The sequence below is a fragment of the Terrapene carolina genome, unplaced genomic scaffold (genome assembly GCF_002925995.2).
Source record: "Terrapene carolina triunguis isolate 2854851 unplaced genomic scaffold, T_m_triunguis-2.0 Scaffold130, whole genome shotgun sequence".
Taxonomy (NCBI): domain Eukaryota; kingdom Metazoa; phylum Chordata; order Testudines; family Emydidae; genus Terrapene; species Terrapene triunguis.
In genome coordinates this window covers 12660527-12732008 of record NW_020664481.1, presented here as the reverse complement: position 1 = coordinate 12732008, position 71482 = coordinate 12660527, and the positions used below count along the sequence as shown (strand labels likewise).

General features: G+C 42.1%; 3 protein-coding genes across 4 annotated transcripts; 2 read left to right on the top strand and 1 right to left on the bottom strand.

Annotated features, from left to right (window-relative positions):
- Positions 1-16504: 16504 nt before the first annotated feature.
- Positions 16505-24250, top strand: FAM210B (family with sequence similarity 210 member B). Its single transcript, XM_024203400.2, has 3 exons — positions 16505-17297; positions 20964-21139; positions 23893-24250. The coding sequence occupies exons 1-3, from the start codon at positions 16803-16805 to the stop codon at positions 24107-24109; spliced, it is 888 nt and encodes a 295-aa protein (XP_024059168.1). The 5' UTR covers positions 16505-16802; the 3' UTR covers positions 24110-24250.
- Positions 24251-29065: 4815 nt separating this feature from the next.
- AURKA (aurora kinase A) lies at positions 29066-41598 on the bottom strand. Its single transcript, XM_024203392.3, has 9 exons — positions 41466-41598; positions 40460-40518; positions 38615-38903; positions 37263-37317; positions 36089-36280; positions 34532-34670; positions 33508-33656; positions 31659-31833; positions 29066-29945 (listed from the first exon to the last, which is right to left on the bottom strand). Exons 2-9 carry the CDS (start codon positions 40511-40513, stop codon positions 29754-29756), a joined length of 1245 nt encoding a protein of 414 aa, XP_024059160.1. The 5' UTR covers positions 40514-40518; positions 41466-41598; the 3' UTR covers positions 29066-29753.
- Positions 41599-42293: 695 nt separating this feature from the next.
- Positions 42294-58453, top strand: CSTF1 (cleavage stimulation factor subunit 1). 2 transcript variants are annotated; one of them, XM_024203389.1, is made up of 6 exons: positions 42294-43049; positions 49042-49237; positions 52238-52515; positions 53173-53370; positions 54750-55140; positions 57556-58453. In XM_024203389.1, exons 1-6 carry the CDS (start codon positions 42903-42905, stop codon positions 57813-57815), a joined length of 1470 nt encoding a protein of 489 aa, XP_024059157.1. In that variant the 5' UTR covers positions 42294-42902; the 3' UTR covers positions 57816-58453. The 2 variants fall into 2 exon arrangements, with proteins under 2 accessions (XP_024059157.1, XP_024059158.1); XM_024203390.2 differs by lacking the exon at positions 42294-43049 and adding an exon at positions 47755-48255.
- Positions 58454-71482: the final 13029 nt, after the last annotated feature.

The window sequence follows — 71482 nt, the reverse complement described above, 5'->3', positions numbered from 1 at the left end:
CAGTTGAGCTAAGTAAACACTCTGGCCAGATTCTCATTTACATTTGGCTGTGTCTTCTCTGAAAAAAGGTGTGCTTTAAACTCGGGGTAGCTAACTCAATATAGCCATCTCAGTGGAAAATCCTAGTAGAGAAAAAGTGAAGGTAGCTTTTATGTCCAGGTAGCTAGCTGAGGTAAACCCCAGGTGTGTGTGTGTGGGGGGGGGGGTAATGGGATTGACCTTGACTAGCTACATCAAGGTGAAGACTAGCTGTACCATGTCTCCTCCAAGAGGACCTGTACGGTGTCTCCTTCACAACTGTACATCAAGATAGTGAGCGCTATTTAAAAAAGCACGCTGCTCTTTTTTTTTTTTTTTTTTTTTTTTTTGCAGGGAAGGCAAAACCTTTGGCCCCGTTACACTGCCCTGGCAGTGTTGCCTAGTGGCTAGAACACTAGATGGAGACTTGAGAGACTTGGGTTCTATTCCCAGCTCTGGCCTGCTGGATGACCTTAGACAAGTCACTGCCCCTCTCTGTGCATCAGTTGCCCTATATGTAAAAATTTGGATAATGGTACTGACCTCCCTTGTAAAATGCTTTGGGATCTACTTCTGAAAAACACTATGTAAGAGCTAGGTATTATTACAGAGGGTGTAAATTACATCCACACTTTAAGACTCCTTAATACTGCCAGGGTGTCATAAAGAGCCATTTAGTGGAAATGCGAATCAGTCCCTCTGTAGCTGTCAGTTGTGCGCTCATAACACCTGTTGCAGTACACACTTTGCAGCAAGTTCGAGAGCATGGTTTAAATTGAGCAAACCGCTGCAGATGCCTTACGCAAGGTAGCTCTCCGGAGGCAAGCTCAGCTGTAGAAGAGCCGGCAGTGCCATCCATTGACTGTGTGTCGTACAGCATGTACTCCTCAGCATTACAGAAACATTTTGAGGTGACAGCTAGAACTACAACGTTACAGCAAACAACATTTCTCCTTATGCTTTCTTATTATTGCAGATAATTTACAAACATGAACGTTAGCAAACTAGGCCTTTGGCAGGATATGGACTTCTGTATTGCCTCTTCTCCAGAAGTCAGCAGCTGGCAGTCCTGTAACAAGGCATCGCTCACACAGGCAGGATAACTCCCCTTGCACTTGTTGACTTGTGAATATTAAGAAGGATGTTTGTGCCAGCTAATTAGTGGGACAAAAGGAACAGGACAGCTAGCAGGGTGACCACATATCCAGAGCCAAAGAATAGGCTCCTTATTTTCCCCTCACAACTGACAGCACCATAATGCATGACCATAATACCATGGTATTAGTAAAAACTTGTCACACTTTATAGGAACGTCCCATTTCTACACAGGTTGTAAATGGCTAATACTTGATTGGTAGCTGTTTTAATAAATGATTAATCAGTTGTTACAGATCAGTCCAACAGCGAGTCCAACAAATCAACAGGCTGCTTATAACTATAGTTTATAATCATCTATGACATCTTCTAGCAATGGGGTTGTAATACATTACTCATGTCTGCAACATGCTTATAACAGCTATTAATAATTTACAAAACATTTTAAAATTAAGGTTCCAGTTATAATGTGACCTTTAAAAATGCTTGTAGCTTTGGGTGCATTTTACTTCTGACTGAATAAAGAGATACAAGAAGGTCCCACCGTTGAGATCTAAATTAGAGCATATTATCATATCCTTAAAAATGGGTCAGTAGAGCAGACACCAGCTCTAGGAGCCTTGTCAGTGCAGTTCTGCTGGACTCGATTTGCTGGAGAGGAAAGAGACCCAGATCTGACACAAGGATATCCGGTCCCCACACAGATGGCTCTGGCCTCCTGCTGATCCCCAGAGATCCAGGCATACCTTAGGAGTCTGAGGGGCCTGGTGGCTGGTCCTATGGCCTGTTCTGTTGGAAGGCAAACCCAGAACCCTGTGTGGAGCAATCAAGAAAAAGTCTACACAAAGAGAAACTCATGGAGAATTCCAGCCTACTTCCATTTAACTTCTCCTTTGGGTTCTCCAAAGGCATTAGGCCCTCAGTTTTCACTCAGACTATTGACTTCAGTAGGAGGTGCCTGATTAAATTCTTCATAATTTGGGGTTCGATCTTCAGCCCTGCATCCAGCTGGAAACCTGCCCTAAAAGGGCATCTGAACTTTCTCTCAACACAGAAAATCAGAGGTTGGCGTAAAATGCTCCAACTTCTACAGACATACCCTGTGAGGATCTGGGCCTTTGTCCCTTCAGGCTTTATATGACTCTATGATGTGGTTTCCATTATTTTCTTCAAAATACTGTTCTAATAAACCTCATAGGTGGACTTGATCCTGTTTTATTTGGTCCCAAACACTGATAGGGATCCATCTAAATGTGTTAAGAAGGGACTGGAATGAGGATTGGCAATGTAGTATCCACTTGCTTGCTTTCTCATCACGTATCTCTTTGCCTCCTACACAGTGAATGAAAACTGCCAGAGAACTCAGTGTATTAGGTTTCAAGCAGCCAGTATTTAAGAGTTCTGGGAAAATTAAGATGTATTTAAGAAAATCAGGCTCTATTTACTTATTTAATAACAAAATAAACAAAAAAACAACCTCTAGGCAACATACAGTTTGAAAAGAAGTTGTCCATACAAAAATTTGGTAAAATGTCAGCACTGAACAGTGTAATTTAAACTAATTTAGGAAGCCATAAAGTACAGTTGGAAAGAGGTGTGATCCCCAGATCGAGGACACATATTCATGTTAACTCTTATTGAGCTACTGTGCTAAAAATAGTCTAGCCACGACAGACAAAGTGGCAGAAAGGGGCTAGCTTCCTCAAGTGTGCACCCTTCACAGATGCTAGGTACATACTCAGGGCGGTTCTCACGCTGCAGTGGCTACATTCAACTTTTAGAGTGCTAGCTTGATCTGCGCTAGTGCGGGTAGGTCTCCCTGAGCTGAGAATCACATCCCCAGCTCAAAGTGTAGACGTACTCAAAGGTATTTAAGCACCTATCTCCTGTTGAAATCAATGGGAGCTAGGCACCTAAATATCTTTGTGCCTCTGGACCAAAAATCTCAAAAGCCTATCCAATCCCGCATAGTTTATATCTAAAGACTAAATGAGTGGCTCCCACTCATTGCTAAATAGGAGGTGGGGGCCTGGCTAGATCCCAACTAAATGGACTGGAAACTCCTGGTGTGGAAATAGGGTGCTTGGTATGAAAAAGGTTGAGAACACTGGATTTCTGCATTCCTAACTTTTATAACCCAATAGCTTTAAAAAAGAATTCCATGATCATTAGTGAGCCTTGAAGTGGTATTGGCAGCCTGTAATATACAGGAGATCAGACTAGATGATCTGGTGGTCCCTTCTGGCCTTAAATTCCATGACTTTTATCACAGGACCTGATTCTCCCCTGCTTTGCACCTTGTGTCTTGTACAAAGAGAGTGCAGAATGCTACTGAATCAGAAAGGTGGCATCTTATACTCACCTGGCCCTTGCTTTATACAGGTGTAAATGACTATATGAGGGGCAAAGCAATGTCCTTTGAAATCCTACAGGGCTAGAAAGGACCTCCTTGGTCTTGTAGTTCATCCCTCTATGGTTGGCCTCTATGATAAACCCGCCTAGCCAACAGGAGCACCACATGAAAACAGGAGCTCGTGACTGGCTTTGTCTTAAGACACTTAACTTGCTCCCATGTCCTGAACTCCAGAATCATTAACACACTAGGGCAGTGCTAACCAAAGCTGACATTGTCTGAAATATAACAATAATGGATTAATCTGTCTAGGAAGGAGTACGGCAGAAAGGGATCTAGGGGTTATAGTGGACCACAAGCTAAATATGAGTCAACAGTGTGATGCTGTTGCAAAAAAAGCAAACGTGATTCTGGGATGTATTAACAGGTGTGTTGTGAGCAAGACACGAGAAGTCATTCTTCCGCTCTACTCTGCTCTGGTTAGGCCTCAGCTGGAGTATTGTGTCCAGTTCTGGGCACCGCATTTTAAGAAAGATGTGGAGAAATTGGAAAGGGTCCAGAGAAGAGCAACAAGAATGATTAAAGGTCTTGAGAACATGACCTATGAAGCAAGGCTGAAAGAATTGGGTTTGTTTAGTTTGGAAAAGAGAAGACTGAGAGGGGACATGATAGCAGTTTTCAGGTATCTAAAAGGGTGTCATAAGGAGGAGGGAGAAAACTTGTTCACCTTAGCCTCTGAGGATAGAACAAGAAGCAATGGGCTTAAACTGCAGCAAGGGAGGTCTAGGTTGGACATTAGGAAAAAGTTCCTAACTGTCAGGGTGGTTAAACACTGGAATAAATTGCCTAGGGAGGTTGTGGAATCTCCATCTCTGGAGATATTTAAGAGTAGGTTAGATAAATGTCTATCAGGGATGGTCTAGACAGTATTTGGTCCTGCCATGCGGGCAGGGGACTGGACTCGATGACCTCTCGAGGTCCCTTCCAGTCCTAGAATCTATGAATCTATGAATCTATGAATCCAGGCAGTTTATTGAGATTTGACCCTGAAATGCTCACTGTTGTGTATAAGTTACTCTGTTATCTGAATCAGTTCAGTAACACATGCTGTCCTAAATGGGAAACTATTTTAGATACTTTGAAGTAAAGAGGCAAGGAGAGAACACAAGAATGGCCGTACTGGGTCAGACCAAAGGTCCATACAGCCCGGTATCCTGTCTACCGACAGTGGCCAATGCCAGGTGCCCCAGAGGGAGTGAACCTAACAGGTAATGATCAAGTGATCTCTCTCCTGCCATCCATCTCCACCCTCTGACAAACAGAGGCTAGGGACACCATTCCTTACCCATCCTGGCTAATAGCCATTAATGGACTTAACCTCCACGAATTTATCTAGTTTTCTTTTAAACCCTGCTATAGTCCTAGCCTTCACAACCTCCTCAGGTAAGGAGTTCCACAGGTTGACTGTATGCTGTGTGAAGAAGAACTTCCTTTTATTTGTTTTAAACCTGATGCCCATTAATTTCATTTGGTGGCCTCTAGTTCTTATATTATGGGAACAAGTAAATGACTTTTCCTTATTCACTTTCTCCACACCACTCATTTTATATATCTCTATCATATCCCCCCTTAGTCTCCTCTTTTCCAAGCTGAAATGTCCTAGCCTCTTTAATCTCTCCCGTTCCAAACCCCTAATCATTTTAGTTGCCCTCCTCTGAACTTTTTCTAATGCCAGAATATCTTTTTTGAGATGAGGAGACCACATCTGTACGCAGTATTCAAGATGTGGGCGTACCATGGATTTATATAAGGGCAATAAGATATTCTCCGTCTTATTCTCTATCCCTTTTTTAATGATTCCTAACAACATGGGGAATGGAGGCTAGGACTCTGGATTTCTGTCCCTGTGAGCATGCTCAAATCATTAACTTCTCTCTGCCTCTGTTTCACCATTTGTACATTTTAGATATGATAATTACCTACAGTATCCACCTCACAGGGTGGACATTATGAAGCTTAAATAATATTTCTGAAGCACTTTGAGATCCTCTGATGAAATGTAATACATAAGTATTATAATATTTATTATTTGTATTTAATAAGGAGCAATCCCACGTTTGAAGGAGGATTGGGGAAATGTGTTAAGATGTTTTGCCATCTTTTACTATAATTTTCTGAACTGAATCCTAAAGAACTAGAGGGAAGCTCATGGCAGGATTCTTCCTTGATGGCCCATAACGTACAGAGCTGCTTTCAGATACAGGTGCGTATCTAAAAGCTGCAAACTGTGCTCACAAATCAATGCATGGGCATGGACACAAGAGTACTCATTTGGCTGTGCTATTTACTGTCGGCACAGCTTTAAGTGATATGCTACAAAGTGTCTGGATTGCCTGTCTGAAAACTGTGAGAGCAATTTCACTGACCTCAACATTTAAGCTAATTAGAGGGCTGACTGGCTAAGGACAAATATTGATGATATTCAGCCATTTATACCCGCTGCTCTGAGCACACCGCAGGGGGAAGACCACACATTGTAAATAGCTTGACCAGACCCTCACTATGCTATTACACAGAGCATGGTGGAAGAGAGAAAGTCTGGCCCTGTGTGTTACTTGTTTTGCAGAAATGCCTTGACATCTGTCTTACAGTTGCACCAGCAGGTTGTAACAGGCAGGAAATCTGTATCTGAACCACAGATTACAGCAACAGAAGAACAACAGTAGTTAACTATTCACATGGAGTTTACTGGGCAGAGACAATTGCCTTCCCACTCTGTGAAAGTAACTTGGAGGTGATGAAATTCTTATTTTAAAAAATATATATATTAGATTACTTCTCATCTAGTTTTCCTAAATTCTCACAGAGCTAAATTATGTTAGTTTTCTTAGATAAACCTAAGAGGATCTAAACTGATGTAATTTACTTCTTCCTACCCCTTCAACACATAAATGTAACTAATACCAATGTAGACTGAGAGAAAAAATTCAGAGGTCATGAGTAAAGGAGTCTTCAGTAATTGGGTGAGTCTACTGGACTCCCTTCGAGTCAAACTATGTGAATCTAAAATCGTGTAAATTAAATGCTAAGAAGGCCAGAAATAGCAGGGGTAACCAGCTTAGACACACCTCTGAATTTGGCCCTGTGTATTCTGCACAACAATCCATGCATCAAACCACAACAGCAACACACACTCTAAAAGGTTCACTTTCATTGTTATGTATATGAACCAAGGGGAACTAAGTTTGGTTGGGCTACGTGACTTCATCCATTCAAAAAGTTTGGATGTAATTTGTTGGTTGCTTTTCCATAGAGGTACAGGTTTGAAGAGGGCATCTCACTCCACTTTTTACCTGTAGCAAAGTAAATAGTCAGATAAAATCTTATCCAAATGCCAGAAGGCCAAATTAGAGCTGAGCTGTATGAATGAATCAGCAAACTTCACTGCAGTGTGAAGAGGGTAGCTTCTACATGGGTGTTGGTGAATATCAAAAAAGGTGACTTTGTGTACTGAGCTAATACTTTAGTAAATTAGATCTGAAAACCTGCTTCCAGTAGGTATCAAAGTGTGAATGTACAAGCACTAGATGGCTCAGGGAATTGGCAATGGGATATTAGAGCCACTCACCTTGTGATTATTGCTTCAAATGCAGACCATATTAATAGTGACTGAGTCGATCCCAATAGATTGTTTCTTTAGTGGCTTGTGTGAAATGAGTTTGGTGGGTCTTGGTTCAATGTCTGCATCATAAAACAATCCCACAGTTGGCACTTTCAGGAGAGTGGCCAAGGTCTGAATGTTCAGGGAGCCTGAACTCCCCTCCAGGTTAGTGGCAAGGCACATGGAGGACAGCTGCTGCCAGTATGTGGATAAATAAAGCACTTCCTGGGGATGTCAATTCTGCACTTAGCAGGAGCCATTAAATATGATTCTCTCTCTCTCTCTCTCTCACACACACACACACACACACACACACACAGTGACTGTACATCACGCCCTCCAAAATGAAAAAGCCCCACAGCACTTATGTGCTGTGGGGACCCCTCCGATGGAAAGGGGAATTAATTTTGGAATTTCTTCTTCAGCATTGCACCAACAAGGCACAAATGAGAGCACAGCAGGGACTAGCCTTCCTTCTCAATGGCGGGGACTCACTACTCCCTACTCAGACAGAAATACCCTGCTCATCTGCGCACATCCCTCCACTACAAGGCTGCTGTGTGTACAGTAAGCTTGTTTTATTTTTTTCTTAGTTTCATCTTGCTTTACTCACCCTTTCCGACACAACAAAATGGGAACAATGGACAAAGAAGCAGCTCTGCTCAGAGGGTATAATTCACCTCCCTGCAGAGGGCCAGTACAAAGGCCCAAGCACCCAGACCCTCAGAATAGGATGTAAGTGGGACTTAAGTGGTTCTTAGGCCTTGTGCTGTTCTGCTGCACAGAGGTAGGTTCTCTTCATGTATGTTACCTTAGCAACAGGGACTATGTTAATCTTCCCAATGTGCTTGCTACACTCACTCTCTCATTTCCTTTATGACCTAAGTCATGTTGGAACCTGTGTCTCCTGATGTGAAAAAAAACACTATGTTAAAGCATTTAACAATTTCTCCTTCTACTTTAAAAAAATCCAGGCCCCTATAGAAAATCCATCCTAGCTCCTTTTCTGAATGAGGTTCATGATCAGCTCCTGGCTTTCCTCATTACATTAATGACACATGAATACTAATATGAAATTATCCAGCCTCGGACATGCAGATGCAATCACCTCCCACTCATTTGCAAGATCTGTCTCACTCATTTCCCCATTAAAGAGCATCATATGTTGGACTGATCGGCTTCTCAATCCCCGCATTATCAACAGACACAAAAATGTTGTAAAATGTAAATTCAATTTGCTACCATGCATTTTTATGAAATAAAAAAAAAACATAGTAAGCTTTCCTCGTTCTCAAAACACCACTCTACTTTGACAAGGGATATTGTGAAGAGTGGTTAAAAAAATCTGAAGCATCTTTGGAAGTTATTTTAGGGGCTACCAAAATGAATGCGGATGAATTAAGTGTTCATTCTCACTAAATCATTAAAACTGAGGAACAGGAAGAAAATGTTCAAGTTAAACTACAAACAGTAACTAAAGAACAAGAAACACTTCAAATGGAGGAAGATGTCCATTTTTTTTTCAAATTCACTGATTCAAAAGAATACATTACATTTTTAGATAACTTTTGCATTGAAAACTTATAAGTGGTAGGATTGCCAGCAGGAATGAAAGGAAAGGATCTTGTTAAAGATATTCCTATGTTACTTGACTTGATTAAATACTTGATTATAAATTTATTCCACCAGTACAAGCAAGAAGAATATTTCTGAGTCCATCTAAATGAGAACAATTATAAGACTGAAATTCTGGCCCCACTGAAATTAATAGCAAAACTCCCATTGACTTCAGTGAGGCCAGGATTTCACCCATGGTCTTCAATATACTTCAATTGCATATTGTAATTACTTCCTTTATTTTTGATTATGATGATCAATAATAACAGTGTAATAATACACCTCTACCCCGATATAACGCTGTCCTCGGGAGCCAAAAAAAAAATCTTACCGCGTTATAGGTGAAACCGCGTTATATCGAACTTGCTTTGATCCACCGGAGTGCGCACCCCACCCCCCTGGAGCACTCCTTTACCGCGTTATATCCAAATTCGTGTTATATCAGGTCGCGTTATATCAGGGTAGAGGTGTAGTTATAATAGTGTCATGACGTAAAATGAGAGCAGCCGTCTGGCTCCTCAAAGATTAAAATTACCAAGGGCAAAGTGTAGTAACCCTAAAACAACAGCAACTACAGTTTAGAAACCACAATGGCTACATTCAATCGAGGCAAACAAGAATTCTTATAGATAGAAGGTGAATGCAGCAGATAAATAAAGTGTCTGGCAAGTCACTGAGGCTGAAGTTTTCAAAAGTGGACAGAAATTGGGGGTGTTTGGATTTTTGGATCTCCATCTTGAGATATCTTGGGCTTGATTCCAAGAACTGCTGAGCACCGACAACTCCAGTGGAAGTCAAGGGGAGCTGCGAGTTCTCTGCACTTCAGAAAAAACAGGCCTAAGGCGTCCAAAACTGAAGGCACTCAAAATCAGAAATCACTATTAAAAATGTGGTCCAACTCACATCACTTCTGTGTCATGGCTGAGTTTCCTAGAGAAACTAGCTAATATTTCACTCTAGAGAAATGAGCTAGTTTTTAGTGGTAGAAACAGGAGGTATAGTATAGACAATTGATAACACAAATTTCCACTCAGGGCTCCGCAGTCTTGAATATACTTGGCAACACATAGTCAAGTCCTGTGTACCCCCTGGCAGAGGGATTAAAGGAGGCAACTCAGATCCTAATATACTTGTAGCAGTTAGTGCCTCTGCTGGTTTAGGGGCCCACAAATCATAAGGTTTAGGATAGAAATAGAGTCAAGGCTTCTGTTAGGACTCACTAGCACGCACATGCAACATTCTGTCACCAGATGGCATTCATAGTCTAACAAGCGCTAGTGCTGGAAACATACTAGGGGGAAAACGTATGCCTTACACACTAACACCTAGGGATGGAGGATGTGAAGGGGAGGGCTGATGATTGCGAATGGACATTCAATGTCAAACGCTATGTTTAGGGATTATTCTGATCTTCCTATAAAGTCTGGAGTAAAAAAACCCAACTCAGGCCAGATCTGGGCAAAGGATATTTCATTTAATAAGAAACAAAATTTGAAAATATCTACATTTAAAAGATTTTAAAAATAAAAAAATAAGACTAATGATTTATAAATTGCTTTGGTGACTGTGAACAATGTAGCTGAGGACCCAATAATCTTGCAAGGAGCTGAGTGCCCTCAAGTCCGATTGACTTTAATGGCAGATGAGCGTGCTCACACCTATTAGGAAGCACTCATTGAACACCAGGTAGGATCAAACCCTAACAGTGGGAAGGGCTGCAAAAATCCGGGGCAGCCCAAAGGCATCAGTCCTGCCTTGAGCTCAGACTGCGAACCCCGTGCCCACTTGGAGCTCAGTGGGATCTTAGCGTGAGCTTGGTACAGCCCTGTGCAAAGTAAAATGTGAGAGGCCTTGTCCACTTTCCTCTTCACTTAATGACCAGGTCTAAGACTTCTGCATACACTCACTCACACCTGCACCATCATCAAACAAGCGCAAAAGCCATACACAGTCATATACAGGTTCTCAAACCTAGGAGTCATTTGATATCCCTTACATTTTATTATTGTCTCTATGGATGGGATGTGCCTAGTTTGTCTTTTTAAACAATAGCAACAATATTATCGGGTTTTATGCCCTTTTGCCCTCTAGAAAAGATGTTAATTGAATAACCCCACAAGAGAGGACATTTGGAGCCATAAATCCCATAAATCAACTATATGTAAAAAAGATTGAATCTGTGCCAGCAGCTGACTGCAGCCACAGAAACTGCCAGTGCAGAATCGTAGATCATTTTTAAAGTGTGGCACTGTGTCATCATCCTGCAGCACTTTTTACAAAAGTCATATCCACTGCAAGAGCTGCATATTCTTGTATTATGGCTGAGCACAAAGCAGGGGCATAGTCTTTCTGTCAACCACAAATGAACATGTATTTTTTTAGGTATGTGTATAATTTTAAAAATAATAAACACTTAGTTTAAAAACAGAAAATTAGCCCATTAAACTAGTTTATAAAGCACTTGAATTTTAATTACAACTGACATCTCATGATAATTTTGAGGGGCTGTTGATGTTTTTATCAGCAAAAATACTAATGCAAAATGTTACAAATCTGGCTACATTTATTTAGCAACTACTCCTTCAGTTTGCTTTATGTTTGTATATAAATAGTAACTAGTATACTTTGGTATAGTTACGGTATGTGTATGTAAAATGCCTTGGCTGGGGAAGGGAAAGGTTACAGAGAGATACATAAATATAAGACAACCTTGTGCTGGTGCCTATTTGAGTAATGGTTATATTAGGAAAGCCCATGTTTATTACACTGAGACAATAGGTCAAATCTGAGACCTTTTGGTAATCTGGGGAAATGGAAATTACCTACATCTGTCCTCATGATGACCCTGAGAAATGTTGATACCAAAAGTATTACAAAGCTAACAGAGATATAAGCACTAACCTATGTTTATATGGAAGCTGAACATGCTACATCCTCTACATGAGGTGGAGGAATACAGAAACCAGAGAAGCAAGTGCTTCTCATTAATATTGAGTAGATATCACAATCACTGCAGTGGATAAAATTTCATCTTTTCCTAATGGGACCTGTAATACTAACAGGCTAGTAAATATTTTAGAAGTTCAAGGAGGGTCTTTTAACACGAGGGACTAAAATAAAAGCAAACCAAAGATGAAATATTAATGAGACATGATACAGCACACCTAGTGTTTAGAGGCTGGAAAGCCTGCTTCACAGAACGTTTTCCTGATTGGTGCCCCAGGATTAACTTTGAAAGTTAAGTCCTGGGTGTTTTGCACCAACGACAACTTGTCTTTGGAGGCTATGACCCAATGTGCCCTGCATTCCAGAGGGACATCAAACCAGATGATTCAGATGCTAAAACTGCAGAGCACTAACACACACTTCCGGTGTAGGCTGGGTAACAGTCACAGCACTGGCAATATTAATCCTAGGCAACCAATAGGGCTGCAAACAGCCCTGTTCTCAGTGCCCTGACATGACACACACAACTGTCCTGCCAGCCAGGGCACCATGCCACATTCCAGGGCTTGCCATGCTCACCACATTCTCCATGGCTCATCAAAGAGGCACAGCAGGGAGTGACTACCCTAACTGTCCTCCTTACCTCCTCGCATGGTACATTTATTTCGGCTCCACTATTAGGATTTCAGGTATTCCCAGGTGTATGGGTAAGTTACTAGAGGCCATAGGACTTCCTAAAGAGGTGAGGCTGGGTTGTGACAACATGAAGGAAGGAGATTGCAGTCATACGTGGGAAAGGAATAGGTGCTGCACATGTGAATTTATGCCAGGCCCTGCAAATCCTAGCAGTGGGCATGCATTCTTAATCTGGCTCTGACAGGTGTGTCTTCTCCCTATGTTCTTGGTCCATTATGCCCAGAGGGCTGGAGCAAATATCTCTTCTCTTGGCACTTGTGTGCTCTCTTTGCTTTATAGTATGTGAAGTTGGGATGTTTGTTTCTTTTTCCGTGTTTGCTGTTATTGTTTCTAATCTTGTACATGGATTGCTCCCTGCCTGGAAATGTCTATGCAAAATGACTCACCAATTATTTTATTTTATGCAGAAAAAGATCAGCCTGACCCTGTGGTTAATATTCCAGATGGCCACACTGCAGTTCTACATTTGATCCTTGACCCCAGTCACTTGTCTCCGAAGTGTCATAGTCTGGGATCATACCTATGAGCAGGGAGTGCCTGGTGTCATCCACATTGTTGGGTTCAATTTAATTGCCACTGGAGGAGCCAGGGTCTTGTCTCTCGTGCCTAAGCCAGCTGTGACTGGAGCTTGCTTGAGCTCACAAAGAAGGCAGTGCCTTTGAAGTGTTGCCAAAGTGTAAAAATGAAGCTGATCTCTCAGGTATCTGTTAGATACAAGTACAATCCACCCAGGATAGGACTGTACACTGTGTTTGGGGGTGCAACAATTTGTCAGAGGTGTCCATTCCTGATCTGGTGGCAGGTTGCTGCATAGCACAATAACATTTCTGCTAGCTTTTTCCTTTATATGCATTGTATATAGCAGCCTTAGCTAAGGCTCTCATTGTTCTAGGGCACAATCAGTATAACATGTACATGTAATGTACATTTTCTATAATGGCAAGAAGTTCCCCAGAGGAGGGTATGAGCACTGATTAGTCAGCTGAAAAGTTTTCGACATCACAAATTCAGTATTTTAACTATAAAACGACCCTTTATGTAATAATTTCTGTAACCACCAAAACATTAGAAACAGGTGATTGTTTTAATACTGGATTAAAGAAAATGCAAGGTTCTACCTTCACAAGTTTCCTCTTGTAACTTTTCTATCACAGATAGGATCCATGTAGATCATCTGGTAACAGGTACTATAAAAATACCATAGATAGATAGATGGTGGATGAACATGTATGGGGATGGATAGATTGATCGTTAGAAAAGATTAGATTGGATAGTCTATGGTAGTGCTGTGGTTTGGCCTGGCCAGTATGGAAAACATCAAACCTGTAAGACCAGGGGCTCTATGCTGATTTTGGTTATGCCTATGAAATGTCATTGCCTTCAATAAACTTACTTCTCATTAACAATGTAATGAGATAAGAAACAGGCCCCTGGTATTTGCAGGGCTGTGCCACAGTTCAGTGGCATCATTATAATATGAGCTGGTTATATTCACATAGGTCAGGCCAATGGCACTACCATGTTAATAACTCTGACCCCCGGTATGGTAAATGCTCCTATGTAGATGGGCAAAGGAAACAAATGTGCAAATGTCTTGAAGCAGTAATAGAAACACTTGGTAGGATAAACAGTTGTGGTCTTGGAAACTATCCATATTCCAAGTTCTCCGAAAGGGACTAGATTTATGGAGCAAGGACTAATATGCTTGTACAGTGTTTGCTGCCCATTATGTCTGGAACAGATGCTCATTTAATATATGCAAAGCTCTCCTACTCTCTTCTTTCAAAAGACTCTTCAAAACCCATCTGCTCTGTGATGCATCCTACTGATAATGGCCACCCACCATGCTGTTTCCGCATTGTAGCATTCTTTGTTGTCCTGTGCAGTTCCAGCATGTGTTCCTACACTACAAGCCTTTCCGGGCAGGAAACCTCCTATGTATTTGACACAGTTCTCCTTTTGTACAGGGCTGTGTATGTGTACAGCACTACAGAACTAATAGGGAAGAAAGGATGGGTCATTAGGGAACGGGGAGAAGAAAAACCTTTCTAAGCCACAGCTTAGAGAATTTAAATTTAGGTTCATTAAGTGTTTCCATACAAGTTATGGTGATGCAATGGTTTCCCCTCCCCAACTTCGGAGCAGCATTGTGTGTGCCATTTGGAAGCCACTTTCACCCCAGCAGTAGATGCATTTGAGCAAAGCGTGAAGTGATTTCTGTTTATGAAGGATTCCAGGGTGAAAGTTGCTGTGTAAAAACCCAGCTCTGAACTATATTAAATAATGTGAAGGTTGCACAGTTAAAAGTCACAGAAGATTAGGCATTGATCCTGCAAATTACTCCATATGGGCAGACCCCCAGTATGCACACCCCTTTATGCAGAGCCCCATTGAAGATAATGGAGCTCCACACAGGCACTGGCCTCCACATGTACGGAATAACTTGCTGGATCAGGACCTAAGGTTCCACCTGAGCTATGTAACACCTAGATTGTATTTTTACTTCCTGTTTTCCTTGTTATATTTATAGCTTAGAATTAACAGTCAAGTAGTCAAGTCTAATTTTCCCTGCTTTTGCTGGGAGAGGGGATGATTGGGATCTCAAAGATGTTGTGAGCTGTTTGAGGCAGGGGCCATCTTTTTATTCTGCGCCTAGCACAATGGGATTGTGGTCTGTCACTGGGCCCCAGATGCTACCACAGTGCAACTAATTAATCATGATAATAAATGTGTACTGTGACATCTCATGCCAGAAATGAAAGGGCAGGAGCATTCTATCTACCTGTTCACCTAGGTACATATCCATCTGTACCTCCCATGTATTTAAATATAGACATGACAAAACCAATATTTCCTTCTTTCTTCCTTCCCTCCTGTCTGGTGGTAGGACAAATAGCTTGATAAGGTTGTAAAGGATTTTTTTTTAAATGTATGTTTCCTTGTGTACATCAATGAGTGGGTCCGTGTATATGTATGTATTGAAACAAAACTAAAATGGAAGGCCCACTCTCAGAGGTTTTAGCTCTGAAAGTGAGGTCATTCTTAGTCTCCTGTGGGAGTGAGTTCCACAGTCTAGGGCCAGCTGCTGTGAAATTTCTGTCTCTTGCACTCCTGCATGAGCCTTTTCACTGTCAACTACTCATATGGCAGTCTGTGGCACTGTCATCAATTCACTAGATTTCCAGCTGCCATTAACTCGTCCACCTACATTTCCAATGTGAAAACAAGCAACACCCCTTCTCCACAACCTTCTCTTCCACTCCTTTTTTTGGTAAGGCAGATATTTTTCAGGACTTCTTTCTACCTCACAAAGAAGCAAAAAAGGACACAAGCCAGTTTTTTTTCCCTTTGCAACTCACCTTTTATGAGTCCTTAACCATGCCCTGTTCATTCCCTCTGAAGCATCTGGCACTGGCCACTGTTGGAGGACAGGATACTGGGCTCGATGAATCATTAGTCTGACTCAGTAAGGCGATTCCCATGTTCTTTGCCAAACTCAGTGATGCTTAAATTCAGAGGTTTGCATTTAAGGTGAGAGTCACACACACATGCCATCCCAAACAACAGGGCTTTGTGCTGGGAATTAAGGGAGGGCTATAAACAGGCCCCAGACCCTGTGGGCTTCCCCACTGCACTCCTGCAGCCGTGAGACGTGCTGGCACGGAATCCCTGGCCCTGGGAGTCTTTCCTAGCCTGGTCACCACAACTCCTGGCGTTCTTAGCCACCCACCACTGTGCCAGAGAGCCTGCACACCATATTGACTAGCTTCCCCCCCCCCTTGCTTCTGGGGAAGGGTACAGTTTTATTACTAGCAGCTAGTCCTGCCTTCCTTCAGACTTTCTACTCTCCTCCCCAGCCTTTACTTCCTGGCTGCTTAAATAGTCTTAGCAGCTGGGGGGACAGGGGTAGTCTTCTCCACCCAGCTAGCCCTTTAGCTGTCTCTCTACTCAGTTCATTGGCACCCTCTGCCTTTTACCCTGAAAAGCAGGGTACGCAGAGCCAGCTGCTGACTCAGCACCCCCCTCCTACACGTGCATAAGCCTGGGCCGCGCTGGCCCCACGCCTAATGGCCCGTCCGCCCCAGTCTAGGTTGAGCTGGGCTGAGCCCTCCCCCATCCGCAGCGCGGACCCTGGGGGCTGAAGCGGTGCAAAGACGCGACGGTCAGGCCTGGCTGTACTGAGGACGGTCTGCGGGGGAGGGGACCTAGCTTCTCCCTCCCCGCCAGGGGCCGGGGAGGAGGCTGCCAGTAGCTGCGAGGGACTGCTCCAAACCGGCCTGCCGTCCTGCTCGCTAGGCAGGGGCGCTGTCTCTTTAAGGAGGAGGGTGCCTGGGCTGGCGGGGGTGGCTGTTAGTCTCTGCGGGCCTGGGCTGCTTCCCTTGCCGGGCTCGCGGGCCAAGGGGCCGTGTTCCAGCAATGCCCTGGCTGGTGCACCTGGGCTCTCCTGCGGCGCAGCGCTCGCTGGGCCCTGGGGCGCTGCTCCAAGCTGCCGCACGCACCGTCTGGAGCAAGGTGGGCAGCGGCGGCGGCAGCCCTAGAGCCGCAGCGGGGGCCCCGCCGTTCCTAGGCGGCCAACTGCAGGCTGTGCCCGGTGGAGGCGAAGCTCGAGGGGCTCCGCACAAGAGGCAGCATCGACCCAGCTTCCGACAGGGGTGCGGCTGGCTCGCCCTGGGGGACCTGCGCCTGCAAAGCCGCCCCCTCCGCCTCCTGCCCGCTGCTGCGCTGCTTGCCCCAGCTGATCCCAGCCGCCGGGCCGGCTGCAGAGCTGCTAAGGCGGGTTATCTGCCCCCCCACAAGGGCTTCGGCTACACACAGCAGGTGCAAGAGGACGCAGAGTTCAGCCATCTGCAGCCCGAGATAACTCTGCAAGCAACTGCCAGCAACTTCCCCAGCAGCGGCAGCTCCGGGAAGGTGGGTGAGGGTGACTCAGGCTGAGTCAGCAGCAACTTGCGAAGTGGGTTTAGTTTTGTTGCTCTGTATTGTCCGTGTATCCCGGTCGATATTGGCACATACCGATATCGCCCGAGGGCTTCCTCCCATTCCATACAATCCACTTGTGTCTTATGAAGCTGCATCATGCATTGGGGTCTGGAGTGGGAAGCACTGTCCTATTGAGAGGAAAAGGGGCTGTGCGTGGGCTAGCTATAAGGACCTAATCTGTGCAACATAATTTCTCAGGTTCTACCGTGTTTCCGTCCAAAATGGGTTAATTTTCTATGTCACCATCAAGATTTATCGAGGGAATAAAGATGCCAAGGAGTCGCTATTGGGGAGATGGTCTCACAGCAGGGTACAGAGGGAGGGAAATATTCTCATTCCATCCCATAGGAAGTTGTTTGAAATCTTTCTAGTTATATTGTTATAGCTAGTGCCAATTTGCACAGACTGGACATAGTTTTAACAGGCAGTAAAACAACTTCTTTTTTAAAATATAATGTCCTGTCCACACACTGGCCAAAAACATTACTTGTTTTCAAGCTGCTGCAGTTTCTGTAGGATAGGTTTTAAGAATAGAAAGTGTTTAAAATAGAGGAAATGGTTCTAGTACTTGTAATGTGTGTGTGCATCATATTCTCACAAAACACAGGAGAAAGATTCTCACTCCCTGCCCTGTGCGGTCTGCACATTTTGAATTTTATAGAAGATCTCAAGTACCCAGTTTTTCCGAAGTGACAGTTAAGAAACAAGAGAAAAGGGATGAACTTCAGTTGGAAAGTTTAGGTTGAATGTTCCAGGCAGCGATCTCTATTAGCCTGCAGGATAGTTTCCCAAGGTATATGGTAGAGGCCCAGTCACTTGGGACACTTAAAACTACACTGGGCAGGACACTTGACAATGTACTGGGGCAGGGGACTAATGGTCTTTCTTATCTCTTTTATCCTCTTCCCTATTTCAGTTCAAAGACAGAGTGTGGAAATGTCCTTAGTTATCTGCACATGTATTTTCACTGTTCAATACATGTAACTTTAAAAAAAATAGGAGTGGTCTTGGTTAGAAATGCAACATGAGTCCCTTAGAACAAAATGTGTAATGTTTTAACATTCCATAACTTGGCTGAACTGTATGTGGGTGTTTGGATTTTTTTTTTCTTTCTCTTTGTGGGGGGAGGTTGTTTTTAAACTTGTTTGTGCCAGAATTTCTAAATGTGAAGGTTTAGCTCCAGGTTAATTATTATGGCCAAGTAGTAAACCATAAAAAACGCATCTCTTTGGTTTTTCAGAGGTGCTTTGCATCAGCTAGTATCCATTAAAATCAATGGGAGTTCCAGAGTACAGTACCTCTGAAAAGTAGCAAATTATGATGGAAGTAATGATACTGTTTTCACTAGAAATGCTGAAGAGAGCAATGCCATGAGGAGAATTGAATGAGGGCCAGTGCCCATCACTTAAGAGCTCTTGACATGAGCTTCTTTCTCTTCCGTGTCAGGCCACCCACTGTCTGCACACTATTATCCACATGTATTTTTCTTTTATTAGATAAAACACTCTTGTTTGAGACCCTTCTGTGACTTATACTAATTTTTTTATTCTTAATACAGTTAGATTCTGTTTGTTTGTTTAGGGGGAAATAGTCCTGTTGGTATTGCTAAAGAACATCATATAACTACAGATGCTCACAATTCAAAGTACTCTCTCTTTTTAAAATATATATATATATATTAATATTAAACTAAGCCTTTTAAAATATATTTTCTTTCATTGCATTTCTGCAGGACTGGTTCTACAAATAAACACTGAATTTCCTTTGTCTCAAAACAATAATCTAAAAATAAAATTTAATTAAAATGGATCTGCCCTCACTGAGGCCCCAATTAATCAACCAGATGCATGTGGGCAAGGGGATTCAGCTCCAGGATTGTGGCCAACTCTGTGCTTTTGGTTGCTTTCAGTCACTGTTGAATTCTTAAACATGTTGAGCACCTTAATCTTCTGGTGGGTTGATTTCTGGCATTACAGGACTCCCTGGGTCCAAGGAAAATAGACTTTCTATAGAGATGTTATAGAAAATAATTCTGTTCTCTCAGCTTTCTTTACTAAGCAAGTAGATATACAGGGCATGACCACACCAGGTAGTCCTAATAAACAGCTGCTAACATGGTACTGGCTTAATCTCTTGCCTCATTGCCAATACAGATTCAGAAGCTGCCTCAATGTATTTTAGTCTAGTGCCCAAGATTAGTGAGAGCGAAATTGAAAGAAATGGAAGCCACTTGGGTGACAAGAACAGGCTACATAGCTCAGATCCTGTGATTTCATTTTGCATTGTTGGCTTTGATATAATGAGCCTGGAGTTCCTGAGAATCCTCTCCTGGTTGTATGATAACTGCCTGAGATGCCCTTTAGCACTGTAAATTGAAAGCATATATAATATGGAGCTTAACTGGGCCTACTTATTGGCAGACTGAGAGAGTCAAAAGACTGAATGGGCAAAGGAAAATGAAATATTCTCTCTTCTGTCAAGGTTTGAGGCACATTGACTGTGGGAAGCATCTAGTGGCACTGCCTCTGCGGTAAATAAACAGGGGGCTTCAGTCTCAGTGGCTGTCAGAATGGTACCACTACTATTAAGTAAATTGAAGAAGAGGGAACCCTTCTGTCCATCCTATTGTCCAGTAATAAATGAGATGTCCCAAGGTTTTCCCTCTTGTCTTGGCCAACATTTCCTCTGGGGTTAAGACAAGATAATGTGTGTCAGATCTAGTACCTGAGGCTCTACCTGCACAGTTAGGATCAGGTTGCTTTGAAATCTACTTTTATTATAAAAATTCTGTTTTAAACCTTATTCTGTTATAGAAATGCCAGAAGAAGAAATGAAATGGGTTCCCCAATGGCTATAGCAGAAGTCTGTCAGTGGCTGCCAAACCACTGCTAGCATAGTTGCATTTGTTGCTGCTGCTGCAGCAGCATTTTTACAGCCAGGGGATACTGCTGCTTGTTGCTACCAAGCTACAGCAATAATTCCCAGGTTCTTTCTCTATGTTGCTGATGTACAGAATGTGATTTACAAGAGCTTAAAATGTTGGGCCTTATTCAGGGGTAAATTATTTTAAGCTGACATCTCTCGATATGTTGTGTCAAATGTGCTTTCTGTGTTACCAATCACTTGGCCTTTGGCGATACAGGGCTCTTTAATCTGCACTGTGAGGCTGAGCATTGAGGTACAAAGCAAAATCACTCTGGCATGCAAACTAAGGATCCTATCCTACAAGTGACTGTGTGGGTGGAACTCTGCCTGAACTGAGTCAGTTTCAGGATCGGGATTATATTGTCTATATTTATTATTCTGTAATAGGAAAACTTGCCCTAGTGCTGGGGTCCACACAGAGCTCAATGCATCCCTTAATCCTGGGTTAATAGCTCATGTGGACCTTGTATACTCTCTTCTATGGGGTAAATTGCACCTAATACTATGCATCTTTGTTTTGCCCCCCTATCCAAAGCACCCAAGAACAGCACGGCATAGAGTTCTGTGCTTTTATTTTGCTTCTCAGCAAGTAGCTTGAGACAATTAACTGGAAACTGGACATTGTGTGTCATGTGAGTGTTCATTCTAAATCATCGTTTTCTTTTTGGATAGGACACAAGTAGATCCCCTGAAAAGGAAGTCACGGATCCCAGTGATGAAGATGAGAACAAACCCAACAAATCCCAGCAGCTGAAAAAAGTTTTTAAAGAATACGGAGCTGTAGGAGTTTCATTCCATATTGGAATTTCGTTAATGTCTTTGGGAATATTCTACCTGGCTGTTTCAAGGTGTGGATTCTCTTGCAGACTCTCTGGCCTTGGGTAATCTTGTGTATAAAGTAAGAAATATCAAGCAGGCATGGATTTTTGAGGTAGTATTTAACTTCTGAGACTAGTCAGGGCCCAATGTTGTGTCTGCTCTATGTGCAGAAGTCTCATGGCATCCAAAGGGAGATTCATGTATGAAGCAGTTGCAGATTTGGGACCAGTCTGTCTTGAGACAAGCAAGAGTAAAGATGAGGGTTTGCATTTAAAATGTACCTTGCTCTACACCTGGGGGCAGGCAGGCTGGGGAGTGTGCCAATGCAGCCATCCGGAAGGGAGTTTATGTTCATGATTACCCTCAGGGCCAGATTTCCAGTTAGGCACAGTAGGCATGTGCCTAGGGGCACCTAAAAATTAAGAGGGTTAAAAGTTTCATTTTTTTTTTTTACGGAAAACACAAAGGTCACCTGTAGGCAGGGGGCGTGCTGAAGATGCTGTGCCTAAGGACACGTAAGGTGTAAATCCGGCCCTGATTACCCTGGAGATCTACTCGGGCACTTGCATGCAAGAAAGGAGAGCAAAAGAATAATGTAGGCTGGTAGGTTCCTTGAAAGACACCAGTTAGAATTTTGCCTATAACTGCAGAAGAAACAGAAAGATTAAAGCAAATATAGGACTGGATTTAAAAAAAAAACAGAAGGGTGACAACCAGGGAGAGGAGAGAGAGGAGTTTGTACATGGCTTTTGGTGGGATCATGTCCTATTTTTAGAAATGTACATAATTATTTACAGGAACAGAGCACATGATGGCAGCAAAGATCCCTCATGCACTGCACAAACATAACTCCCCCATTACAAAACAATTAATGTACCATTACATGTAGGCACAGCGGAATTTGATTTTTTTTGTAAGTTTGACAATTAATATTGATTTTTATTTTTAAGCATTTTTTTATTTTTAACTATTTTAATTTTCACATTTGTAGGGAATAAAAGGGGTAGGGTTAGGGTAGCCTTGACAGCAAGGCTGCAGGGGGCTCCCTATGTGGCTGAGAGGCCTGAGACAGGAGGGCACAAGGTGCAGGAGAGGCTGTGGTCCTGGCTTGGCAGAACAGTTTCCTTTGGCCAGAGTCGTGAGGAGGAGGAGCCACCAACTGGGGGGGACGCCACCCAGCTGCTGAACTGCTCCTACCCAGAGATGACCTCTGCATTCCTGGCCAGGGAGTGAGTCACCAGGACTGCAGAGGGCTCCCTGCACGGCTGTGAGGCCAGTGACACCAGATTCCTGCAGGTGCTAGGTGCATTTGCCAACTGTTGATGGATTTTTTTGTTGTTGTTGATTTCTGTGTCAGGTGAAATTGACACTTACCAATGACTAAGGACATAAATCAAATCCTGCTAAACCTAATTGTATGGCCAAGTGTGAGAAGTGCAGTGGGGAAAAAGTGGACCATTGCAAGGTCATGTGGGAAATACTACAGAATTTAGAGCCTATTCTAGACAACTGAAAATAGTTGTGGCTTCCTTGTTTGCAATGTATACGTGACTGATCCATGGCAGGAGTTGACAAGTCCCTCTTTCTTTCCTTTGCTCTGTTTTTACATAAGTTATTCAGCATTCAAACAGCCTTTTTACTCCTCCATTAGCGAACTTTCAGCATTATGTATGGGTGTATTGTTGTCTTACTCTGTCTTACATCAAATTTAATGATGGTCTTTCATTTTGCACGTTGGTTAAACTTTAAATCTTTTAAAGATTATTTACAAACTTCCAATTTATTTTTTTTAATTCAGAAGGTAGAATAATAGAACAGGGATGTTACCTAGGGAGGTTGTGGAATCCTTGTCATTGGAAGTTTTTAAGAACAGGTTAGACAAACACCTGTCGGGGATGGTCTAGGTGACCTCTTGAGATCCCTTCCAGCCCTACATTTTTATTATTTTTTAACTGTAAGGGACATATCTGACTATTGGGCTGATGCTGCAGCTATACAATTGTGAAAGCAGAGAAAAGGGGGATGAATGAGAAGGTATTTGGTTTTATAGGGACACCAACCTGGGAGGGGAAAAATATCACATTTCAGTCTGAAAAGTTGTTTCCTACTCTTGTAACAGGCATCATCTGAAATTGTCAAAAATATCACACTGTGCATTTGACAGCACTTTGTGCTTTTTCAGTTTCTGCATGTTGTGTGGGCCTTTCACACAGCAATGGGGAGGAGAAAAATATAAAAAAAATTAAAAACTCGTAAAACCACAAAAATTGGCTCGGAGGTATGGGAGGGCTCAGAGACAAATGTAATACCTCAAGTTACAATTTATAATTTATTAGCTTTCTAGTTGATGGTGCCTCTTTAAGTCAATCACAGTTTATTGTATTTGTTGGAATTTTAATTTCTTAATGCATCTGTGCTTTAGGTTTTTGATTTACATAGAAGAAGGGAAATGTCAAACAGCATGGACCTCCTGAATCGTCAGAAAGATTGCAGTCTAATCTCAGTGAGAACAGTATAAACCTAGAGTGGCTCCATTTTAGAAACTCATCCATTGTGTTAAATCAGAATCTGGCACACTTAACTGCTTTTTAAGTAACGACATAAACGTTAACACTGTTCTGCTATAACTAAGGTAGGTGTTCAGTTAAGGAACAGGAGCATGAATACCCAGATTATCCTAAGTAAACAAAAGAGCTCTTTACTAACATAAGGGAACTGGTACAACTTTTTGATTTAAAAAAAAAAATACAATAAATTCTTTTTTCCTTTTTTCCCTCCCCAGTGGTGTGGACATGACCGCAGTTCTCCTAAAACTTGGATTCAATGAAGCATTGGTGCAATCCAAAGTGGCTGCTGGTACAAGCACATTTGTGTTGGCCTACGCTATTCACAAGGTGTTTGCTCCAGTCCGAATCAGCATTACCTTAGTTTCTGTGCCATTCCTTGTCCGATATTTCCGTAAGATTGGTTTCTTCAAACCTCCTGCCTCAAACCCATGATGAAATCTTATTGTTTAAAAAAAAAAAGTGTCATGTTCATATAGCTTTTTAAAGTGCTGTGCAACTGCAGTTACCCTATTTGGACTCATGTTAATAGTGATCCCATCTTGCCTTTTTGACTTGTCTTTTCAGGTAAATGTTTCTTTCTGTTGAGTGCACCAGCTAGTTATGTTAGTTTAATATAAGAATCAAGTAAAGACTTAATATGGGAGTGATCTACACTTTTAAGACTTTATTGCATAGCTCATGTCAGATACCATTTTAAAGTGCTATTTCCTTAGATGTTTGAGTTGTCCATTTGGCTTGCTGTTCACAACTCAATATGGCATGTTTCTACAAACTGCTGCAATATCTATAATTCATCAAGCCAAGAAATCTGCAGGTCTGAGCTAGCTACTATGGGGGGTATATTAACTATTTTAATGTGAACAGAAAAAAAGCTTAGTTCTGATCTCTGCAGTAAATTCCAAACACTTACCAATGTGCTACATTCCTCTTGCACTGCAGAAGCATTACCGTGAAGTCAAGGGTATGTCTACACTTACCGTGGATTGATGCGGCGATCGATCTACTGGGGATTGATTTAGCAGGTCTAGTGAAGACCCACTAAATCGACCACAGATCGCTCTCCCGTCCATTCCAGTACTCCACCAGAACGAGAAGCATAAGGTAAGTCGATGGGAAAGCTTCTCCTGTCGACCCAGCGCAGTGTACGCACCACAGTAAGTCGACCTAAGCTATATCAACTCCAGCTATATTATTCACATAGCTGGAGTTGCGTAACTTAGGTCGACTTAACCCTGTAGTGTAGACCTGCCCTAAGTGAGATTGATTTAAATGAGCACTTAGTAGTAGTTTTAGGCCCAAGATTTAGATTTTTTTTTTTTTTAATTACAAAATGAAATAGAAATATTTTCAGTAGCTTTATCTGGATGTTCCTCTGCAGTGTTGGGAAAAACGAACACTGCAGCATCATGCAAGTGAAATGGGCTATAAACTGATTAGTTTAGCTTCACCCTCCAAGCTGAGGGAAGTGCAAAGAACTAAGGATCTGTCAAAATTGCATTATCATTAACTTATTTATCCTTTTAAATAATTGGTTGAAAATTGCTTCTTAAATATTTTATTACTGTGACAATGTTCCTATCATCATGTGGAGTTTAGTATGTACATATAGCTATGCAATACAGAGTGCCCAAAATAAGTTATTGTGTACGCCTCAAGGGATTTTGATGACTTAGGGCTAGATTGGCAGCTTGCAAGCTGCCCTGAGTAAGGGGCAGCATATAACTGCACTACCCCAGGAGCAGTGGCCATATTGTGACTAAGAGTTGCAGTGTGGTCCCTGCTTCCTCTTTGCTCCATGGGAGATGTAAGCTGTGCCAGCCTTCTTTCTAATGTAGCTTAAATCACCATCTGCACCTGTTCTGCTGCTCTGGCTGGCTCACTGCCTGGCCAGAAGAGAGTTAGCTGCTCCTAGGTGGCTGCATTCCCTCTTGTATTGTGACCCATGATGCAGATAGTTTGTGCGAGGCAAACTGGGGTGCCTCACATCCCTGCAGTGGTGTGTAAGCTCGTTTATGATTGAGTCCATAAGTAACCCTGAAATCAACTTATCAAGCAGAGTTTACATTTTATTTTAGTTTAATTGCTGGAATGTTTTGACTTTTTTATTGAAATTGCCTTCTGGTGATGCTACTGAATAATGGACTTTCTGGGTAAAACTGAAATATCTTTAAGTAACCATTGAAGGTGGTGGTGGGGTTGTTGCATTGTTAACTCCTAACAGTAACTTCCCTAATCTCCTGCAATTTGCTAGCTGCTGAAACATTTGGGGGCCTTTAAGGAAATTTAGACATTCTACTCAAGGTCGAACACTGATTTATTATTTTTTTTAAAGGAAACATTTTTGGTTTTATTCCCTTTCCCATAATTATTTCTAATAGAGCCATTTTCTCTGATGGGCTCTTTCTTGCTTCATAGAGAGTTCTCTGATTTTGAGTACTGTTGCAGTCACTTTTTGATATTAATGATATAGCAAGATATAAAAAATTCTACTTTTTAAAGTATTCAAAGTGTCTCATCACTTTATTCTTTCATTTCTAAGTAAAATGTGTATTTTTCTATTATCACTATTAGAAAAACAAGTAGCATTCCAGTCCTTCTATCAGTTACTTCCTGTAATGCAGTCATGATTTTGTGGTTTCTGGAAACAATGCTCACTTTAAAAATCACCAGCATGCCATACACTGCTTACATTTTAAAAGTTAATTTCATTTGCTGAGTGAAGTAATTAAACTGCACTTGTCTCCTTTAAATCAGATTGAGACACTATTTTTGACCTCTGAATTAGACAAATGTGGTTGTAAAAACTGTCATTTGCAACCTTTGTTTAACTTTTTTGCAATGTATTTTAAATCAAGAATATATTTTGAATTTCTGAATCATTTGTAAGCTTGAAAACAATTAGTTTGTGAAATAGTAGTAAAGGTCTTATAGAATTGTCAACACTGGTAGAAAATACAATAAAATATTTTTTCCCTTCTGGTTGTTTACTTATTTTCGAGTAAGAAATATCTTAGGCTTGTATGCATTGCAATTCCATAAACTGTCATATGTATACAACTGCAAAAACTGCAGTACTCCAAAACACCAAAGGAATGTGCAATGGAAAATCTATTGCATGTGAAACAGCAGTACTTAAGTAGAGTTGCATCACTGCATCTTGTAAAAGTGAAGACTGAGAATCATAGGCGTGGACCAGTGATTGCACAGATCCCCACTGAAATTGTTGAACACAGGATTTGATCTTGTAGTGAGTATACACAGGACCCTGTGGCAACATGATTTTTCCCCCTATAATATCCTTTTCCCATTTTGCCCCATCACATGCAGTTTACTCCTGGGGGAATTCAGCACCACTGCAAGGCAGAATTTCCCCCACAGAAATTGGCTACAGTGGTGGTAGCTGCCACTGGACCTGGCGGAGCCCAGCTTGCACATGGAAGACAGTGCCTGGTGAGGGAGAGGGAGGGTTCCCAGCAGCTGCGGTTCCCTGAGACAGCAGTGTGCAGGAAACTCCACACAAGCCTGGGACCCACCATCAGGTTGTTTCTCCTCTGGGATTCCTGGGCTCTGAGGGGTAAGAGGTTGGGTATGTGGGCTGGGGGACCCTCATGGCTGGGCTTTGGTGAGGAGGGGGTGTGGGCATCTAGGCTAGGGGGCCCCATGGCTAGGCTCTGGGGGCAGGGGAAGGAGGTGTGGGTTTCTGGCAACCCAGCTGGGCTCAGGGAAGGGGTAGAGAAACAGGAACTGGGTTGTTATAGGGGGGGGGTTCTTTAACTTTCTGCTGCTGGGGGAATTTTTTCTCTCTATATTGCTGACAGGTATTTTGAAATAAGTTACCAAACTGAAAGTACTGTGATCATCTAGTGTTATTTTGACAAATAAAATTTGCAGAAATTTAAAATATTGTACACAGAATTTTTCATTTTTTGGCACAGAGTTCACCCAGGAGTAGCAATTAGATCATAGCTAGAAAATGCTTGATCAAAAAATCCTAGATTAATTTTCTATAATGGGCTGGGACCACTGTCTGACTTCTGCATTACTGCTTAAGTGATCTTCAGAACCTCTTCCCTGTTGTGTGCCCCAAGAAAAGAACTAGTCACTTGAGTTGCTTTCCTGAGCTCAGCTTCTCCCCTTATCTCCAAGATGCTTAGCTCACCAGCCTATACTTGTTTACGTGTACCTTAGCTGCAAGCTGGACTTCAATGCCGGCTTTCTAGTGCTGCCCAGCTTTGTGAAACAATGCAGGGAATATGTCCTGGGAACCCATTAACTCACTTTGGCCTTCCTCACAAAGAGCAAGAGGCAACTATAGGCATGTCCCAGCAGGGCACTTAAACAAGATCCCTAATTCAGTGGCATCTTGGAAAAAATAAATTCCACAGGCTCCCTACTAGTACTTCTGTACATACTGACACATTAAAACTAGACTGTCTTGCTAACATGATGTAAGAATATACTTTTATTCCCTTCTGTGGATGCAGTCTGAGACACTGCACTGGAAACTGAACAGGAGAGATTAGCCCACTTCTAACCATAGAAGTCATTCAGGTGCCTCAATGCTCACCTTTACGTGTGGAAGTCTTGTTTACTGTATCCACAGTAGTGGGCTGAAGCACTTTGAGCTTCCTTTTCTACTACCTTAGTTAATTCAATACAGAAACTTTAGACAAAGAACCACGGACCCATAAACAGGCTGCTACTAGCACCTCTTTCCACCTCAGGTTTTGGATTTTCCTTGCAGCATGACTACATGCAAAGGAAAATTAACATGAGTTTATTACCTCTGGATTAAGGATACCAAACTTTGTGGAGTTTGACATTTCAGCACTAACCCCCTTCCTTGTACTCACATTTTTAAACCCTGCCAGTTAAGGCTGACACACACCCCCCTTCATTGCTGTTCCCTATGCTGGTTAGGGCAGAGGTTTTAGTAACTTGTTTTTAAAACAGGTAGGTCCTTAATCTGTGTATGGGCCTGTCTACACAAGTTTAAGTCATGTAAATTGATGTAGACCGTTACCGTGCTGCAAGGGTTACTTTAATTAGTAAAAATGCTTCCATGGTAGTTATGGAAAGCTAGTTTTGTTTTAAAAGAATTCTTATTAGCCTACTCCCACACCTCACTCTACCTCAGCACTGGACTTACAGCAGTTATACCAATAATTTAGCTGAACAATAAAGATTTGAAGTGATTGCTGATGACCCTCCATGGAACTGTAAAGTAAAGTCATTAGGCTCTACAAAACATACCAACGTCTTTAAGATCAGGCTCTTATGTTTCATAGAATAGGAAGTGTCTACATTTAGTTTGATACATTTTGCTATAATTTTCTGGTTTAAGAATGTTGTCTAATAGGTCCAGCAGTATGTGCAATAAAGTAAACCTTACCATCCTGTCAGAATGTAACAAGTCTTTATTTAACAAATGTCAAGTGCCTCACCCCTCAAGACAACAACAGGCCATAGAGTACACAGAAGCAAGAAATGCACACAATTATTAGGACACATTTATGAAGAGTCACATTCATCTTTTTCCACTCAGCTTCAGATCACTGCACATTTCTGATAACCTTAGCAGCCCAATAAATTAGAATGCAGGTAACTCAAGGATTATTGCACTATTTGACCATGACAGATATCCAGAACCACAACTGTCTCTTGCTATTAGGAAGCATGAGCCAAAAATTAAGACTGATCACATCATAGGGCCCTTGGCAAGAACACAACATTTAGCTTTGCCTCATCTCAATGTATATGACCCATATGCAAACTGGATTTCAAGTATGTTGGCTAATATTTTATCAACTTCTTTGAGTGCACTTCTTGTCAAACTGCTCTCAATATATATATAAAAAAGTTTTCTCCATTACAATAGGAAAGAGTTTAAAATGGTAAATAGCTCACACAACTGAATTGTTCCCCGCTCCCCCAGTCTGTTTTAATTAGCAGGTCTTTTATTAAAGTCTCATTGCAAGCAACCTTTCCTGGCTGCATTACAGTAGTCATGGTTACAAGGCTCTCCTTTTGTTTATGGTTCATTTGAGATTGTTTATAGTATGAAGGGGACACCTTGCTAAGATGGCGTTCTGTTACTGGTAGCAGCCTCACTCTTCCGGCTGCTTGGTTGTTTTGTAGAGTTTGTGGTAATCCATGGGTGTGCAAGCACGTCTTTCAGTGGCAGCCTCTGGTATGGATTATGCTTCAGGAGCTTTACAATTAAGTCCTTAGCTCCCTCTGATACAAAAGGAGGAAATCTGAATTCCACCTAAAAACAAGCAATAAGTTACTATTCTAGTGGTAAATAATATAGAACTAACATTTCCAGGTGTTAGAAATTGTTTGTAGTTGTACAGGGAGTAAAGCAGAGAATACTGGGATGCAGATGAACCAAAGGAAAGTTTAGAAGAGTGTTATCAGTCAGCCCATACACGAGATCTGACTGATTTTTTTCCCCCTAGCCTCATGTCACATTTCAACTATACTCCTGAGGGAATTCTGCACCAAAAAAATTAAAAATTCTGTGCACAATATTTTATAATTCTGCAAATTTTGAGAGTCAAAATAACACTACATGATCACATCAGTTTTAATTATTTTGGTAATTTATTTCAAAATACCTGTCAGCAAGTATGTCTGTATTGTTACAGACAAAATTTTCCCCCAGGAGTAGAGAGTTAAAGAAATCCCTATGACAGCTCAGTTCCTGTTTCTCTGCCCACTCCCACAGCCCAGCCGGGTGGCCAGATACCCACACCCCCTCCTCACCAAATCCCAGCCATGGGGCCCCCCCAGCCCAGAGACCTCCCACCCCTCAGAGCCCAGGGATTCAGCAAGAGAAACAGCCTGATGGTGGGTCCTAGGCTTGTGTGGAGTTTCCTGCACACTGCTGTCTCCTTCCCTCAGGGCGCATGGGGAACTGCAGTTGCCAGGAACCCTCTAGCTCCCCCCTCCCCCACAACAGTGTCTTCTATGCGCAAGCTGGGCTCTGTTGGGTCCAGCAGCACTGCAGCCAATTTCTGTGGGGGAAAGGAAATTCTACACACACATTAATTTCTGCAAAATTATGCATTGTGCAGTGGCACAGAATTCCCCCAGGAGTAAAACCAAGAATCCCCCAAATGTGGTATGTGTAGCACTGGGGGTACATAAGCTTCATGTTCCATCCATTCACTTCACAATGATTTTTAAGAAGGCAGTATGTGAACCAATTCAGTGCGAGACACTGAGCTAGAAATTTTGTTGTCCTCATAATTACTAAAGCAACTTTTCATATGTGAAGCAAGTAGAAGCCTTTGTGCAGCCTGAAACACTGACCAAGTTACAAATTCGACACAACGCTCCCATGAAACTAGGGTAAATCTAAATATCAATGGCACCTTAAATGCCAGAATTCAACTATTCAATCGCTCATCATTTCTAGTAGCTGAAATGGAAAAAAAGGATAAGAAAAGCCTCTAGAGGAGAAAAAAATGGGAATTACTGTAGGGAAAAGAGAAAAAGGGAAAGGGAAGGGAAGTCCTGGCGTAGGAGAAGGAAGAGAAACAAAGGGCAGAAAGTAATGGTCCTAAAAGTGACTATTTTCCCTCAGAGGGATAATGAATGTAGCAACAGTGTATTGAACAAAGTTACAGGTAACTGAATGTTATTTACTACATTGATTTTTATGCACACCTCCCACTGACAGTACAAGTTTTGCTGTGGCTTGTACGTTAATTTACACTGGGTTACAGCCCATATTAAGAGAAGAATCCAGCCTTCTCCAAAGATTGATTTAGATAAAATCAGGGTAATTCCTGATGGATCAGAGCTGCTAGGCTGCTCTTTGATTAGCCATGGGAAACCATAGGAAATTGAGGCCCCATTTTCCTTCCTGTAATTAGTTGAGAAAAAACACATTTCAGTTTTATCACCCCATATCTATTTAATATCACTGAATAGGTGACTTAGGAGGAAGAAGTGAAAGTGACCCAATACTTGCCTTTGAAATACTTCTGTAAGTTTCCTGATATGTCTCTGCCTCAAAAGGAGGTTTCCCTACTAGAAATTCATAGCACAGAACCCCCAGGCTCCAGAGATCCACCTTTTCATCATGTGTTCTCCCTTCAATCATTTCAGGAGGCAAGTAGTCAAGTGTACCACAAAGAGTTGTCCTCCTAAAACACATACAAATGGCTTCATACAGAAACTGTAGTTTGGTCTTTATGCAGCAGCATTCTCCATTTCTAAGAGTCACTCAAAGTTACTTTGATAGTACCAGTTTCCACCCACAAATTCTAGTTTCTCTTATACTTAACTATCAAGTTCATACAAGTAGAATATTAACTTTTAGACCCCATCTTGAGGGCAACATCTGTACTGATAACTTGGTGTTACACAAGGAAGTGCATAAGTACACATAGTAGTTGATGCTCCCTTTACTCCAAAGAGCTCACTTCAAATTTCACACATTGGACAATGACAGAGGGGGCAGGTCTGTACGCTTGAGCAGTGGTTCTTAACCAGGGGCCCCCTGGGGATCCACGAGCAGATTTCAGGGGGGCACCAAGTAGGGCCAGTGTTAAGACTTGCTGGGGCTCAGGGCCAGTGTTCCCTCTAATTTTTCCCACCCATGTATATTTTCCCACCCATGTGCGGAATGAATTTTATGTGCACCAATATGGAGGTGATGTATGACACATCACCTACATATTGGTGTGCAAAAAATTCATGTGTCGGGATGGGGCCGAGGGGTTCAGAGTGTGGGAGGGGGCTCAGGGCTGGGGCAGAGGTCCGGGAGGAAGGGCTCCGGCTGGGAGTGTGGGCTCTGGAGTGAGGATGCGGGGTTTGGTGTGCAGTGGGGCTCCCCGGGGCTATGGTGGGGAGAGGCACCTCTCTCCCAGCCACAGCAAGTCCAGGACGGGCTGGGTCAGGGTGCTTGTCCTCCAGCAGGTTTGGGGCTGGGCTAGGGTGCCTGTCCCCCAGCCGCAGCAGGTCTGGGGCTGGGCTGGGGCACCATGGCGGGTCCGGGGCTTTGGGAGAGGCATCTCTCCCCGCTGCAGCCCTGAGCACCTGTGCAGCGCCTAATAGGCAGCTGCGCAGCTTAGCGGGAACTTAGCTCAGGGCAGAAAGCCGAAGCCCCACCGCATGGAACTGAAGCCTGGGGCCCTGAGTCTTGCCACCCGAAGCTGAAGCCTGAGCAATGTAGCTTCGCAGGTGGCCCCTGTGGCATGGGGTCCCAGGCAATTGCCCTGCTTGCTACCCCCTAACACCGGCCCTGGCTTTTATATACAGAAAACCAGTTATTGTGGCACAGGTGGGCCGTGGGATTTTTATAGAATGTTGGAGGGACTCAAAGAAAAAGTTTGAGAACCCCTGCTCTTGAGAATTAACAACGGAAATCCTACTGTTCTCCCCAGAGGCATGCAAGGCTCCAAATACACTAAAACAGGGCTTTCTTGCTACACTCTGCACCAACACATTGAAGGGGATTGGGATGAAGGTATGACAGTGACCTGTAAATAAACTGGGCAAACCAACCAGTTTTGGGGTTCTTGTGATATAGTGTGCATATTTCTAGAAAAGTTGCAGGCAGGGATTTGGAGCAATGACATTTTTGAATTGCTCCGCTCTGGCTCCAGGCAAAAACCTACTGGTCCGCACTCCAGCTCCGGGCTCCACTCCAAAGCCCTGGTTGCAGTTGTGTGATTCAGTCTCTATGCACCATCCTTCCTCAATTAGTGCTGTGACAGTGGTGTATGTTCTTTAATACATACTAAGATTTTATTTAGAGCCATGAAGCTTTGTGCTGTATCAAGAGATGATAGGGTACGTAGTGTCCGAGTTCTTACCTAGATGATGGAGCATGCACAGACCATCCAAAGTCAGCAATCTTCAGCTCTCCGTTAGAACCAAGCAGCAAGTTTTCTGGCTTGATGTCTCTATGAATCACTCTCTTTGAATGACAGTATGATAGAGCATCTGCCAATTCTGTCATATACTGTAAAGAGTGATCCCATGAGATAGTATATGTTAAAGACATAGTAACCTCCTTAGCTTAACTGTTAGAGAACTTGGTGTCTAGACATCCATTGTGAAATTGGCAGTGTCGTCAGTTTCATCCCAATAAGGTCTATCTTAACACTTTCTGTTATTTCACCCTTTTAAGCCCCTTTGAATATTTAGTGCTGTACTCTACAGCAGTGGTTCTCAACGAGGGGTCCAGGGCCCCGCCCCGAGCAGGTTTCAGGGGATCCGCCAAGCAGGGCCGGCATTAGACTTGCTGTGGCCCAGGGCAGAAAGCCAAAGCCCCACCGCATGGGGCTGAAGCCTGGGGTTCCAAGCCCTGCCACCCCGGGCTGAAGCTGAAGCCTGAGCAACTTAGCTTCACAGGGCCCCAAGCAATTTCCCTGCTTGCTGCCCCCTAATGCGGGCCCTGCCTTTTATATGCAGGGAAACAGTTGTTGTGGCACAGGTGGGTCCTGGAGTTTTTATAGCAGGTTGGAGGGGCCTCAGAAAGAAAAATGTTGAGAACCCCTGCTCTACAGCACCCTCCCCTCCTCTGTACTTACTTGAGATGTCTAGGACCCTAAAGTAGCAGCCAACAGTGAACTGTCATGATGTACGTACTGACTAACTTTCCAGACTATTCCTAAATATCTAGTTTCAAAACTAAAGATTTAAAAAAAAAAAAAAAAAAAAAAAAAAAAAAAAATTTATCAGTTCTGCTCTTAATTACCAAATGCATTGACTTCAGTGGAGATGCACTCATGTACTTAATGTCAGATTTTGGTCTAAAGGTCTAAACTTTATGCTTCAGATAGCTGCATTTGCAAAAAGTTGGTGGATGATAAAAAAAACACTAGAGACACTTACAGTAGCAGTTCTCTGCTCATCAAACTTGGTTAGCTTCTGCAACTCTTTGTAGACTTCTCCACGAGGTGCATATTCTAGAATTAGGTAGACTCTTGTGGCATCATGGAAGTAGCCATATAGCCTGAGAATATTGGGATGCCTGCAAGAAAATGTGTATATTTTTCTACCAGAAGACATCTCTACACAGACAAACAAAATACTGTTGTTGGTTGGTTTTGGGGGGGGGGTGGGGGGGGGGGGGGGGCACGGGGGTCATCTATATAGATGTTATGTAGTTACTAGTGTCATGCACTGGAGGAGCTAGACTGCTAGCTGTAACATTTTACTGAATTATCACTCCCTATAATTTACACTAGTGACAAAGCACATGTCAGCTTTAGTATAGAAAGGCCCTTTTGATTGATTTTACTTTGTAGACACTTTTTTTTTAGTCTGCTAGCTATTGCATTCAAGAAATTTCTTTAGTGTAGTTCTGTAGCATTTCACCTCAGAGTGCTTCTGTTTGGCAAGCCTGCTGTATATCTTAGTGCTTTTAGGCTAGTAATTACAGTTCTGGAGTTGCTAGAGCTTAGAGTGCATATTTTTAACTTCCTTTCCTTTTTCCTCAATTGAGCAAAGGTTGTTTAAGCTCCCCCTCCTCCCGTCTTTATATAGCTTTTCAGAGACACCTTATCTATGTACCTCACTTCTCTAGACAGCCTTCCCAACCAGGCTACCAAGATTAAAGTATATGTTGGTATAACTTAGGTCACTCAGGACCGTGAATAAGCCACCCCTCTTAGCAACAAGTTATACCAACTTAAGCGCCAGTGTGGACAGTGCTATGTCGACAGGAGAGCTTCTCCCGCCGACATAGCTACCACTTCTTGTGGAGGCTGGAATAATTAAGTCGATGGGAGAGCTCTCTCCCATCAGCTTAGAGTGTCTGCACTAGCAGCACTACAGTGGCGCAGCTGCATCGGTGCAGCTATGCCACTGTAATCTCTGTAGTGTAGCCATAGCCTCAGGGATGTTAAATATTCCCCCCACTCCAGAACACAGAAGACTAGAAAGTTTAAGGAACATTTAAAGGAGCTGTACAGACTTGTGCCATCTAAAACTAAGCACTGAGTGGGAGAAGTCCCCTTATATAATATTTGACAACAGGGTGTGTTTAGAAGGCCAATTCCTTTAACTGTTTCCTAATGTATTGCATAAAGGTCAGGATAAAATACAGAGACATGCAATTGACTTGCTGCTTTGAGAGGTTGGTGTGGCAAAGCATAAAAACCTGACCTGTAGATTCATATTGCAAGCTCTGCACATGTGATAGTCTGTAAGATGTCTTGGTTAGATATCAAGATAATGCTTGGCACTGTACAAAAACTAGAGAGCCTGCCCTAATATCATATAAGTGACACAGGAGACTGGTTTGCCCAGGCCATCCCGAAAGAGTAACTTCACAAGATATTCCTACCCGCCTCCTTTAATTGAGGGTCAGGAGATAGTTGGATTGCATTGTGTCTCTCCTGTTCTCTGGAAGCATATCTAAAAAACTAGTTTTAGATAAGGTTTTACCTAAGATGAGACTGTATTTCTACTTCTCTCCGCAGCTGATGTTCTACTCCTGCTTTCTCCAGCTGTGTTTTAAACAACACCTTCAGCGCTAGGATAAATTTACTTTGCTTTTCACGAGCCAGATACACATTTCCAAACTTTCCTTTCCCCAGAGGACGGCCAATTTCGAAGTCATCAAGACACCACTGCCGTCTATGAAAAAGTTAAATAGTTTTAAGTTGCTAGAAGTCACACCGGGGACTAGAATTTCTTGATACATTGGGGAAACGTCCCAGAATAACTCCACTAAAGTCAAATGAGTTACTCCACATTTATACCAATTTAACCAAGATCAAAATCTGGCCCCGAGTATTCCCCCCCTCCTAGGACCAGTCACCCAACAAATGCAAACCTATCTTTTGGAAAAGGAACGCAATATGTAAGGATCAGTTCTCTTTTCAGACTTCTGTATCCAAATCTTCAGTTGTGCAGGGAATAATGCACATGGCCAGATTGACTGTGCCAAGATAAAAGCATGCATGGACACAAATGCCCAATTTGTGCACACAAATCAAGGTGTGCACATATTAGTGGTTTGGATATACCAGAGTGTATGCACCTAATTTAGTACGCATGCTCTTGCAAGCTGAGCCATAACAACTCTGTCTTGCACATGCTATTAATACATTTTCTTCCTATGTTCATGTAGATGTGCAGAAGATTTGAGTCTGGAAAGAGGCATTTTGCATTTAGTTTCAAAATATAAATCTTGTCCAGCTTCAAGGAAAAAAATCCCAATAAGCTGTGGTTTTCCATACAAGGAAAAAAAAAATCTTCACTCAGAATAGCTTCTTAAATAAAAAGCATATAGTTCTTTTTTGGCTAAAAAGTATGCAGATTTTCCTTTTTTAAATAACCTTCAAGAGCAAAGGCTTTCATAGTTTATCAGGTCATGAAACAAATTAAAGATATACTTTCATGAAGTTCTAGGACCGCATATTCATAGCTCCAAAATATTTTGTGGTATTTACAAATGCAGAGACAGCATTCCTGATAATGAATGGGCTACAAAACAATAGTTGTGTATTAAGTCACAAAATATTTTGCATCCAAATTGCTATATTAGTTAGTCCTAAATACAAAGAGTGAAACCCTGGCCCCACAACCATCAGAGGCAACATACCCATGGACTTACTTTTTAGTTTCTTCATTTTTCTGGACGGATGTCCCTTCTGCTTCAAGGTTTTTTGCTACACATAAAAAGAATTGAACACCTTCATAACTATAGTTCATAAACACAACTGCCACTACTGTCTGAAAAGAAATCATTTTGGAAGCAATCTGGTTCCCAAGTTTTGCATACAAGCCAGGCTCAGTCTCCAGGGACAGCCTGAACCTATTTAGGGCATGGCTACACTTGCAGATGTAGAGTGCTTTGAGTTAAACCAGCCTTCGTAGAGCGCAGTAGGGAAAGTGCTGTAGTCTGTCCACACTGACAGCTGACAGCGCACTGGCGTGGCCACATTAGCAGCTCTTGCAATGGCCACGCATTGTGGTAGCTATCCCAGCATGCAAGTGGCTGCAACCTGCTTTTCAAATGGGGGGAGGGGTGACGGAGTGTGTTGTGTGTATGTGAGGGGAAAGAGAGAGTGGGTTTTGGGGGGCTGAGAGCATGTCAGCATGCTGTCTTGTAAGTTCAGACAGCAGCAGACCTCACCCCACCCAACAGCATTCCATAGTAATGGTTGCTTTGTCTCGGAGCAGATAAGCATGCCGGCTGTCAAACAGAGCTTTCAAAGGGCATATCCAAAACAATGACAAGAGTGGCCACTTGACTTAAGGGGATTATGGGACCTTTCCAGAGGCTGATCAGAGCACAGTAATGCAACACCTCGTTCACACTGACGCTGGGGCGCATCAAATGTTATTCTACTCACCAAGGTGGAGTACCAGGAGCGCTGTAGCCGTGGAGTCAAAGCGCTCTACGTGCCTTGCCAGTGTGGACGGGTAGTGAGCTAGTGTGCCTGGGGCTCCTTTAATGTGCTGTAACTCGCAAGTGTAGCCAAGCCCTTTGTTTCTCCTACTGCAACCATTACCATGGTATCTGAGCGTCAGTGACCACTATATTAGTCTTGTATGAATAAGCTACTAATCTGGCCTACGAAAGAGTAAGCAGCATCACATTAGTTAGTGCGGCACAGCTACAAGGGATTTTTTAATTCAGGAAAACTTTCTGTACAAGTCTGAACTACCCTTCTAACTTGTTTTCCCATTAGTAAAGCATTCTCTTGTAGATTGTAAGGTATTTTGGGCAGGGACTGTCTTTTTGTTCTGTTCTTGTACAGCTCCTAACCCAGCTGAGTCCTGGTCCATAATTAGGATTCTCAGGTGTTATGATAATAAAAATAATAGAAAAGGATTATGGTTCAAGGTGAAACTAGACAATCTCTTATGCATGCAGGAAGAATATATGCTGATTTAGTTAATATGCTGCAGTTGACTGCACATTATTGAAGATGAAACATTTATTTACACAGTTATATTTACCAGATAGCGAGGTCTGTGGAGGTTCCTCGTTGTTTTTACTTGGAGCCTGAGGCCTAGAAATTGGTTGAACTAGAGAAGTTAGATGAGGCTGCTGCATCAGCTGGTTTTGAGACTGTTTCTGGTTTGACAGCACAGATTTTTGAGCCCGTGACTGTACAGGAATTCGCTGAGCCAAATTTGAAGGACACAAAATACGCTGTGCTTGAACTCCACCTCCAGGTACCCGATTCTGAGGATGCTGCTGATGCACAGGGAGCCGTTTTGGACCATCCCCAATAGTGGGTAGAGTCTAAAAAACCCAACACATTTAATTACAGAAGAGGCAAGTACAACTTACTAGAAGTTCTGCTTTTCCTGTAGTTTATTCCTTGGCCCTGTCCACTTATTAATACAAGCAGGCAAGTGTTTTTTCCTACCTGTACATGGACTAATTAGCTCCATTATACTCAATGAATATACCCATTAAGAGATAAAAAAAAGTAAATCAGACAAAGGATGATATCATAAAATCATAGAAATGTCAGACTGAAAGGAACGTTGATAGGTCATCTAGTCCAGTCCCCTGCACTGAGGCAGGACTAAGGCCTAGTCTATACTAGAGCTAGGTCGACATAAGGCAGCTCTCGTCAACCTAACTCTGTAAGCATCTACACTAAAAGGTAGCTTCCACTGATGTCAGTTGCCCACTACGTCGACTTAATAACGCCACCTCCGTGAGAGGCATAGCGCTTAGATTGATGAAGTTAGGTCGACGCAGTGTCCATGTAGACACAGCGTTACTTACATCACTGGGGGACCCGGCTATCACTATGCCATAATGCCCCAGACAGTTAAGCCGGTAGAAAGTGCTCCTGGTGAGGACGTGCACTGCGGACAGAAAGAGTACAGTGTGGACATGAAACACTGCTTTAATTACTGCAGTGGCTGTACATTGACTTAACTTGAGTCAACTTAATTTTATACTGTAGGCATGCTCTAGGTATTATCTAGACCACCCTGACAGGTATTCTTGTTCTTAAAACCTGTTCTTAAAAGACAGATTCCACAACCTCCCTAAGCAATTTGTTCCAGTGTTTAATTACCCTTACAGTTAGGAAGTTTTTCCTAATATCTAACCTAAATCTCCCTTGCTTCAATTTAAGCCCACTACTTCTTGTCCTGTCCTCAGTGGATAAGGAGAACAATTTATCACCCTCCTCATTCTAACTACCTTTTACACACTTTAAGACTTACATCCCCCTCTCTTCTCTAGACTAAACAGGTCCAATTTTTTCAATCTTTCCTCATAGATCTATTTTCTATACCTTTAACCATTTTTGTTGCTCTCCACTGGACTTTCTCCAATTTGTCCCAAATTTGTCCACATCTTTCCCGAAGTATGATGCCCAGAACTGAACACAATACTCCAGCTGAGGCTTTATCAATGCTGAGTGAAGTGGAAGAATTACTTCGTGTGTCTTGCTTGAAACATTCCTATCACTATATCCCAAAATGATGTTCACAGTCTTAGATATTTAAAGACCCATATCACAATTCTGGCTGCCACCCCACAAGAAAACAACATTTTAACACTAACAGCATGCAGAAGCAGTCTGTAGAAGCTTTACAAGTTGTATTCCAGGTGGCTAAGTCTCCACAGCAGTGAGCTACTGACAGAGTAGCTTGGAGAATATTCCCTGTGTCAGAGTATAATACTTCAAGAAAAAAAAGAGGAACCTATTTGATGAAGAGTCAGCGATAATTATCACTGATAATTTGTGGAGTGAACAAATAGAGGCTAATAGTCCTCGTATGATCAAGCCAAGTAAAATGCATTTGTCTACTAAGTGTGCAAGACCACTTTACCTTGACACGGTGACCAGGGAGCCCATTGTGGTTCTCTTTACCATTTTTCTCCATATTGCCTAAATAGAGAACATTTAATTGCAGAGATATTTCATGTAGGGACATTATTAACTATAAATATTTTATATACAGAGCACCCTCTCCTCATCACCCCTTGCATGTCTTCCTCATATCCCCATCCCTCGCACTCTGCTTTCCTCATCCACACCCTATACCAGCCTACACCCCACTGCAGTTTTCATACCTTCACTTCCCCTCCCCAATGAAACCCGACATCACCATAGATGTATCCTTTAAAGTTGCGCCCCCCCCCTTCCTCCAGCACAATCCCCTGGCACTGTAACCGACACACATTATACCCCTCAAATCCAGCTCCCCCTGCAACCCTCTCCCCATTACAACGCTTCACCTCCCTGCAGATCCCGCTCACGAACTGCCTCAAATGCAACTACACAGGCCTCATACTCCCCAGCCTGCTGTACCCCCTCCTTCGTGAAGCCCCCATCTGCTGCACCCCTCCCACGCGGTCCCCACCCGTGAAGCCCCCCTCCTGCTGCAACTCCCCACGCGCCCCATCCACTCCTGCTGCAACCCCCCCTCACGCCGTCCCCACCCTGGTAGCCCCCAAGTCCCCGTTCCCACTAGAATCCTCATTCCCGACTCCACGCCTCACGCCCCCTCTCTCGCCTCAGCCCCTAGGCGACCCCCTTTCCAGATCCCCCACAGCCCCGTGTTCCCCTCACCGTCACCACCCCACTGGCCCCGACCGCCCGAGCTGTTTGAATTCAAACCGCCCTCCTAGGATACCCTTTAAACCGCCGCCGCTCTCCATTGGCCCATCCCGAGCCCCGCCTCTGCCACCCGAGTAGCACCCCCGCCCCTCAGTGTTGCCGGGACACAGAAGGCTGAGACCCGCTGCACGCCCCCATCCGCCGCGTGGCCCCACTTCCAGCAACCGGCGATGCTGCCGCAGCACGGACGAGGCGTATGATCGCCAGTCACTCACCTGCTGGGGGGGGGCTCTGGCCTCTCACAGCCTGTAACTGACGCACGTCTCCTCCACACACACCGTAGTAGTGGCAAGCGGCACCGCACAACAGATAATTAAACGATCTGCCGATGATGATTTGATTTCTTATCAGGCGCCCGCCCGCGGAGGCCCAGAATTGGCCTCTCGAGGCCACGTGACAAGGAAAGCAGCCAATTGCTATAATCCGCTGATTTTTTAAAACCAGAGGCAGATGATTGGCCGCCTGAGCCCACGTGATAAGGACAGCGGCCATTTTTGGCAAACCTAAGGGCAGGGGAGGGATGCGACGGGTTTGCGAGATCACGCTCAGGTCGACGGGGGTGGGGCTTCTTTTAAAATGGTCGTCGCTTCTCGCTGAGAGTCCGTTGGAAGCAACCATTTTAAAAGGAAGTCCTCTCCCCCAAATAAATCCTAGCTGGGGAAAACCACATGCCCAAATCCACTTATGATAACTGCGTTGCCATGGGTGGGCGGCCTGGAATTACGCGATTTGCGTAAGGAAAGGATCGACCAAGCAGAGACTTCGTAGCGGAAACTCCGTAATTGGCGCGTCGGTCTACGAAATTAGCGTAGGGAGGAAACAAGAGGCAGATGATACGTAAAGAACGCACGTAGCGGCGTTAATACCACGCTGGAGGCGGGAGGGCGCGGTAGGTAGCGGTCACGCATGCGCCCGAGTCCTGCCCGTGACGTTGAGAGGCTCGCTCAGCAACTAGAGGAACAGTTAGGAACCAATCGGCGGGCGGCGCCGTTGAAGAGAAGCCAATCAGCAGGCATTCTTGTTCCTCACAGCCGGCCATTAAGACCTGGCGCAGAGAGGGCGCACAGAGCCTGGGGGGTGGGGACGGGAAGGACTTCAGGGAGGCTGCCTTAGGAGGTGCTAACCCCTAGCTTCAGGCGGAGAGGGGTGGCTGGGCTGTTGCCTCGCGAGCGGGGCCCTGGCGAGCGTGTCGCCCCTGCGGTCGCTGACGTGGGAGCCGCGGCCGTTGCCACGGGCTGTGGCTCGCGAGCACAAACGTGAGTGGGACCCGGGCCAGCGTGTCGCACCAGCGGTGACGTGTGGTCAGTGTCAGGGCCCACGGACAGGGGGCTGTCGAGCGCAGGGCCAGCGTGTCGCACCAGCGGGGCGTTGGGCGCTCGAGGACAAACGGGAGGGGGACATCGGGCAGTTTTGTTGTACTAGCAGCAAGGCGTCTCGCGTGGTGGCTCCCGTAGGACCTGGGCCGTCCGGCACAATCGTGAAGGGGCTCTCGAGCCATTGTGTGATCCGTGGCCGCCGGGGCCCGGCGCGAGGACGACTTGAGGCCTTGGAAGGAGTGAGCTAGAAAGCAACTCCCGTTGCCACCGTGCTCGTGAGGACAAGTGTGAAAGTGATCTCGGTGTGTGGGGCTGCGTGGCGGTGACGCGTGATAGATGGCAGCGAGGACCGGTGTGAGGAGGATGTCAGGCCGTCGTGTTCCCTCAGTGTGTGATAGGCGTCCGCTTCCACGGGGCCTGGGTAACGTGGGCTCCCCCGCTCCTGAGCCACGGCCACTGCGGCTGCCTTTCCTTGAGGCTGAGGTGAGTAGGGCCGTCTGTTTGGGGGGAGGGGGGTGTCTGTTCTCTTGGGCTAGGCCTTCAGCACTGCTGCTGAGGCACCCTGAAGTGCCTTGTCTGAACATGCCACTATGCTGTCTACTAAATTCTGGAGTCATCCCAGAGGCCTACAGCACCCAGCAGTGAGGCCTCCTGACTTTCAGTTCCATTTGCTTCTAGCGAGGCTTGGGGATGTGGGTGATTCTGGCGATGTCAAGGTTTCTCAGCCCAGACCCAATAGAACCCAGCAGTCCTAATCCCCAGTCTCCTGAGATCCCACTGCTCTCACTCCAACAAAGGAATTGAACCCCGGAGTTCTGAATTTCAACTATAGAGCCTATTAGGCTGCTCAGTGCCTAATCCCTTCCCAGGCCCTTCTTTAATGTCCCAAGGAATACTGCCATTGATCTCTGTAGCCTCTTTATCATTTCTCAGCTTACCATGCTCTGAGCTAACCATTAGATCCTACTTCTGCTAGAGCTGGAAATAAATGAATTGTGCTCTCCTGGACTAGACTGCTGTTATCATTAGAATTCCCTGCGCTTCCAGACTAGGAATAGAACCTGCCTTTCCATGCTCCTAGTCCCACCCTATAGTCCCCCTTCCTCCCCACAAAAAGTAGGCTTTTGCCAAGGGTCTGTACATGCTCACACTTTTGTGGTGTGCATGCACAGGGTCACTCAGCTCATGGTAGTGAACCCTTGGTTGTTTAGCATGTACTCCCCATGCTCCTAGCACAATTTGCTGCTGATAGCCCTTACTGACATCTAGGTATTCTGTTATTGCACTGTCACAATTTGCTATCTCCATACTTCCCTGTCTCCTGGTCCAAAGTGGCCTATTGTGACTGAGGGGAGAAGTCCCGTCACAATTTGCTGCCCCTGGACCAGACGATGGGAAGAATAGAGTTAGAGAATTGTGATGGCAGTGCCCCATCTGTCATAATTTTCTATCAGCAAACAAGAATCGCTTACTTTAGATATCAACATTTAAAAAGATCTAAACTTATTTTTAGAAACAGAATTAACTTATTTTTGTGACATTAGCTAAGTGTACATTAAAATTGAACTCCTCTATTATTACTCATTTGTATTTTGATTGTATGATTGCAAGAAAACCAAAATATTTATCTTAAAAAAATTATATAGTATACATTTTGTAAACACCACAACTATAATTGCACAAAGTTTGTATACTCTTCCTTTTTACTGCTCAGGATGTTTTTATTGGTTCCCTGTGGAAGGCAGAGCACATGTGCCCACCTCTTGCAGGAGTCACACTGTGCCTTTGAAAAATAATAGATGAAAAAAATGACACTAATTGTGCAAAATATAATTTCAGTTAACTCAAAATTGTAAAATATTTATTGAACTTCTGCTGTGATTTTTAACTTTCTAGCTACATATCTGTAGTCAAGATATGACTATCTGCTGCAGTTGAAGTATTTATTAATGTAGAATTATTACCACAATCCCAATCCTTATCCAGGTTATTGCATCTGATCTATATGTATCTGTCTAGATACTGGGCCATAACTTCAGTTCATGGCACAGGAACAGATCATATTCTGTTTACTTACCTGCTCAAACATATGGCATGTGTTTCTAATACAATTTTGTGTTTCTTACCATTATGCAATCTTTGTTTTCCTTCTTGCATATGACAAGGTTGCAGCAGTAGACTTCTGTGCTCTATGCAAAATCAATATAATTTAATCAAATCATTTCCTAATAACGGAAACTATAAATAGAAATAGATTAATTAATGTCACTTATTTCAAGAACTACATTAATGATTTGCAAATATTTTCCTTTTGGGGGGGGGTCATATTTAAATAATATTTGGTACCCTTATCTATTTGTTTTAAACTGTTAGATTGTAGATATAACTATATCCTACTGTATTTCAGTGCTCTTGGTTTCAACCATTTTTTTTTACTTTTCACTAATTAAACACAATATTCATACAGAGAACCTAGTTTCTTTCATTAGGGTACCAAATTTGTGACCTATTTTAATAAATGTAGTAAAATAACTAATGACATTCCACTCTTCCTGTTTACCTTCCCATATACTCTGACCTCACTTGGAATATACACCTCTACCTCGATATAATGCTGTCCTCGGGAGCCAAAAAAATCTTACTGTGTTTATATATTGCTTTGATCCACCAGAGTGCCCAGCCCCCCACCCCGGAGCACTGCTTTACCGCGTTATATCCGAATTTGTGTTCTATCGGGTTGTGTTATATAGGGGTAGAGGTGTATAACAAAGCTATACCTGACCTTTTTCCATTAAGATAATTGCTTTTTTTCTCCTGTATATACATAGGATATCTTTATGTTCCAAATATGATTCTACAAGCTAATGCATTTTTAAAATAGAAAACTCACCATAACTAAATAGTAGTTTGACATTAACTACTTTTAGGATGAGTGGCCCAACAGTTGTGCCCAACCACTAGTATCTTGTATTCCACAATTTTTGTTTTCCAGAATCATAGTAGATTTTTCCAGTTTCTCAGTGGAGGAAGAATCTAAACTTTAAAATGAATAGCCAATAGCTGACTTCATAATTGGATTTCATGTTTTCATAAAGTCACTCTCAATGTTTAGTAATGGTTTACTTTTTTATTTAATGAATGTTTGGAATCACTACACATGCATGTACCACTTGCCAGTCTTGTGCTATATTTGCTATGTACTGTGCCACTGATAACCCTTTCATACTCATGCTAAATTTTAGTGTTTTGAGCCCAAGCTGAGTGAAACAGTCACATGCTCAATTCCTACCAATTCAGTCAATGTCCACTATTAAAAAGGGTGAGCACAAGTATGTGCTGTTTCTGTTTTTATCTTTAGCTATCAGGAAATAAATCTAATTTTGTTGTTACATCACAGCTATCGAAAATAGCATCCCACTAACACTGCATGTAAACTACAAATATAAATATCTAAAAAATCATCTCCCAGCTTACATGAGGGTAGGGAGATGGGGTGAGACACTCCTTCACACCCTACACAAACAAACCCCTTCCAGAACGTGGTTCACATGAGGGGGGCATGTATGGGAGGGCCCCAACTACCTTAGATGGGCAGGGCCTCCTAAGATACAGACACAGGGGCCACACACACCAATGGGGGTGGGGGAGAGGGGCTTAGACCCCCAGGAAGGCAAGTCACCACATATTGCATGGGGGGTCCACACCTCTGTAGATGGTCTGGGGCCTTCTAGGTTGTGGTGTATATACATGGGAAAGGAGAGGTGCCCGGTCTTCCTATTCTCCCAGCCCCCGATAACTCTGTCCCTCTTCCCAGTGTTCAGCCCCATCACCTAACCCTCTCAACCCCTCTCCTTCCCACACAGCCCCATTATCCCCCTCCCTTGCTCTAAGACCAACACCCCCATTCCCACCTACTCTTCCACCCCAGTCACGTTCCAGGGAGCAGTTGCATGTGTAATTTTTTCTTCTTTTTTAAAAAAAGTTTCAGCACTTTCAGAATATTCTGCTGTACTCAGATTACATTTCCACAAAATCAAAACTCCCTTTGACGGATGCAGATTGGAGCAAACTTTACTTCCTGCTTTTATTTCGGATTTCTGTCCTGAGCTGGATTTGCCACCAGGCTGTGACTTAGGTTTGGTGATCATAACAGTCCCCCTTGCCGCCGCCATTCAAGATGTGTGATGTAGAGGTAGTTTCCAGCTACCCTCTCTCTCTCTGCACAGGCTCAGTATAATCCATGTGGCATGCCATCAAGCACTTTAAAGAGTGATGCTCATAACAGGAGAATTTAAGTTTTCGGCTGCTAATGTAATTTGATTTCCCCCAAAAGGATAGTGAATACCATGCACTCCGTTGAGGTAGCTCTCAAGCATTTGAGACCCTGGTGTGATGATCTATCAGACCTGGTTTGAGCTCTATCTGTGATCAAACATTCATTACCACAACACGTGAATATTAAGGAAGGTGGGGGAGGAGCAGGTACTGTATCTCATGAACCCCTTGTTCAAATGGCCCCAAATTTAGATCAGTGCCCAGGAGGCACAATTTCAAACCAATCAAAGAAATGCAAGGGAAACTAAAGAAGTTTTGATGCCAACCCAGGATGTCAGCTTTAAAGTCATTTGATTACAAAAAAAAAAAAAAGTGCAAATAAAAATTGAAAATTGCAAACTGCAAAATCATAGTAAAAACATACAATGTTAGATGTGATTGTTAACCTCTAGCAACTATTAATATGTTCAATTATTTGCTATTCAAATATAAATTAAATAGTGCAATGGCATCTATTTGCACGATGTAAATGAAGTGTAAGATTAATAAGTAATAAAAATAAAATTTTAAAAAGTAAATAAGAGGCAGGAAACAGCATTAACTGTGGATTACAAGAAGGGATCTAATTCAGGGACTGGAATAGCAGATAAGACGAAGTAGTGAACTGCTCTGAGGCTTTATGCAGACATATAAACAGAAAAGGAATTGGGTAAAATACTAAAAGCATGCATAGGAATTCTATCTGTGTGTTTGCGTTTCACTGTATTCAGTCTTCTTTAGCTGCTTGCTACATCATTTCAGATAAGGAAGAGGTGCCTTATTTAGGCATTGAGATGCACTATGCCTTTAGAAACAGCCCTGGTAAGCGGGCTGTGAAAGAGGCTGCTTAGCAAAGGGGTAAACAATAGGCTCCCTGCCACGCACAGCTCATTTTTGCAACCCCCACAGACAGCTCGCCCCAATTCTAGTAAACTCCCTATTTGTCTAGTTTCCCCCTTCTCCTCCCGTTGTCTGGCAGGGGCTCTTAATCCCGGCCCCTATTCCCTATGTCTGATTTTGCCCCTCTCCTTCGCCTGAGTCTATTAGCTGCGTGACTCTCTTGGGCGTGCAGTCTGGCTCCCTGCAGTGCAGATTCCATCCCATCTCTCCGGTTTGTCCCTGTCCCCTTGTAACGCGGCTTTGGGAACAACAGGGACGTTGTATAATCCTCGGAAGGGCAGCAGGCGGGCTTCAGCAGCAGCCGTTCGTGAGCATGTTCACTTTCCACGAGCATGCTCAGTAGCGCGAAGCTGCACATTGCGCTGGGGAGTGATTGGGATACACTTAGCCGCCGCCTCCTCCAGCATCTATCGATGCTCTCAGGGCTCCGGTCGCCATTTTAGGGGGAGAGCAAGGGAGGCAGAAAGACGGGCTGGTAGGTACCGGGGCGGTGTGAACAACTCCTTTCCTACGTGCCCTGCTGAGCTGAGCGGTTTACAGCTTTGCTTGCTTGCCGAACGCCGTTTCCTCTGGCCCGCGGTCTCAAGGAACCGCTAGACAGTTCACTCTCCTTCCAGACAGTTTCTCCCCCGCCCCTTAGTTTGCTTTCACCCCTCCCCGTTTATAACAATCGATTGTTCTTTGGGGCTGGAAATGGGTGGATTGGGGGAGGGATGGTGTGTTGGGTGCAGGGAGGTTATGGTTTTTCAGCTAGTGGCTTCACTGAAAACCCTACAACACACGTTTTGTTTTGCCTCTTGGCTTCCCTACAAATTGTATGTTTGTTAACCTTGTCACTCACAACTGTTTGCCCATTTCCCCACACCTGCTTGATTGAATTAAAGAAAGGTTACTGTCGGAGGCGAACATGACTAGCCAGTGTTGCTCTTCTCTCACCTTTGTCAGCAGTCCTTAATCACAGTCTGAGTGATGGTAACTGGTGGACTATCTCCTCTGTAGTTTTGCTTCTTGGCTCTCTCTGAGCTGAGGGGTGAAAACATTAGCTACTGTCTGCAACAGCTTTCTGTTATCTCCTTCTCATTTGTCCATCTAGTTTTGAATCTTAGCTGAAACTCTCTTTCCTTTTACGTATACAATATCTTTTTAATTTGTCACTATAACGGCACTGTTTAATGCTGAAAGGTGTTGGGGTATGTTTTGTATGAAAGATTATATCATTGCAATGTAACTGTTTTGAAAGTATTTTTTTCTCTTGTTTCAGGCACCCGCAAGGCATTCCTTGCTCACAATGTATAGAACAAAAGTAAGCTTGAAAGATCGTCAACAACTTTACAAACTGATTATTAGTCAATTGCTGTATGATGGATACATAAACATTGCCAATGGCCTGATAAATGAGATAAAACCACAATCAGTCTGCGCACCCTCTGAACAACTGCTGCATCTGATTAAACTAGGTAAACTGTAATGCAGGATTCATGTACATAAACTAGGAATTGCAGACTTTTTGATGAAGTTCAGGTATGTAGGTCTTGGCTCAGCACAGGGGCTGGATTTGATGCCCTCTAGAGGTCCCTTCCAGCTCTACATCTCTGTGATTCTGTAGTGGACTCAATGCAATCTAAAAGTAAATGTTCTCATTAACTCCTAATGTTGCTGTACAGTTGTCATATTTATGCATAGATAACAAAATACAAGTCTTTCAGTAAATCTTTTCTAGGATCTACTTATTTATTTGTACTTTTTCAAATTATAATAGTGCCTATCCAATGCCCTGGATCCTCGACAGTCTTCTAAAAGTACACTGAATAAATGGGGCCATTAGATCTCCTAGATAAAATCAAATAATCCATTGATAAATATAATAGAAACTAACTGACCCACCAAATTGCACATCAACACTAGTAGACCTACTCAAGACCAGTCTCCTCGGAGACAGAGGAGAAATGGTGGGCCTTGCATTATGTCCGGAAGGCAAATAAATGTGGACTGTTACAGATCTGAAAAGGAAATGGGTTTCAGAGTTCCAGGGCCCTCACACAGAATGCCCTGCCAGTCACTCCCTCTCTCTTATGAGGTTTCAGCTCAGTTGCCACATGTCTCAAGGACTGTTTCATGTTGGGGGGAGGGAGGTGAAGGAGGCAGGTAGGTCCCAGGTCGTTCAGGGTATATCGTAATAGTCTTGTTACTGACACTGGCATTACTTGTCAGATCAGAATTCAGTTTTTTTATTGTCTGACAAATGTCTGGGTGCTGGTGTAAGTCTAAACATATTTCTTTTTTAAGTAGGTGAATGCACAATGTATTGGAGGATGGAACTTAATAGAAAACCTCTGTTAAAAATTGATTACTGTCTAATCAGGTGTAATTGAAGCAGTGTGTCCCGTGGCTAGGATACTGGACTGGGACTCAGACCTGGGTTTTATTCTCTGCTTTGTGACCTTGGGCAAGTCACTTCACCTCTCTGTACATCTGTGTTTTCTCCACCCTTTTGTTTCTCTTGTATTTACATGGTAAGGCCTTTGGGATAGGAACTGTCTCTTACTATGACAGACTCTCTTAGTGTATATAGTGCCTCCTAGTATGCACCACAGGGCCTCATTCTTGGTTGGGGCTTCTATATGCTACTGGAATATAAGTAATGATGTTTGGTAGGGTAATTTATTCACCAACAGATACCAACAAAATACTGTGGAAAGCCTTGTAATTGAGTTAGGCAGAAGAATACTAATGGGAAAGTTAGTGAAATCTGCTAAAACCAAAAAGTATTGTGTCCCCGTGTGGTAGCTTAGCTTCAAAGTAAACTTAATCTGTCACTAGTCTGGTTTGGGTGTGTTGAAGTATTAGTGTTGGGGACACTTTATTGTTAAATATTTCAGTGTTAGCCATGTTAGTCTGTATCAGCAGAAAGAATGAGGAGTACTTGTGGCACCTTAGACGAACAAATTTATTTGGGCATAAGTTTTTGTGGGCTAAAACCCACTTCATCGGATGCATGCAGTAGGAAGGTATATATACACAGAAAACATGGAAAAAAGTCCCCTACTGTTACTCACACCTTCTTGTCAACTGTTGGAAATGGGCCATCCTGATTATCACTACAAAATTTTTTTTTTCCTCCTGCTGATAATAGCCCACCTTAATTGATTAGTCTCGTTATAGTTGGTATGGCAACACCCATTTTTTCATGGTGTGTGTGTGTGTGTGTGTGTGTGTGTATATATCTTCCTACTGTATTTTCCACGGCATGCATCTGATGAAGTGGGTTTTAGTCCACGAAAGCTTATGCCCAAAAAAATGTGTTAGTCTCTAAGGTGCCACAAGTACTCCTCATTCTTTTTATTGTTAAAGTGACAGAGAATAAAAGTATTCTGTTTACTGAAAATACCCCTAATTTTTCCATGGAGCAGATATAATTTTATACTGGGGAGAATTTTTATACTGGCAAAAAACTGTGCTGCAAAATTAACTACCAAATGAGTAAAATTACTTAATGACTATTTAAAGCATTGTAAGCTTTAACAGTCCTCAAGAGCTAGGAAATCACAACAAAGGATCAAACTGCCGCCTTATCTTATTTTGTGTATCGTCTTGATTTGAATCTCAGCATGTCAACTAGCTTTTGTTTGGCTCAGACAAAACTAATGACAGTAACTACAAGGAGCTCTGAAATGCAGCATTTAACTTTATACATGTTTTAGTGTTAAGGCAATTGAGGTCTTAGTCTAGTTATCTTTCATCATGATCTCTTTTTGAAAATCTACTCAAATAATGTAATAGCAGGGTGAATAGCAAATTGAAATAGTGTTTCACACATCTCTGAGAGCTTAAATATAGTAAGCTATAGTAAGTAATTTAGATCTATCTAAATTAGGAAAATTAGGATCTCTAATTCACTACAGATGGTAACAGCAAGCATTTTCAACACCATGTCACCCAACTCTACTCTGAACAGGGTTATATGACATAGACCAGGGACACCATTTACCCCTGCTCAGAGTAGGGTTAATGGTGTGGTTAAAATGATGAGCTTGTAACCTGCTTAAGCTGCAACTTCCACTAATGAAATGTAGAGGCAACCTTGAAGAGAAGGTGTTAAATATGAAATATAAGTGTGTGGAGGAATAATGTTTCTCATTATTCTCATTTGAATTATTCTAGTACCTAGGAGCTCTAGTCATGGACCAGGACCCTGTTAGTGGCATTGCTTTATTGTGGTTGTTCTGGTAGACATAATCTCTTTCCTTGGGTATTCTTTATTGAGCTGCAAAGGAAAAGGTTCTGTAAATGTCTGTCCTTTTTAAAAAAATATTTTTTTTATGCAGGCATTATTGTTTCCTGTGAAAGCTGGCTGTAGATACAATCATGGCTACTGTAAGCAGTAACTAGTATATTTATGAAAACTTAGTCAACCTTTTTGTGGAGAAAGTAAATATATTTAATCTCTTGTCCTTCAGGAATGGAGAACGATGACAGCGCAGTTCAATATGCAATTGGACGCTCCGATACAGTAGCTCCAGGAACAGGGATTGACTTAGAATTTGATGCAGATGTCCAGACTATGTCCCCCGAGGCTTCTGAATATGAGACCTGTTACGTCACATCTCATAAAGGACCATGTCGCGTAGCTACATATAGCAGAGATGGGCAGTTAATAGCTACGGGATCTGCTGATGCCTCAATAAAAATTCTTGATACAGAGAGAATGTTGGCAAAAAGTGCTATGCCCATTGAGGTAAAGTATCATATGAATCATGATCAGTCAGTGAATGATAAAAATGCTACATCCATTTTATAGCATTTGTTCTGCCTCCGATAGCATACTTAAGGAAACGTACCTTTTTTGTTGTTGTCTGGAATCTGCACACAACTAGTGGCAGTGCAGAGTCTTAAGAATGTTGCCGTGATCAAAATAAGTGCAACATTTGTCTTAATTATTCAAGAAGGGTAGTAGTACTGTGAGTTAGAGCAGGGGACTAACACTCGGGACCGCTGAGTTTTATTTTCTTCTGCTGTTGACTCCATTTTGACTTTGGGCAAATCACTAACCTCTGTCAGTTTTTTTTTTCTTCTCTGTATAAGAAGGATATTGTATATTTATCATAGGGATGTTAATGACCAACATTTGCAAAGAACTTTGAGATAATCGTTATCATTCTAATTATATGCATAGTTTTTTGTCAAAAAATGCAATCTTTGCTTGGAAGATGAGGCAGGTATTGATGCATGTTTAAAATTCACTTTTTCTCTTCTACCAGGAGATCCCACATGTTTGTTTGCATTTTTCTTTTAAATGCCCAGAGTAATAACATAAGAGTTGGATAGTGGTTTAGGGTTGTTCTTTGTCAGAAGGAAACACTCTCCATTGACTTGTTTTAAATGTTTTCTGTAGGTCATGATGAATGAGACAGCACAGCAGAATATGGAAAATCATCCTGTTATTCGGACTCTATATGATCATGTGGATGAGGTTACATGTTTAGCTTTCCATCCAACAGAACAGATCCTGGCATCTGGTTCAAGGGACTATACGCTTAAATTGTTTGACTATTCAAAACCTTCTGCCAAAAGAGCCTTCAAGTATATCCAGGTTAGAGGTTATAGTCTTTTTAAAAAAACAAAAAAGCTTGAGGTTTACAACTGCAATGATAGCAATTAGCTAATTTGTGTCTGCATGCAGAAATAGCTAGGTACACAGGAGTATGCAATTATCCAATTTGCAGATACTCTTGTGATAATTATGCATACAAATTAGGTACATAAAATGTGTGCCTGTGATCTTCTCAGATCTGATGTCCGCTCTCCTCTCTACATGTGCCAACCAGGGAAACCTGAAACTGTTAGGGGTGGTGCTTCTGGCATTTCCTGTATGAACAGCATTGAAGTTCTATGGATTTCTTTTTGGTTGTTAAGGGGAAAATTTCTTCCTCTCTCCCCCAACCCCATGAATAGGTATTGAAAATTGATATAGGACTTAGAGCAGTGTTTCTCAAATGCGGCCACAAGGGGCTTTCCTTGCGGCCACAGCCTTCTAGGCAGTGATGGGGGGGCGCAAAGCATTAGTCCCTCCTCCGAGGCCTTCAAGTCAGTAGTGGTTGGGCCCTGCCCGCCTCTGGAGACACAAAAGACGAGGAGCAGGCAGCCAGTGAGTTCCTCACCTTCCCCGAGGGCAGTGGAGTTGGGCTTCAGCTGTTGGGTGGCAGGCTCCAGCCATGGGGCTTCAGGCTCCATTCCCCGGCCGCATGGTGATAAGCTCTGTCCCTGAGCTCATCCTGTTGCCTCCCCCATCACCTCAACCCCCACTGGCTCCCTACCCACCTCCCTATCTAGGGCTTAATTTGTCCCCAGGCTTGCTGGGACTGAGTAAGTCTGCTGTGAAAAGTGATATTTGTATGTTTGTTGTTAGCACTCTTCACAACAGACTTACTCTCTAGCAAGTCTTAAAAAAAAAAGGGGGGGGGGGGGAGGCAAAAGAAACAACAAGAACATGCAAAGCACCTTATTTGTGTTTCTATTCTGTCTAGGTCCAGTAAAGAATAGAGAAACTGTACATTATTTTTAATACTGAGTCTGCAAAAAAATCGTACATAAATAAATTACAATGATTTGGATATGTATATGTGCATATGTATTTGTTTTTCCAAAAGTTAGTTAAGTATTTTAGGAAAAATTATGAGAGCAGCCACCAATAAGAGTTGGTGGCTGCACTCTGAGGCCACCAAAAAATTTGTTATGAGAACCTCTTAGAGTATAATCCTGAACAATCTAAATGTGTTACTGCCATATAGTGGAGAGGGGAGTGGTGTTCTCCAATTTGTATCCTGTCCTAAACACTATACTAATTAAGAATTGAACTTCCTTTTAATATGAAAATATCATAGAACTTCAGACTTGTGAATCCACTAGGATTTGCTCTCTGCAAATAGGTTCTTTATATTTATATTGATTTATATATTTCTCATCACACAGGAAGCAGAAATGTTACGCTCCATCTCTTTTCATCCTTCTGGTGACTTCATACTTGTTGGTACCCAGCACCCTACCTTACGACTTTATGATATCAATACATTCCAGTGTTTTGTATCTTGCAATCCTCAAGATCAACACACCGATGCTATATGTTCAGTAAACTATAATGCAAGTGCTAACATGTATGTGACAGGAAGCAAGGATGGATGCATCAAATTATGGGATGGTGTTTCAAATCGATGTATCACTACTTTTGAGAAAGCACATGATGGGGCTGAAGTCTGTTCTGCCATCTTTTCCAAAAATTCAAAGTACATCCTGTCAAGTGGAAAAGATTCTGTAGCTAAACTATGGGAGATATCCACAGGTCGAACGCTGGTCAAATATACAGGTATGTGGCAGATGACCTATCAAGCAAAAATTGTTCATGCGGTAATCAGCTAGTGATGGGAATAAATATTTGATGCAGTACAAAATTTTTAAGTGCTTAGTCCAGTGACTGATGCGCTCAGTTAAATATGTGAAAGATTTTTCGGAGTTTACTCATAAGATCATGATAGCCTTGTACTGTTGAGCAGTAACCTCTAAAGTTAATTGGAAGTTTCTTCTGTGCGAGGATTCCCCAAGGTTTTCTTTCTATTCTTGGTCACAGATAACAGATAAGTTACCTCATTCCATTCTTGACTTTCTTTAGATGTTGGTCACCATCTTACATTAATCTAAGTGGATTTGGATAACTTTCCATCATTACTTCATTTGTTCAAATGATGTATTACTATTCTGCTGTCTGGTTTGCTGGCTATTAGCTGTCTGTTAAGGGAAAGCATCATCAAATACAACTCTCTTGGGTTACTCCAGAAAGGAAAACAAAAGTAGACATATCAAGACCTCTTTTTGGCAAAAAGTTGCTGGCTGGTGGCTCCTTTCAGTCTTCCCTAACCGCTACAGAAGATTTTGTTCCTGTGAAATAGATTCCAGAGAGCTTAGGGCAGTTTGATCTGTCAAAACCAGAAACTGACACTTTGATTCAACCTGCAAAAGTGATTTAACAGTGATCTTGTTGCCCAAAGTATAAACTGGTAATATTTTTAACCAGCAGGGTGCAGCATAAACAACCACAAAACGTTTGTAAAGCACTTTGCTTGATAAATAAGAGAAACATAATCTTTCTAATCAAATCAAGTCTGTGTATGCCATAGTATATCTGAAACATCTTATTTTTACAAGAAAGGTAATGCTAAACTTCTACAGTGGGAGTAATGGCCTAGCTAGATAATGGTTTATATATTATTTATAGATATTGATAGTGAGAACTTGCACTTTCCTCCATTAGCCGTGCTCTTTCCAATTTTAATTACCAGTTGCTACCTACTAAGTTTCTCACTAAGAATACTGGAGGGAGAAGTGTTCTTAGGGCATGAGCACAATGCTCCATCTGCTATGAAGGTCTTTTGATTCAGTTGACTGATTCAGTTAGGAAGGAAGGGCTTCAAGTATTCTCTATACTTCTATGAAATGGTGTGTGAATACTTACAATAATATGGAATTCCTTCACAGGTAAACTGTTTGTTGGAATGTATATAGATTTTCTTTCCTCAAGATGGTTTTTGAACCCTCAAATTGTGGTGCTATTGACTAGCACAATGTGGAATTGCATAGTTAAAAAAAATAAATGAAAAACCCCTTTATTTCCAAGCAGCTCTTTGAACTTTCCTATATAGAGGCTGAAATCTGGCAAGTATTGTGCCCCGCGCCATTTCTCTCTCTTTCACCCCTACACCCCCCCCCCCGAAACAAAAAACCCTCCGACTGTAACGAACTAATTGAAAGTCATTTGTAATGATCACACTGACATATTTTGTAAGTGAGGAAAAAATGAATAATTTATAAAATTTTGTTAGCAAAAACACATCTAGACTGCCTAATGCCAATACTGATAGTTATGACTTCTGCATAGGTACTATGTAGGGAGATGTAATATCATGAATTTTCTCTATAAATAAGCATACACCTTCACTGAGCATCTGAATTTAATGCTTCTGCACATGAGGAACTAATACTGTTGGTTGAGTCAGGTAAAGAGTGGGTAGGTGCTGTGCAGATCACAAGAGAAGTTCAGCATCCCTGTTAAAATACTCTTGAGTAGAAATTGCCCACCATGCTAAATATTCAGCATAAATAAATAGTTTCATCCTTATTCCCAGACTCATCTCTTATTACTTACATCACGCTTTAAATCCTGACTTAACTGCCCAGAAAGATTTAAAAAATAGTATAAAGGTGTGCCTTCATTTCACAGTTCTTTCTGCAGTCCTCTGGCTTCTGATGGTCCAGTATTAGTTTCAGCAAGTTTTGATGAGCTTTAGTGATCTGATTCTCAAATCCGTCTGAGCTGTGTTCAGCATCTAATACTAATTAATACTAATACTTAACATTATGTAGAGGTGTGCATGTGTGTGTTGCTTTATATATATGAGTGCACAATTTGAAAGGGCATTTTCCCTATCGTAATTGTCATTCTTCAGGCCTGCGAGTATTGCTGCTTCCCTTAGTGCTACTGAGGTTTTGGCAAATAGCCTTTCTGCAGTGAGGGTGGGAGGAGAAATGTTAGAGCACAATTTTGTCAAAGAACCCTTCTAAATGTTAATCAGTGAACACAAAGCTGGCCCTTGTTGATGGTCCTTAAGAAATAATATCTAAAAGAGACACTCCTTGTGCTTTTGACAATCTGCCCCCTAAGCAAGGCTACTCTAGGTTACATGTTTTACTTACACCTTTAATGAGTATTATGTCCCTGCCATCATAGGAGCTGGTTTGAGTGGACGACAAGTACACAGAACACAGGCAGTCTTTAACCACACAGAGGACTATGTGTTACTTCCTGATGAAAGGACCATAAGTCTCTGCTGCTGGGACTCAAGAACTGCAGAACGGCGAAATCTTCTGTCATTGGGGCATAACAGCATTGTCCGGTGTATTGTTCATTCTCCTACCAATCCTGGTTTCATGACATGCAGTGATGACTACAGAGCTCGATTTTGGTACCGAAGGTCAACCACAGACTAAAGACAGTTTTATTAAACAGTGATTACCTAGATGAATTATACCATCTTATATTAAGTGTACTGCCAACAGATGCCTAAACAAGAGCCATGCTGTGTCTGTATTTAACTTTGTCAAACATGGTGAGAAAAGATGAAAGTACTGAGAATTAGTTTTCCCTCACTCACTGACCTTATTAGTGTGTATGGCATCAATTGTGTAAGTAGACTCAACCGTTATTTTTGAATACAATTAATCCTTCCTGCGGGGATAGTTTTAAACTTGCTCTTACATGTCTAAATTTTCAAAATGTTAGTAACTTAAGTGAATCTTGTTCAATCTGTGTAGAATTTCTCCATTACATCTGTGCAAACCTATTAAGAATTTTTTATTTTTTTTTTAAAGAATGGATTGCACAAATTCTCAGCAGAACTTGGCCAGATATTTTAAAGAACCTTTAAGTTGTATTTCAGTTTTGATTCATGCACGGTGCAGTGAAAGCTCTGGTTTTGTATCCTTTTTTTTTTAATTAGCCAAGTGGCCCTCCAGCTCTGAGCCAGAATTTTTGTGCCATAAGAATTTGAACATCCATTTTTAAAAGGTTTAGATGAATTCAACAAATGATGTTTTAGTTCTGATATTAAAGCTCAGACTTGAAAACTGGTGGCTGACTTTTATTTGACTTTTTCTTAACTAACTGCTGTAACCTTGAAGCAAATTGAGGCTTGCAAGCTGACCTGAACCCATCAGGACCAGGACCCGACTACAAGTGTCGGGTAGCGTGTAATTTGTATAGCATGCATTTGGTCTTTGTTTGATTTAGGTAGTCTCTTACCACTCAGGGCTTGTATATATGAACTAGTTCATGGCATATTGGAGTGTGAATCTGTACACACACTGTTTCACATGCACACACCCCCATGCCATAGACTAACTGCATCCTGCTAATGAATACATTAACAGTCATTAATATGCTTTGATCTGGTCCAATTTCAAAGACTAGACTAACGCACATTAATGAGCTGCCACCAGGGTGCGCACAGACCACACCAGGCTCCCAAAGTCCATATTGTCATCTGACTCCTAACAAGTCAAGACATGAGTCATTAGAGATGTGTAGTCATAAGCTTAATCTTTTAAGATCCAGAAGCCGGTAAAGGCCCCACTGCATGCCTACCTACTAAATCAGCAGACTGTTTCAGGGCTAGGAGAATAAGATGGACTTTCTATCAGCTCTGTGAGTCTGTTTAGCAGTAATATCCGTACACCACCCCCCTTTCCAACGCCATGCTTTTTTCCTTCCCTACAGTGGCAAGATTCCTTAGGGCCCTGATTCATGTTTTTCTCAAGGTTGAGGAGCGCCCTCTCTTGTTCTAACAGGGTTGATGGGTCTCCCCTATACCACGTACCAATGAAGACTGCCTCTTTAGTAACCATTACATCAGCTGAAAGAGTAGGAAAGATGTGGGGGCCCCACATCAGCTGCTCATTATATGGCATTTTGTAAGGATAGGGTCACTCTCAAGTTCCTGCCCATATTTGTTTCAGTATTCTAGTTCATTCAGCTCCCAATTTTTTCCAAAATCTCATTCAACCCCAAGGGAAGTTAAACTTCACAAATGTAATGTAATAAGAGACTCTGTGCATTAATGGGACAAAACCATTCAGACCACTGATGGTTGCTCTCCCGTCGCCTGTGCTGCTACAGCACTGAAAATGTAGGTAAGCCCTTATATAAAAGCTTACATGCTAAGAGCTACGTAACACTTCTTGGGAGACATTTTGTACTTCCCTTTAGAAGTCTGGCTTGGGCCAAATTTTGAAGCCAAACATGACCATTTGGGGCCTTTGCAGAGGTTAAGAAATGGGAACTATCAGAGATTTTTTTAAGTGGGATTTTGACTACATCAGAATGTGTTCTAAGTTAGTGAGGGTTAGAACCCATTCCACTAGAGCTTAGGTAGCCTGTTTGTGACTCAAAAATCTGTGGGCAGCAATGTGGAGCTCAATCCAGACCTTTACAAGTCCCTACTCTCTGGCAGAACCTTCAAAATTGGATGCCCATTTAGTCCTGCAGTCATTGTTTAAATAGGTCTTCTACCTACTTCCAAGCAAATAGATGACTGTTAGCCACCAAGAGTGGAATCCATGGGACAGTACAGTCTGCGGATGGGGGTGGGGGGTTATCCTACAGTAACTGGCTCTTCATGAAGTGTTGTCCACATGAATGCTGGGACTCACCTTCCTTTCCTGCTTCTACAGCGTCTTATACGAGTGGGATTCTGTATTAGTAAAGGGAATTGAGGAACAGTTGGGGCCCTGTGGGGGGAGGAATGCAGAGTATCTAGGGCACAGGTGTGGCCCCAATAGACACTGCTGGCCAAATGAATTGGATCTCATTTTTAACAGCACATGCACACCAGAAGTAGAATCCACGTGGACAACACAAATCAAAGCACAGTTTAAGTAATTCTACTTTCCTAAGATTTCTGAAAATTTCTGTTCAGCTTGTTTAGTTCGACAGATACTTTTCAAGCATTTTAACTCAACGCTTTTTATGTGCTGATGCTGCACCTAGTTGACGCCAGTCTGAATGGTTAGACAAAAAATCCAGGTGGCTGGATAGCAGATGAGAGTAAATTATATGGGAGAGTCATATTCCACCATTCTTCCTCTTAAAATGTAGAGGAATCACAGGGGACCAGATGAATCAATTTGTCTTCTGAGATGAGTCAAAGTTGCTTACATTTTTCAGTGTCTTTCATACAAAATGTACCTTACAACACATACAGTAGTATGGGTGGTGCCTTATAGGGATGTAAGAGCACAAATTCCCTACCCCACAGAGTTTACAGGCTATTACAACACCGCTATAATAAATGTTTTGTATTAAATGTGAGAAAATTTTGCAAGATATGGAAAATGTGGGATAGAAATCCTGAATTCATAGGATTGTGGCAGTCTGTTACTTCATTAAAGTGCTATGCAAACACTTGTAGTAAACTGTTCTTCCATCAAGCTTCTAAATTAGGAACTACAGGAACATGTAGCAAAGCAGAAGGGTGGGTTTTTTGTATCTGTGGTTATTTGCAACAAGTCTGTGACAGATCAAGGAAAACTCCACTTTTCAGACACGTTATTCTCGGTTGTTAGGGGTTTTTGTTTGTTTGTTTTAATCTTGTCTGCTGTCACAGAAATTGACTTTTATGGGAAACCTTTTGTATAGCTAAATGCTTTCAGGACAATACTTGTCAGACTTTTTTTTTTTCTTGCGAAATGGTTCCTGACACATTGTGACTTTGCAAAACAGCTCTGTATAACACTGGTTATACTGTGATTATTTATAATATTGGAAGTGACTCTGCTGCTTGGTGACAGCTATGGATAAAAATACTAGAATCAACACAGCTGCAAAGGTAAGTTGATGGTTTATGAGAACAGAATTTAATGACTTAAAATATTAGGAGCTGAAGTAAGTGTGATTTTTTTTATTTTTATTTTTTTAGTTCAGAATAACTCTTGTAGTATCATACATGTTTTATATCTTTACCAACTAATTGTGGAAAGGGAGTTCTTGGTTTGAATGCTAAGGTACCTGATGTTTGCCTGTATTTCTGCTGTTGGAGACCTGAATGTGGCAGTGTCATTGGTGTCTGAAGAAATTTCTCCTTGGATGGTACGCTGAGTAAAAGGAAACCTAAGAGATTTTATAAGCATTAATTACACTGACAAAAGTTAAGTAAGCCCTAGTTTCTATCTTGAAGGTACCACCTCTCTTTTTACCATCTCATAAAGCTCTTTGATGGTATAATAATGTACTATTATTAACTACATACTCAACATATTTGTAAGGTAGATAAGTTAGTTCCCTATTTTACAGGCAGGATAAAAAATAAGTTAAATTACTGAGGTTTTTTTATTAGACTTACAAAATCCGTTTGTAAGCTTTTCAGGGTCGGGAACTTGTCTATGTGTTTAGTATTCTACCTAGCAAAATGTGGGTCCGACTGCAATATAAATAACTTGCAAAAAGTCACAGTGTGTGTCAGGCTCAAAGAGAATGCTGGTATTCTTGGCTCCCAGTGCAATGTTCTTGACCTTGATAATGTAAATATGATTTGCGGGGGGGGGAGGATTGGAGTTGGATACCAGAAATACAAGGAAAAGCACCCAATGCGAGTTACATGGAACATTTATTGTGTTCAGAGTTTTCTGTCAAGGTCTGTTTGAAAAAATTGACCTCTCTTATTCCATGTTAAGTCCATCAGAAGACAATGGGACACATTTACCTCTCTATTACTGAGACGAAAACTTGACCCATTTATGTTTTGAAACTCCTATATTAAGAAGTTCTCTTATACCTCTCTCTTTGGCTCCTAACACTTTTGTTTTCAATTTAGCAAATTTCCAGGTATGATATTTTGGGCACAGATGTCAAAATAGTTTAGCAGTGGCTGACTGAATTTAGCAGTATCAAGTTGACTTGTAAATTCTGACACTGTCCTTATACAAATATACACATCTTCTGGAGATGAAGTATGGTAAGAAATCAGGAAACCATTCTGGTGCAAAATGCTAACTGACCTATTGGTTCCTATTATCTCAGCAACTCTGGGGCAATGTCATTTTAATGGCCTTACATCATTTTTTATAATTTACTCTAAGATAGCAATACTTTGGCAAGATGAGTGGGCAAAAAATGAGTCCTTTTATAGCTGGAGCACAGTGGCTGTCAGCTTTAGCTGTGCAGAAATTCCCATTATGATGAAAACTAAATAGTAGTGTTAACAAGGGCTCCTGAGCACTATTAAATGTGTGTGTGTCGGGGGAGGTAGATTTGCACCTATGTCTGACCCTCCTTTTCCCCTCTTAGCCCCCCTCCCCACCAGCTTCCTGACACTTCCCCTGCCCATGAGCCCCTATGCCCACCCCTCCAATGTGACCAAACAGTGGTAGGGCCATGGCCTGGGTGCCTCCTCTCCCCGCAGCTCCAGGGTCTATGGTTGTTACTGCCACCGCTAACCATTAGTAACGTTTGCCCCCCCACCCCCCTTTTGCAGGATAAGTTGCTTCTGTAAAGGAATCCAGTGCGTTAGCATGCTCAATGGACAGCTTGTTAGTCAAAAAAACTATGTATTGAGGGCTGATTGTACACCCTGCAGGTGCAGAGTCCTATATGCATATACACAAAGTAAAAAGTGTTGGGCGGGGAGCACAGCATGAACACAGGGGCTCGTCCTATATTAATGAGTTCTGGTGGGTGGCTGCCAAGTTGATCCTGTCTAGCAGCAGCATGAAGTGAGAACTAAAAGATGCACATAGCTAAGCTCCTGTCAGACATGCTTAAGTTTACTCTTAAATTTCTCTCCTTAAGAAATGCTCAGTATGTGTGCACGCTTTTTTTAATTGCATACTTGTAAGTAAGTGATCAAGCTTGCAAAGGAGAACACCTAGCGTAGTGGTTCTCAAACTTTTGCAGTGGTGACCCCTTTCACATAGCAAGCCTCTGAGTGAGACCCCCCTTATAAATTAAAAACACTTTTTTATATATTTAACACCATTATAAATGCTGGAGGCAAAGCAGGGTTTGGGGTGGAGGTTGATAGCTCGCGACCCCCCCATGTAACTTGTGACCCCCTGAGGGGTCCCGACCCCCAGTTTGAGAACCCCTGACCTAGCACTTAGAATTTTATTTGCATACTCTCACCTTGCAACCACAGTAACCTCGCAGACTCTGCTGTGTGTTGTGCAAGGACTTTAAGCCACCAGCAGCAAGTTAGAATAACCTAACTTACACTACTTGCCAAGCACTTTAGGTAACAGGAGGCAGATGTGGGTTATGGAATCCGGAGCCATTCTCTCTTTCTCTAACTTACATCACCTGACCCTCTAGTATAGGAGGGAACTGAGGAGTAGCATAGGCCTTGTGCGGGCTCTATGCTATTGAAGGTTCCTTCAGCAGAGTCCTCGTCTTGTGGTCAGTTATTACACCTTTAAGGCAGCTCTGTGGCAACAGATTGCATTGTTGTTCCTAAAATATATTTTAAAAAATGCTATGGTCTGTGGTGGTACATTTGTGCAATTTCTCTAGGCTGAATTCTCTTCTTGCACTTTCACAACTGATAATCCCAATGCCTGTCACCTAAAAAGGATCAGAATTTGTTGCAAGTGAGCTTCATTTTACCAGACATTTTGCATGACTAGAAAAGTTGGTTGGATGTTTCTGCATTACCAAGTCCACTCCAAGTGCAAAAGGTTAAAATTTAGAGAGAAAAAATAAAAAAAAATCCAACTGTTGCCCCCTACAAGACACAGGCACAGTTTTTCATTATAAAAGTGTTTCGGGGAGAAAAAGGGAACGTACTTATTGTAGAAAGAGGAAGGAAAATAACGGAGGCAAGATCTCTTCTGTATAAAGGAACCTTTGAAAATTGTACAAAACACAAGATGTTAAACATGAACTGCTCAGCACTGTTCTCTCAGATTCTCTACCTTTAAGATATGTGGTTTTTCTGCAGTGATTCATATAGCCGTAAAGGTCTTGCTGAGCCATGACATTTCTGGTGACCGGAACATGAAAAATTCAAAATCAAAGTATTTTTAAATACAAACTGAGGAGGAAGAAGAACTGATACTGTCTTGGGAAAAAAACCCCAAATACACTCATCTGTCTTAGCTTCACTGCAGTGTCCACATGACCTTCTTATAGCTCTACAACGTCGGAATTCCTATTTTGGTTTCTGCCTTTTCTTCCTGGAGGCTTGACCGAGTGCCATTCCTTCTTTTGCATGAACATAGCTGCAGGCCATGTAACGTTAGAGAGAATTTACTATGTAATTAGTTCCATTCATTCCCAGTGGCTGTTCACTTCACCCTCGGCAGGGTTCACAGCAAGTCCAGCACTGGGAGGTGTAGGCTGAAAGTCTAATACCCAGGCTTCGAGCCAAACCTTACCGTACCGTACTTCAGTCTGAGCTGCAGAACTTCACTTGAGAAGGGGAGAGTGTATTGTGCTCATTTAGGTCATGGAATAATAGAGAAAAGACAAGATGAAAGTCAATGTAAGTACTAAATTATTACCTCTGCTGTATTTTATTTAATGGCATCTCATTTTTTGTGAGAATGTATATGGAATGTATATCTGCATATGCTACAATCCCTGTTTAAAGCATGCTCTATTCCTGTTTATTAGTTCCTAACATGATACTTTGTAACATACAATCTTCATTTTTAACATGCAATCCATAGTTATCTGCAAAAACACTACTTTATTTTATCAAGAAGAGGGGAAACGTTTCTGTCTAAAGAAGTTAGGTTTGACTCAGTCTTCTATAAGTAAAGAATTATACAGTGATTTGCTGTACTGGTAAGCAACATTTATGACAATGGCAGGTTATTAGATGTCTAATTGGCCATTGTGCCTTCATAATTACCACGGAATTTTTAATGAGCACAAGTGATTGCATCTCATCTTCATTTTGGATCTCATTCAAAAGAGGGAAGCTATACAAATGTATGTGCAGCGTAGTAGAAGATAAATGTATCATTTATGGAACTGTTCAAATACAACCTATGGGCTGATGATTCTCCCCTTGATGTACAAATGTTAAGTAATATGAGTAAGAGTTACATTTGTGCAGAGAGGACAAAATACACTAGAGGACTGAACACATCATAAAATCCTGTTCTACAGTAAAAACAACGTAGAGTCCTTGTGGCACCTTAGAGATTAACAAATTTATTTGGGCATACGCTTTCGTGGGATAGCCCACGAAAGCGTATGCCCAAATAAATTTGTTAGTCTCTAAGGTGCCTCCTCGTTGTTTTTGCTGATACAGACTAACATGGCTATGCCTCTGAAACCTGTTCTACAGTAATGACTGAACTGAAAAAGAGCAAATAGCCAGTACGATTCCTTTTGTCTTTAGAAAGTTTTGAATACACTCATTTTTTCATGGGAAAACAACACAGCCCCACGCCAGGTTGATCATATATCTGTTATAAATGTGTCTTAATATTTTGGTCTGGATTTTCAGCACTGCACACACAAGCTTGCTGTAACAGCATATAAAAATGTCCAGCGTGAGATCCAGGTTGTAATTTTCAAACTTGAGCCTCCACATTAGTCGTGGAAAGCTGAACCGCTGATATTAGTAATGAACATTCTTTGCACTTGTTCCTTCCAGCCGATTATCTCAAAACACTTTGCAAAGATTTATCCTCACAGCAAATCTTGTGCATAGTATTTTGCTCCCACATTTTATAAGTGGGCAACACGAGGCACAGAGAAGTTAAATGTTTGCCCAAGGTTATAAAGTAGCCAAGCTGGGAAGTCGTCATTGTCCAGATGACCAGATCCCTGCTTTAAAAAGACCGCACTCCACAGACCACATTTTTCTATTAACCCCATGATGCCAGGTGGAATGACTTCTTCTAGCATTAGTTTCCTTTGTGCAGAAAGATAAGAACTGCCCCTAACTGGAAAACTCTGTGTTTGGTTTTTGTCTAGCAAATAAAGCTGACCTGTGGCAACTGTAGTTTAGGAGGTAATTCCCCCTCATTACCACATAAGTGGCATGCTAACATCATCAGCTTCAACATGTTCTAATTATGTTTTCTGCATGTAGGTGGAAGTGTGATTTAGTGGTTATGGCTGGTCAAAAAAAATTCCATCCGCTTTTGTTTGTTTGTTTAAGTGGAAAAGCTAGGTTTTCAACTTAATGAAAAGTTCCACAAAAAGTACCTGCTTTCCTAAAATTTTGAAATCAGAAAACCAACGCCTTTGGGGAATTTTAAATAAAAACTTGAGAATTTAACAATTTTTTTTCTTTTCGTTGACATGTTCTGGTACCTCTGTCAAGGATTAGGGCACTGGGAGTTAGGAGATCTAGCTTCTAGTCCTGGTCCTGCTACTGATTCACTGGGAACAGGCAAAATTAGTCTCTAAGGTGCCACATGTATTCCATGAACCTGTTTCCCCAATTTCATTTTATTTTACTTGGCTTTCAAATTTAATTCTGACCAAGTTCAGACAGTCACTATCATCCTATTTTAAATGTCAGATGAGCCTGTGGGATAGCATGCAATCACCATTATGCTATTAAGGGGAAGAAAATATAGCAACAACTAAAATGAAACCTTTGCGATTAGATACATGGCATAACGTCACTACTGCAAATCAATTTCCTGTAAATCCAGTGGGTGATAAAGGAAGCAATAGATGGGATTAGAGCACTGACTGAATCCCTTTACTGCTCAGTTTCCAGACTTTTTAACAACTTGAGCTTTTAAAAGGTGTAGTGCACAGTGGCAGAGAGAGGATGGCTTACTCAGAGGGGCTAAAGTTGGGGGAAAACAAACAGTCCTTAATTTACAAAGTCTCTTTGGATGAAGCAGAGTAACAAGGTTGTCTTCCAGTTCCTATTGGGTGGCAAAGTTTCCTGGCTGGGCAAAGGACAGAGATCTTTTCTGTGCCTCTTTTCTATATCCCTCCTTTAATGATCCTCTAGTCCAGTGGCCGGTTCTCAAACGGGTTCAGGGGCCCACAAGCAGGTTTCGAAAGGTCCGCCAAGCAGGGCAGGCGTTAGACTCACTGGGGCCCAGGGCAGAAAGCTGAAGACTCTCCATGCGGGGCTGAAACCCGCCACCCCGAGCCCAGCCACCTGGGGCTGAAGCCAAAGCCTGAGCAACTTAGCTTCGCAGGACTATCTATGGCATGGGGCCCTGGGCAATTGCCCAGCTTGCTACCCCCTGACACTGGACCTGGGTTTTATATGGTGGAAAAATAGTTGTGGCACAGGTGGGCCATGGAGTTTTTATAGAATGTTGGGGGGACCTCGGAAAGAAAAAGGTTGAGAACCCCTGCTCTAGTCAATCCTTTTTGTTGCTTACTTTAGTGATGGGTATGTACAACCCACCTGAAGCTCTCAATATGTCTTGAGCTCTAATCTTGGTAATTTCCCCACTAAACATACCTAAAATATTAATAGGCTGCTAACCCTCAGTATGGCCAGCAAACCAACACATTTGGAGTCTTTAGGCCAAGACAATTTTGAGATAGAATGAGGCAAAACATAAATAAATGAATTAAATACATTTAAAAATGGGGGGGGGAGAGAAATGAATGTTTTCAAAAATTTAAGTGCAGGGAATTTTAAAAATATATTGTATTTTTAAAACTCATTTATTATTTTTGATCCCCAACTTCCTAGAAAAATTCGTGGCATGTGAAATTTTAGGGAAATAGGGTGAAATCTGGCCCTATTGAAGTCAATGGGAGTTTTGCCAATGACGTCAGTGGAGTCAGGAACTGACCAGTTTTGGGGGAGAGAGGAAGGAATTTGAGGAGGGTTGGAAAATAGATTTATAGTAGGAAGGTAGCTTAACTATGGAGCAGCTACCAACTCCCCATAATACAGTACTGAGGAAACAGAACTCCATGTATAAAGTCTCCTCCAAAAGGTACCACCCATAGAATGGAAGCCAATTTTTCCAGTTTGGTAAGATCTTCATCCTTCCAAGAGCTGAGCTGAGCCTTCTGGATTTGAAATTTTTAGTTCTTGGGATTGTAAACCTGATGCTTAGATTCGCTGACCAAAAAAACGCTTCATTAATGCAGAGCTATGGTTGCCTTGTGGTATCTCATACCCTTCCAGAAGTGTTCAGTAACACTGAAACCACTAAAAAACAGGAAATGAACAGTTAATTAGATCCCTAAGTGGCCCTCTAACAGTTAGATAACCCTTTGCATAGAGAATAAAATAGATAGTGTTCCTCTCCATTCCTAGCTCTCAAACACTCACTTATATCCAATCCTGAAAAATTTCTATATGCAAAAACATGCGACTTCTGTTTATGGAACAAGTGTCGAATCAAGCCAAATAGTTAATGCTTGCTACGTTTTTGCTATTTTCTAGTTACATTAACCACAAACAGACCAACAGATGAAATGAAAGCATCTCAGATCATCTGTGCGCCACCAAAAATGTTACACATCATCTACACCAAGAACAAACCAAGGAGGGAGGGATAGCTCAGTGGTTTGAGCACTGGCCTGCTAAACCCAGGGTTGTGAAATCAATCCTTGAGGGGGCCATTTAGGGATCTGGGGCAAAAATCTGTCAGGGACAGTACTTGGTCTTGCTGTGAAAGCAGGGGACTGGACTCAATGACTTTTCAAGGTCCCTTCTAGTTCTATGAGATAGGTATATCTCCATATATATATATATATATTTAAAAACATGGTCAGGCATAGTCAGAATGAAGGCACATATGTTTAGGGAAACTTCAGACAATTTGAGGATTTTTTTTCTTTTCTTCTGCATGTATTAGTATATTTTAACTGTTGGCAGTCTACAGTTAATTTAATTTGTCAAGTTAAATTGGCCTAACTTAGACTACTATTTAAAAAGGACTCATCTGGGAACCTCATTCCACATCTCAAAAGGCATGTGGAGATTGTTTATTTGTTCAGCTCTTTTCAGAGGTGAATAGATTAACTGGAAACAGTTCAGTAAACATGCCAAGACGTGTCACTGATACATCAACATAATTGTTTTGCAAACTATCCACAGCTTTTAATTGTATCTTCTTCTTCTGCTCAAATATTTTGTCATATTTTCCTGCACTAAAGAGTACTTTAAAGGTTTTAAAAGACACTCAAAGTGTGGCTACAACATCTTTTAAGAATGTAAGTCTCAATCTGCAGAAGGAATTCCCATGACTAAAAATCTGTGTTCAGATTTTTTAAATAGCTATTTAAAAAAAAAGCAAACTAAAGACAATAGAAGGAAAAAATCTTTGGAATCATTTTCTTTAGAAATTAAGATTCTGTCAAATGTCTATCATGCTTTTGGATTGTATTAAATAATAATAAAATTAATAATTAATAAGGATTTTCAAATACAACTTTCAGGTGTCCATAAGTGAAATGCAGGCATTTTGAGAACCTTGCTGACTACTGTAACATGCAATATTTTGCTAGTGACATTTGATTATATTTATACTGGATTTTATTTTCTGTACCATGGTTGTGTCGTTTAGTTCTTGGAAATATTAATTCTATATCATGCTGTAAAATAACATTTTTTCTTTATTTATAAATATATGCCATGTTTTTCTATATGTAGCTACAGCTACTTGAGGTTAAATAATTGCACTGTCAGCTTTGTGGACTTCTAACAACATTATTTCCCACTATTTTTCATGAATAAACATACAATTACACAGCAACTTTCATCCTGAAGGATCCCAAAGTGCTTCCCAAATTCTGTACTGCACGTCCAGGAATCATTTCAGGCTGGGGGGTGGAGGTTAGCAGCCAGGCAGAACATGGGACCTATATCTGTGCAAAACTTCACCTTTTCAGATTTTATCTGATCAAGTGCATTATGTGATAAGGAAGAATTTAATTTACCTTTTCAGAAAGGTGAAAGGTTGTGTTGACTGAACTAGGATTCTAACTTGTGTTGCCAGGGAACTAAAACTGCTGCTTTTAGACAGCTAAACCATATCCGTTATCAGCCTTTAATGTGACTTTCCTCCCCTCAAACTATGTAATTAACTCACGTGGTTATAAATAGGGGTTATACATACATATTCAGAGGAAAATAAGTTCTCAAAGGGGGCTTGGGGATGATGTTCACTTTCTAGGCCTAAATTCGTTGATTGGCTATCTGAAATTTGCCTCACGCTGGGAGTGATTAATACATCATCTGTTGAGGTACCTTCATGAAGTGTTGTACTTGGTTTCTAATAAATCATGTTCCTTTATCTTTTTATGGTAGCAGTGGGGTTTATGGGAAAATGTTTGTGTCCTTGCTATACTGCCTTTTTAGGGAAGATGGGACCTTTAAAGAAGCAACAAACAACACCGACAAAAATACTTTGATCTCATCTCTGCTGCTTTAGTGTTTATAGTGCATTGAGTATTTCAAGTGTGCATTAAAGAGAAGTATAGAGATCACATAAAACTACCCAAGAGCTGCATACAGCTGGCCTAGTCAGCATTGTGTGGCTGATGGCGTTAGACAGCCAGTTTCCGGTTCTCTGGTAACAAACAAAAAATGCAATTCTCTTTGGCCTCAGAGCAGAACTATCTCTTATCCCAGCAGCCCACAGAGGTCTCAGTGATCGTGGGAATGATTGACTAATAAACACACACACAATCTTTCGGGAGCATTTCTGCTCAAGTAACAGAAAGGGCCTGTGATAGTGAGTCTTTACACATGTCCCAGGCAAGTGTGAAAGACTATTTGGGGCCTGGTTTTGAAAAATGAGCTCAAGTTTGGTGCCCCCAATTCTGCACCCACAAATAATCTTGGGGCAAATAACTGCAGATACCGTTGATGACACACCAATATCTAGCAGCCTGACTGTACTGGCAGATCAGGTAGTCAAATGTTTAAATCTCATAAAATAGGTCTGCAGTTATTTGCAGCCACAAAATTATGCACACAGTTACTGTGGGCACAAAATCAGGTACCAGGCTGAGCTCTTTTAAGAGTCAGTGTCTTATTGTAAAGCATCTCGGAACAACTAGAGCAGGGGTAGGCAACCTATGGCACGCATGCCGAAGGCGGCACGCGAGCTGATTTTCAGTGGCACTCACACTGCCCGGGTCCTGGCCACCGGTCCAGGGGGCTCTGCATTTTAATTTAATTTTAAATGAAGCTTCTTAAACATTTTAAAAA

Excerpts from the sequence above, each read along its gene's own strand:
- FAM210B (XM_024203400.2), top strand. The coding sequence starts at position 16,803 with ATGCCCTGGCTGGTGCACCTGGGCTCTCCTGCGGCGCAGCGCTCGCTG. Across the intron at positions 17,298-20,963 it reads GCAGCGGCAGCTCCGGGAAG|GACACAAGTAGATCCCCTGA; the intron begins GTGGGTGAGGGT and ends CTTTTTGGATAG. Across the intron at positions 21,140-23,892 it reads TTCTACCTGGCTGTTTCAAG|TGGTGTGGACATGACCGCAG; the intron begins GTGTGGATTCTC and ends TTCCCTCCCCAG.
- CSTF1 (XM_024203389.1), top strand. The coding sequence starts at position 42,903 with ATGGCAGCGAGGACCGGTGTGAGGAGGATGTCAGGCCGTCGTGTTCCC. Across the intron at positions 52,516-53,172 it reads AAAGTGCTATGCCCATTGAG|GTCATGATGAATGAGACAGC; the intron begins GTAAAGTATCAT and ends TGTTTTCTGTAG. Across the intron at positions 53,371-54,749 it reads GAGCCTTCAAGTATATCCAG|GAAGCAGAAATGTTACGCTC; the intron begins GTTAGAGGTTAT and ends CTCATCACACAG.
- AURKA (XM_024203392.3), bottom strand. The coding sequence starts at position 40,513 with ATGGAGAAAAATGGTAAAGAGAACCACAATGGGCTCCCTGGTCACCGT. Across the intron at positions 38,904-40,459 it reads TCCCTGGTCACCGTGTCAAG|ACTCTACCCACTATTGGGGA; the intron begins GTAAAGTGGTCT and ends TGGGTTTTTTAG. Across the intron at positions 37,318-38,614 it reads TCCACAGACCTCGCTATCTG|CAAAAAACCTTGAAGCAGAA; the intron begins GTAAATATAACT and ends TTTTATGTGTAG.